This window comes from Anomaloglossus baeobatrachus, chromosome 11 (assembly GCF_048569485.1).
Source record: "Anomaloglossus baeobatrachus isolate aAnoBae1 chromosome 11, aAnoBae1.hap1, whole genome shotgun sequence".
In the NCBI taxonomy this organism is placed as follows: Eukaryota; Metazoa; Chordata; class Amphibia; order Anura; family Aromobatidae; genus Anomaloglossus; species Anomaloglossus baeobatrachus.
The window spans coordinates 162,356,338-162,418,565 of NC_134363.1; the positions used below are offsets into that span (position 1 = coordinate 162,356,338).

At 43.4% G+C, this 62,228-nt stretch overlaps 1 protein-coding gene across 1 annotated transcript; it reads right to left on the reverse strand.

Moving 5' to 3' along the window:
* Positions 1–10,965: 10,965 nt before the first annotated feature.
* LOC142257058 (uncharacterized) lies at positions 10,966–37,848 on the reverse strand. The gene is made up of 6 exons (XM_075329113.1): positions 37,596–37,848; positions 27,859–28,048; positions 25,997–26,052; positions 22,936–22,965; positions 20,281–20,328; positions 10,966–17,787 (listed from the first exon to the last, which is right to left on the reverse strand). Exons 1-6 carry the CDS (start codon positions 37,780–37,782, stop codon positions 17,666–17,668), a joined length of 633 nt encoding a protein of 210 aa, XP_075185228.1. The 5' UTR covers positions 37,783–37,848; the 3' UTR covers positions 10,966–17,665.
* Between the last annotated feature and the right edge of the window lie 24,380 nt (positions 37,849–62,228).

The following is a 62,228-nucleotide window of genomic DNA, read 5'->3' on the forward strand; positions in this document are numbered from 1 at the left end:
GCGGGTTACCGGTGGGAACCCATCGCAACCAAACAACAACACATAGGTGCAGGAGAAAGACCGTCACCTGCAGGGGATATCAACAGTGCAACCATCTGAGGGACCCGTCCAACCAGCCGTTTGTTTACCGAGAACTGTGTCGTGTTTACTGGCTGAGTGAGTACCTCCGTGCCGTGCGGCACAGCGCTGCCCCTGCGCCCCTGCACCTCCACAGGCCCCCCTGCCCGCCTTCCCACCATTACAACACCCCATCACTGGGCCCCGGGATCACCAACCCCTACCCACGGAGGGGCAACATAACAACTGGCTGCTCCACACCATCACTCCCGGGATTCCCAGCCAGAGCAGCGGTGGTGTACACTCAATCACCACAACCGTGGGTGGCATCACGGACAATAACCAATCCCCACACCCAAAATCCCCTTTTCACTCACGGGCGAGGAGCGCCGCTAGAGTCCCCGGGATCCGGCTCATCGCTCGAGCCACCGAGCAGCAGCAGGCCGCAGCAGCCGCGGCAGCCGGACCCGAGCAGTGGGAGAGCGCGGTGTCCCCTCCTCCGCCCGCGACATAATCTCTTCTGGTCAGCAAGGTTCTCTCTCTCTCTCTCTGCTTCATATATGTTTTGGACAATTTAAACCTTTTTAATGCTGAATTTCACACACGTTTCTGAGCCACAAATCAAATTTTTAGGTAAAATTCAGCAAAGTTGGCAAGTATGAATTTCAAAAGCTTGTCTTATGTTTATTGTGTGCCTCTAGAAGTTAGAGAGGTAGCAGTCACCAATCAGACACTGGCACGTATCAAACCAGTGTTTTAAATGGCACCTTAGTTAGTTGATCCCATTAAAATTTTTAAAAAAGTGACGTGGAGCTATTCATAGGATAGGTGATAACTCTCTAATCACGGGTGGGTCCCACTACTGCGCTGAAGTTCTGTACGCGAGTGACTATCTCCGACACTCCCATAGATAATGAATAGGGCAGCAATAAGTATTATTGCCTTCTGCTCCATTCAAACTGTGCTCTGTAGAGTCTGATCTCAGGAAGGATAGGGGTCTGAGCAGCCAGGTGAGCTGGTCAGCAGTGGCTTCCCCCTGTAAGACCTATATGGTTTTGAAGTGGATATATTTCATTCTTCTCTGGAACAACCATCATTTTATATCTATTTCAGGTATTGTAGGGTGGTAGTCGTGGGTGACGTATTTATTTCTGACACCCTGGCAAACTCCATGAAGGACATGGTCTTGGCTGGTGGTGTGGACATTCACTGTGCGAGTAGTATGCTCATGTAGGCCGCATCTTGTCGATGGTTTTGGCTGCCCAGGACCAGTTGATAATTCGTTCCGCCAAGGAGACCACCAGTTTTGTTTAAACATTGAGACTTTACTTAGCGGTTTCTCTTTATCAACTACATACACAAGATGGCGGGCATCTAAGTTCCAGCACATTTTAGTCATAAAAAGCATATTCAGGGCACACTTTCGGTTCCCTCTGGATTGTTTCTGCTCTTAGTAATTCTGTGAGTCCCAGCACAACCCAACCTATCGCTTCATCTAGTTCATGATTGTCACTTTTCCTTTCCGTGACTCCACTTCTATTCTCATAGACCAGGAGGTCAGCGGGTTTGCCAGAAGGGCAAGAGTGTCCCCCGTGCACCCCTTGTTTGTCGTAGTGTTACCTGTGACAATGTGGCTTCCGCACCTTCCATAGATGTCTGAGATGTTTTCATTGGTTTAGCCAGAAACTCTTCAATCCAATAGGAAAAAATGTTTGGCTCTTCACTTAGATTTAAATGGGGCCATTGGCATCTTCATTCTAACAAGTGGTGGAGGTCCCAGATCATTGATCCCTACCTATGAAAATGCAGAACACATTTTTAACATTTTGGATACCAAGTGTAATAATAATAATATTTGTCAATTCCTCCAATAAGAAATGTAGTACAGTTCTTCTGATTCACTGTGTTGCTTACCTAATGTGCGGGGCATTGCAGGGCCTTAGGTATCCATGCTTATGACCACTAGCAACTAACTAACTAACTGTGACGATATGCGTGATCATTACCATTAATACCTAAGGTCCTGCAATGTGGTCATTACCATGGATGGCTAAGGTCCTGCAATGCCCTGCACATGAGGTAAGTGACATAGTGAATCAGAAGAATTATACTAAATTTATAATTGGAGGTATTTGGTAATATTCTTATTACTTACACATATTTATTGTTACGGTTGCCGAGGGGCGGCGAGCGTCCGGAGTGGATCAACTGGGCCATACACTGGACTCCCTTGGAGGAGCTAACCTGGAGCTAATCCCTATACAAGGCTTGTCAGGCACAGCCCCAAGGTGGCTAAATAAATGACAGCCAGGACCAGTGGAGTTGACTTTGATGGACTGGTGAGTCTGTGATGTCTGGTACTGGTGTGCTCATACATGGCAGCAAAAATATGAAGACTCAGACGTGGCATCATAGTGGTGGTAACTCGAACGTGGCAGCACGGAGGTGGTAACTTGGATGTGGTAGCAAGGAGGTAGTAACTCGAATGTGGTAGCATGGAGGTGGTAACTAGGACGTGGCAGCATGGAGGTGGTGGCAGCAAGAAGGCTCTAAGAAGAGACACAGGTTGTCGAAACAAGACATTGGTACTAGGACACAAAACACTGAACTAGACACTGTAGCGGGTATGGGACCTAGAGAACTAGTAACGCATAAGGATAGGCAATGTTGCACAGGCACCTCCCCTAAGGGGAGGCAATCTTAAGTACCTTCAGGGTAATAGCTGACCTCAAGGATCACTTCCGAGTAATGGCACACTGGCCCTTTAAGAAACGTGACGTGGCCGCATGCACATCCTATGGGCACTCCCAGAAACCTGTGTGTGTCCTGGAAGCTGGAGGAGGCCCCGAGGCAGGAACAGGGCTCATGTAACCGGCGGGCAGGTGAGGACAGTGACACCCTTGCCATGACCTGGGAGCGGGAGTGTGCGGGGCTGCTGGACCGGGCACTACACATATTAGGATAGGATATTGGAGATCGGAATAACTCTTTAAGGAACTGCTTAATGCTTTATGATGTGAGACGTTTAATAGTACCACTCGTTGACTACGTACGTAGACCACTACTTTTTCTTGTTTTGTATACACCTAAGGGACAAAATTGTTAAATATTAACTTTAAGTGCGAAACACAAGATTCCATTAAAAATTTATGAGTGTTCTTTCCTAATATATGTGCCCTCACTGCTATAAACATTCCTTGGCATACCTATTGTTTTCTCTCTTTCCGGCTATTTTAGCTGATTAGATGACCTTGTGAGATATCTGTGGGGCTCTAGGACACCCCCATATGCCTCAGATCACCTACAGTAGCATGGATCATGGCAGACTATAGAAAGGAGATGTTTGAACCTGGAAGTGCAGCTGCTAGCAGAGAACATTTCGTAATGTTGGCCAATATAGGTCATGCAATGGCAAGTGAAGTAGATGCTGGTCTGAGCTGTGAGGACTCAATGTGCAACCATACAAGTGTAACGGGGGCAGGGGGTGCCTCAGGGGTTGTAGTCGCGGCCTCCCGCCCAGGGGGCGGCAGGCTGACCCCCGGCCCGGCCGTCACTGTTAAAACGGAGGTGTTGTTTGTGGGGCAGAGTGTGGGTGGCAGGGACGCGTTCGTGCCGGTACCTGAGTTCTCCGTGACGCCGTTTTCCCTCGGCTCGCCAGCCCCTTCATCAGTTACAGAAAAGAGCCACTGAAAGGCAGCTGGTAAACTAAGAAACATTTTATTGAACGAGGCTTCCATTTTCTGTTACACTTCTCAGCAGCAAGTTACTTCAGTACTTCACTTTAACGTTACAGATTACGTTCCTTCCTGACGGTTTCCCCTTTTTGCTGACGGTCACTCTCCTTCACCTGCAGGGGACACTTGTTAACCCCCTAGTAGCTATACTCTGAACCCTGAATTACTGCAGGGCAGATCTAGCACACACTACCGGTTCCGGATGAGTTCCCACTCCTCTTTACACCTTTCAGCATCAAGTCACATCGGTTTATAGGTTACACTTCTTGCTGACGGTTTCCTCTTTCCCCGGTAACTTTCCCTTGCCTGCAGGGGACATGCGTTAACCCCCTAGTAGCTGCACACTGAACCCGGATTTACTATAGGGCAGATCTAGCACAGACTACCAGCTCCGGATAAGTTCTCACCTCTCCACTTCTTTGCCGGGGAACTACTTCTCTTGCTTTCTACGGGCGTTCCCGTGTACCTCCACTTCTTTGTCTGCGCACTCACTCTGGCTGCCTGCCACTTTTTACTCACACACTCTGCCCCGTCACCTCAGACTTCTCTCTCCAGTCACATCTCTCTGCACACTGCTCTGCCTTCAGAGACCTCCCTTCCTTCCCTGCCACTGTTACCAGGGGAACCACTGCTCTACACTGGCACCTAGTGGGGAAACTGTTTAATCACTACAACAACAGGTAACATTTTACCATTAACATTTACAATTTGCCACCATACTACTGTGGCGTCTTCAGGGGGGGAAAACAGCTCCTTCACTACCAGGGGTCCGACTACCCCTTACATTCCTCCCCTCTTTAACCTCAGCCTCCTGGCGAGGTTCGTACCTGCAAAACAACACATGTAGGAAAACACACAGACTGGCACACAAGTTTGGTGCCCGGAGTCCCTCCAGGGAAGCTCCCGGTCTTAGTCGCACATCTGCCCGGAGGCCCTCCTCAGGCGCTCCCGGTCTTAGCTGACCTTCTGCCCGGAGGCTATTTCCAAGCGCTCCCGGTCTTTGGGTGGGCAGAAAACAACAGGACAACAAGATTCCTTCTTAACAGTCATGGAAGGAGTCCACGCACAGTTCTGCATTAAGCTCCTCCCGGGTTCAGTACTTTTAACGTTACTGTAACTGGAAACATTCACCGGCTTTCAACAGTACCGGTTTTCAACGGCAAACAAATCACTCTCTTCCGGACGATTACCTCTGGTTCTGGGATATCTTGCCAGTACGGGGCCTTAACTCCTGAGGGGGGCAGAGAGCCTACCTTAACAGACGCGGGCGCCTCCGGAATCTGTACGGATGCTCCTGGTGGCCCGCTCCCCAGAGTCAGCCGGGACTTGTAGGTGGCCCGGACGTCCGTCGTCGTTTCCCCAGTAACGGCATCCCATGAGGTAAAAAACGTGACCTTCGCTGGTTTCTCCGAGACTCCAGTCACGGCCGGTATCATGCTTGCCAGCAACGTGATGATGGGTAACTCTCCCACCGAGCTCTCCATTGGACGTTCTCTTCCGCGTCCTACGGGCACCAGCGCGCCCGCTACGGCTTGCTTGTCTGTCCTGGCCTCCATTTTGTGTAGCACAGGTAACTGGAACTGTTGCTTCTGCTGCTGGGATTGCAATGGCGCCGGGGAAGGTGGAGGCGGTTCTTCTTTTCCCGCTTTAGCACACACTCCGCCCCCGGCTTCACCCACCAGGTCTGCATAGCGTTGGCGACGCCTTTTCTTTCTTGCGGCGCCGCCCACGTCTCTAGACCTCTGCAGCTTCTTGGGGCAAGTACCTCCCCTCTTTGGGCGGCGCACTCCGGGCTTCTTCCTCCCAGGCCAGCCCAGCGCTTTTCGTTTGGCGCCAACTTTTCGCGCCTCCACTGAGTCCATGAGGACGGCCGCCATCTTACCGCCATCTTGTGGCCCCTTCAGCATGTCAGGCACCACTTGATCTTCCTCACAGTCTCTGGTCAGGGTTTCTTGCATGCAGGCTTGATCCTGCCGACTACGCCAGTTTGTAACGGGGGCAGGGGGTGCCTCAGGGGTTGTAGTCGCGGCCTCCCGCCCAGGGGGCGGCAGGCTGACCCCCGGCCCGGCCGTCACTGTTAAAACGGAGGTGTTGTTTGTGGGGCAGAGTGTGGGTGGCAGGGACGCGTTCGTGCCGGTACCTGAGTTCTCCGTGACGCCGTTTTCCCTCGGCTCGCCAGCCCCTTCATCAGTTACAGAAAAGAGCCACTGAAAGGCAGCTGGTAAACTAAGAAACATTTTATTGAACGAGGCTTCCATTTTCTGTTACACTTCTCAGCAGCAAGTTACTTCAGTACTTCACTTTAACGTTACAGATTACGTTCCTTCCTGACGGTTTCCCCTTTTTGCTGACGGTCACTCTCCTTCACCTGCAGGGGACACTTGTTAACCCCCTAGTAGCTATACTCTGAACCCTGAATTACTGCAGGGCAGATCTAGCACACACTACCGGTTCCGGATGAGTTCCCACTCCTCTTTACACCTTTCAGCATCAAGTCACATCGGTTTATAGGTTACACTTCTTGCTGACGGTTTCCTCTTTCCCCGGTAACTTTCCCTTGCCTGCAGGGGACATGCGTTAACCCCCTAGTAGCTGCACACTGAACCCGGATTTACTATAGGGCAGATCTAGCACAGACTACCAGCTCCGGATAAGTTCTCACCTCTCCACTTCTTTGCCGGGGAACTACTTCTCTTGCTTTCTACGGGCGTTCCCGTGTACCTCCACTTCTTTGTCTGCGCACTCACTCTGGCTGCCTGCCACTTTTTACTCACACACTCTGCCCCGTCACCTCAGACAGCTTTCTCCAGTCACCTCTCTCTGCACACCGCTCTGCCTTCAGAGACCTCCCTTCCTTCCCTGCCACTGTTACCAGGGGAACCACTGCTCTACACTGGCACCTAGTGGGGAAACTGTTTAATCACTACAACAACAGGTAACATTTTACCATTAACATTTACAATTTGCCACCATACTACTGTGGCGTCTTCAGGGGGGGAAAACAGCTCCTTCACTACCAGGGGTCCGACTACCCCTTACACAAGCTCCATGCTGATGATTGTGCCCTGGGCATGTATAATTACAAGACTGTATTTGATAAATTATATACTGAGAGGCATGGTGGCTCATTGATTATCTCTATGTTCATACAGCTTTGGGGTCCTAAGACCAAATCCATCCAAGGGTAACATATACATGATGTTTATATACCTGAGTACTTTGGGGCAAATCTTTAGACATTTTTGTCTAACTTTATAGCACTTCTTGGTTAGCTTATATTTTTTGTGCCGAAATATTGACAAATTACGGCACAACTTAAGTCATACACCCAACCTCAAGTTATACCAGGCCTCAATGACAAATGAGGCAAAAAAGAGTGTTCATTAAACTTACTGTGCCACATAACATGTGCGCCACAATTCTGTCTCAATTTGAGGAAAGTTTCATAAGGGTACCGCAACGGAGAATGGTCCCTCCTATTTCTGTCCTACTTGCCTGTGTTCATCTTTTTTGTGTGGATAGATGATTTTAAGGATTAAATAAAAAAGAATCTATTTTTATTTTAAACTCTCCTGGAGACGCTGGAATTTTTTCATTCCTCCTATTTCTGGTGCCAGGAGATCACAGCGCAGGGCTTCATACACATTTGGTCATTTTATTACTGTTGGCTGTGCAGATTCTCTTTTATCCAGCGCTTCTGGGGTTAAGTAGATCTTCTGGTCTCCTGAAACTCTGAATGTGAGCAATAGCCAGCTGTTCTCTATTGCTAATTAGCTATGCTATAAAGGCTTCCCTCCTAGTCCAGGTAACTGCTGGTGATAATTTCTGCTCTACTTACCTTTAAAGGGAACCTGTGAGCTGAGAGCCAGGAAGCCATTCAGAGAACATTTGCTGTGTGGAAGCTGTGTTGAGATTTTCCCTTCCTTCGTTCTCGTTGGTTTTTCCCCTCTGGCTCATTCTTCATTATTTCCTCTTGTTGTTTGGAGTGCTGTTTATTTTACCCCTGGCTGTCTAATCCTCTTTGCATCTTTAACCTAGAGCGAGACTAGCGTTCCCACTAAACTGTGCACTATACAGGGCTAATCCAGGGAAAGACAGGTACAGACATGTGATTGGCGACGGGGTGAAAGAACCCAAATAGGGACGTTAGGGAGTGCACGGATCAGTATCAGGTGAATTTAGGAGGTGACCCTGCTCCCCTTTCCCTAGTGCAAGGGCTCACCATTGTAATGTGTACCCTGTGTGTTGCAGCGACGGGAGTTGCCGTGTACCTGGTGGAACCTCGTTAGTCCCTGTGTGACAAAAATCTACCCCAATGTACGCCAAAAGGGTAGATTTTTGGCATAAAATTGAAAGGTTTTTCAGGTCATGCTAAGAGTTATAGTTTTGAATATCTGAAGATCTCTACGTTAAAGGCTTTGGATCGGACAGAGAAAACAGCAAATAAGGTCAGTGACAGGAAGAGCTCTACTGGTGCCGAAGGTGGTGGTTTCAGAATTTTGTCTTCTTCACATATTCCCTGAAGTTCAATACAGACAGTAATTTATTTAATTGGTCCAACTTTTCCTACTAATTCCCATTGTTCTTATTTATAAAGGGAAACACTGATTGTTAAAAAAAAGTCAAAGGCAAAACCAAAGTTCACCTTTCCTTTCTTGGTGCTTTAGTTGGCCATCTACTTTGTCTACCTCTTGACCACCCTCTCGTCTTCCTCCTGAATTATTATGTTTTCCAGTAGGTAATATATGTAGCAAACATAAATCATAGTTTTCTACACAGTTCCTCATCTCTGGACAATGCAACTTTACGCGACTGTTGTTGTTTTCCATGTAAATGTTGGAGATTTTTACAACTTCTTCTTTTTTTTTGTTTACAATCAGTTTCTCCATGTTCTCATCCTCCTTCCTCAATGTCACTTTCTTCATGAGTCCTGATAGTGAGATTTATTGCTCCTAGGGCTTGATAGATTTTGTAGGTAGCATTTCCTAATCTCTGTATAACAGCAGCACAACTAATTCTTATTTTCCTTATTTGTAACATTCCATCATGAAACGTAATGTAAGGAAACTGAATGGACAGCAGTTGAGGAATCCAATCGAATAATATAAAATTCAGCACTTAGATGTCATGGTCATCTCTGGTTTTGGAGACCAATGACAGATTCAGGGTTGGAATCCCTCATTTCCATCTGGGACTCTACATTTAAACATGGTTTCCTTGTCTTTCCTTGTCTGCTATATTGTCCTGAGGAAGGGGGCTGTGACCCCTGAAACACGTTGACTTGTAGTAGCACATTCAATAAAGACTTGGATTTAATAATTCCTGGCTTGCTTTGGTGATAAGTGCAGCGGCGATACCCGTTTTTACTTCTGAGAATTTCACCCCTGGCGGAGACTGACACACCAATCCAGCATGCCAATGGTGAGAAGACTTTAACCCACAATGCTCCTCTGGGAAATATGCAAATTGTCTCTTCAGAGAGGAAGTAGACGAACTGTAGTGCCACCTATCGGAAGTAGCAATCCTAAGGGGTACTTTGCACACAGAGATAAATCTGCAGCAGATCTGTGGTTGCAGTGAAATTATGGACAATCAGTGCCAGGTTTGTGGCTGTGTACAAATGGAACAATATGTCCATGATTTCACTGCAACCACAGATCTGCCAAAGATTTATCTCTGTGTGCAAAGTACCCCTAAAAGTCAAAAGTGACCCTTCAATGAGCCTTTTCATATGACTTAGGATTTATGCCAGATCAGAACCTCAATTTGCAGACACGGTGTTTCGACTGGTTGTCCCTTGTCAGTGCAAAGTATGAGATCTGATCTGGCTATATGAGAAGCTAATTCATATAGAAAGAAGGCACTCCCAAATAGACTGCAACATGTTTTTATTCAAATGTGCATAAAAAACGTTTTCGGTCCCACTGGACCTTCTTCAGTTGCCCATTGACAAGAGAAATGTCTGTATGAGATGACGTGGAAGGGCGGTATCCACCGCCGCATGGCGGCCTCCATGCGGTGGTGGATACCACGTTTCTACACCATCTCATAGAGACATCTCTCTTGTCAATGTGCAACTGAAGAAGGTCCAGTGGGACCGAAAACGTTATTTATGCACATTTGAATAAAAACATGTTGCAGTCTATTTGGGAGTGCCTTCTTTCTGTATGAAGTTCTGTGGCCTTGGAACCTGAAGTGCACCCCGATCTCTCCATTCATTAAGGAAGTGCTATTGATTACTTTGTATGAAAAGCTAGACATTTTGTAATGTTCTTGAAAATATCATCTATATATTTCATCTATCTGTGTCCTATTTTGATTTTTAATTAATAGGATCTCTAAATTTAAAGTACCAACTTAAAAAAGTAGATCTTACGCTGCACTTCCAAATGTACTTGTAAATATATAAGGAGAGTTAATGGAGGGTCAAAGTGGGGATCATGGGGACATACTGTCTTGATTCAGGACTGGTATTCTCCTCATGTCAGGGATTAACTCCCCTCGGCCTGGTTCCGGTTTTCAGGAGACACTATATTTGGGTTCTTCACCGTCATTCAGTGCTGGTTATAGTTTTCCTCTGCAGCTTTTGACTGGCTCTGGTGAGATTCCTTTTTTGATCTGACTTCTAGTTACCTTTCCCTGACTTGTACCCTGCTCCTCTCATCCGTCTATCCCAGGCCTTGACTTCCAGCTCCTGTCATTTGTTTACCCATCCTGGTTCGTCCTCTTCCCAAGTTTGTGTCTCCTCGCCCTCCGATCTTGTCGTATGTTCCCTGTGCCCTACGTGTTCACCTCTGCATATCTGATCTCCCAGTATCCAACCTCGGTTCTGTTTTCTGACTTGATCATCCCTCTGCACTAACGAGACATCCCGACTTGACCCTGACTGCTTGACTACTCTGGTACCCCCTGGTGGTTCACCTGTAAACTGTCTTCTGAAGTTACTCTGCTGTACATCATCCTCCCTTCTGTTACAGTGCTACTTTGACTCTCTTCCACTATACTGCTGCCACCTAGTGGGGAATACACTGTACTACTTCTTATCAGCCCTTTGTGACACATACATTTTTAACTTCCAAGCAAATTTAGAATTTGTAGACTTTAGGTTAAGCATGATATATGCAGTACAGTAAATATTCCAATTCCAAGGATGCAATAAACGGAACCATTTACAGTAAGACTAAATCTTTTATTAGGCATCAGCAAATATAATACAGTCAATATACATGCAAGTCTTAAATAAAAATATACTAGCATTACTTCATTTTAGAAAAGGGTTTTGAGATGTTAAACACTGATTCCATTTACTCTTACATGCAATTTGTACATAACTTTTTTTAATTGGATTGTGCTCTTATATAACTTGTGGTCATATATAATGAGGGAGGTATACCTTTCCTTCCCTTCACTGCCTTCCTCCTAAAATGTATACCTTGGCCATCCTCATACGTATTGATACATCACTTGGTGCAGTTGTTTAGGACTGTTGTGCCAATTAAGGAAAACCAAGTGGGTCATATATTTGGCAAATTTTACTTGCTCTATGTAACTCATGCATAATTCAACAGGTTTTTCTTGTTTTTTTTTAAATGTGACTCACTAAATTTTAGACTGTTTCATATTTCAAATTGTGGTGAACAGATCATTGGCATGTAGAGTTGAGTGGATTGGTCAAAATTCAGTTAATTGGATTGGCTTGAATTTGGATAGTAAATTCGATTTGAGTTTAATTTATTCAATATCTCTCTAAACCTAAAGTATAATAAAGGAGCGGTTAAAAATATAAAGTATATTGGTAATTTCTTTCCCCTCACTTGTCTTGTCAGCACAGATCCCCGTTACTCCACTATCTCACTCCTCTCTTATGGCTCCTGTCTTCTCTTCTGTTTTCAATCTTTATTTACTCTTTGTCACCTCTGGTTTTCCCCAAGCCTCACACAATGGTCACTAGTGACCATCAGATGCGCCCAAGACTCAAGACAAAAAAAAAGACCAGAGCCATAGATAAGAAGAAGGTAAACCATTGTAGGACAAAAGAGAAGACAGGAGCCATAGATAAGAAGAAGACAAGCTATCTTAGGACAAAATAAAAGACAGGAGCCATAGACAAGAAGAAGGTAAGCCATCTTAGGACAAAAGAAAAAACGGGAGCCATAGATAAGAAAAAGGTAAGGAATAGTAGGACAAAAGAAAAGACTGGAGCCATAGATAAAAAGAAGGTAAGCCATCATAGGACAAAAGAAAAGACAGGAGCCATAGATAAGAAGAAGGTAAGCCATGGTAGGACCAAAGAAAAGACTGGAGCCATAGATAAGAAGAAGGTAAGGCATGGTAAGACAAAAGAAAAGATGGGAGCCATAGATAAGAAGAAGGTAAACCATTGTAGGACAAAAGAAAAGATGGGAGCCATAGATAAGAAGAAGTTAAGCCATAGTAGGACAAAAGAGAAGAGGGAAGTCATAGATAAGAAGACAAGCTATCTTAGGACAAAATAAAAGACAGGAGCCATAGACAAGAAGAAGGTAAGCCATAGTAAGACAAAAGAAAAAACGGGAGCCATAGATAAGAAAAAGGTAAGGAATAGTAGGACAAAAGAAAAGACTGGAGCCATAGATAAAAAGAAGGTAAGCCATCATAGGACAAAAGAAAAGACAGGAGCCATAGATAAGAAGAAGGTAAGCCATGGTAGGACAAAAGAAAACACCATCATAAGACAAAATAAAAAACTGGAGCAATAGATAAGAAGAAGGTAAGCCAGCATAGGGCTAGGCAAAACATTGGTGCCAAGATAAGTGAGTAGGTGAATATAATTTTTTAAAATATTTTTTAACTCTTTCCTGGTCTTAAAATAATTCTATCAACATGTCACGTTATTATTTATCTTGATTTAGAGAAAGTTGAATATCAAAAATTTAGGTTCTCAATTTTTTGTGAAATTCGAAGCAAATCTGATAAGTTTGGGACCACTCCATGTAAAGAAGTAAAGTGTAGATGTATATACATTTTACTTTACAGCATCTGTATAATTGAACACATTGAAGAAAAACAAAAAGCCAGCACTAGATGTGCACTTCAGCACTAAACATTCCAAACTGTACACCTCAAGAACATCGCTAGAATCCGCCCCTTTCTGACAATGGAAACGACAAAAACCCTCACCGTGGCCCTGATCCACTCTCGCCTTGACTACTGTAACTCTCTATTAATTGGTCTCCCCCTAACTAGACTCTCCCCTCTACAGTCCATCCTTAATGCAGCAGCCAGGGTCACCTATCTGGCCAACCGCTACTCGGATGCCTCTGCTCTGTGCCAGACATTGCACTGGCTGCCCATATATCTCAGGGTCCAATTCAAACTGCTTGTTCTCACCCACAAAGCTCTCCACAGTGCAGCACCCCCTACATCTCCACCCTCCTCTCTGTCTATCATCCCACCCGTTCGCTACGCTCTGCAAATGACTTTCGACTAACATCCACACTAATTCGAACCTCCCACTCCCGAATCCAAGACTTCTTCCGAGCTGCACCAAACCTCTGGAACGCTCTACCCCAATAAGTTAGGACAAATCACAACTTACTCAGCTTCAGACGCTCCCTAAAAACGCATCTTTTTAGGGTGGCCTATCACACTCCCTAGCCAAACTAATTTCACCTAATCCCTCTACAAGTTCTCAGAACATAACCCCACATCAAACTCCATGGCACCCAAATGCATCTCAAGGCTCTGGCCAACTGGTCCAGGAAGCCATCATCTATCCCCCATGAGCTGGCTGGATTGTCATTTTAAATAAACACTTGTACCTCGCCCCTCCCCCCATCTCATTGTAGATTGTAAGCTCTCACGAGCAGGGTTGCCATTTTTCCTTTTAAATATTGTATCCTCTATAATTGTTACTTGTTTGTATATGTTTATGTATATGATATGTATATGTTCCTCCTGAATTGTAAAGCGCTGCGGAATATGTTGGCGCTATAGAAATAAAGATTATTATTATTATAAACATTTTTGAGATTTTTGGCAAAAGATTGCAATTTCTTGAGCTGCCTCGCCACGTCACGGCAAATCTCATTTGAGGCAGTCCTACACTAAAATATTTTTATAAAATGTGCCAATTTTTTGCCAAAAATCTCAAAAATTTTTATAATAAGTACAGTTTGGAATTTTAGTGCTGAAGTGCACATTTAGTGCTGGCTTTTTGTTTTTCTTTATTGAATTGGTCGGTGGTTGACCTCCACCTTGCTATGCACCCCAATTTGGGATGTATTCCATCTGTCTAGATTTTGGCGGTTGGTGACTGTTCACATTAAGTCATCAGGCCTTGTCCACAGGCTATTTACTTCATGCAGCATTTGCTTGGACCTGTCCCACCCACAGCCATGACTCAGTCATGGGTACGGGATTGAAATAGACCAGGTGAGTGCTGCTAAGAGCAGTTCTACTATTCATATGTGAGGCCGTATGGCACATTTTATAAAAATATTTTAGTGTAGGACTGCCCCAAATGAGATTTGCCGTGACGTGGCGAGGCAGCTCAAGAAATTGCAATTTTTTGCCAAAAATCTCAAAATTTTTATAATAAGTACAGTTTGGAATTTTAGTGCTGAAGTGCACATTTAGTGCTGGCTTTTTGTTTTTCATAATTGAACACATGTAGAACGCAGGCACCTGGATCCTTCATGTGAACGAGAGGCGGAGGTGGACAGGGGTGAGTGATATCATTTCCTTGTGTACACCCTATGCATGGTTACATTTTAACTTTCAATTCCTTATCATCAATGCGTTCTGACAGCCTCAGATACAGAAGGTATAAAAAAAATATAAATGACCTAATAGTTAATATCACTTCTGAATTAATACATTTAATGCAGGTAGATATGTGTACTATATCTCGCTGGTTAAATATTTTATCTTTTATGGAAAATTAAATATTAACTCGTTAACTGTGTTAGCGATCATACCTGGAATGTATAAGTAGCCAGTGTTCCCACTAACACAAAGGCCATTATCTAAATTAATGCTTAACCAAGCACAGACACAATACAAATCATATGGCAGGACCTAAAACGACATACAGTATATATATATATATATATATATATATATATATATATATATATATATATATGCAAGTATTAGAATCCAATTTGCTGTATTCTATCTACTTCATACAGTAAATCATACAAAAATAGAAATGGCGCAGCAATGAAAAATCGGAAAATTGTGCAAATTGGTAACGAAATATCATAACTTTCCTAAATTGAGTAATTTTAAGACTAAATGACAGATTGGCAGTGCAGTTAGATGACAGTATCATGATTATGATAGTGTGTGACAAACATTAAAGACGTTTTCCAGAATTACAAAATTAAAGACCTGTCCAATGAATACTAATCAGTGGGGCTCTGACTTTGGGACACCATGCCATCAGCTGTTGGAAGGGGCTGGGTTGCAAGCGTTGTCTTTGGGACCAGTGCCACTATCGCAACTGCCCTGTTTACTTACATGCCATCAACATACTAGTGGCTTTGTTGGGTATTGAAATGTTGTTTTATTGATTTATTTGGAAAAACTTTGGAAAACCAAGGACAAATTCACTGTCGAGGACCGATAAGACGCAAATTGTCCATTACTTAAAGAAATTTCACTGGCTCAGGTGGACACCACCGAAGTCCACCGAAAACCAAGGACAACCACAACTATGTAGATATGCAGGTGAAGGCTTGATGAGTACTATGGCCCTTAATCAGGTAATTAAGGTGACAAGAGTTAGATCACCACCTGACCTAAGGATGGGTCACTAAGGTTCTAAACTTGGAAAGGGGCTGGGTTGCAAGCACTGTCATTGGCCAGTGCAGCCATCACAACTGCTCTGTTTATCTGCACACCATCAACATACTAGTGGCTTTGTTGGGTATTGAAATGTCTTATTGATTTATTTGGACAAATTCACTGTCGAGGACCTATAAGACTCATATTGTCCACCACTTAAACAAATTTCACTGGCTCAGGTGGACACTACTAAAGTCCACCGAATACCAAAGACAACCACAACCATGTTGATATGCAGGTGAAGGCTTGATGAGTACTGTAGCCCTTAAACCAGTTGATAGATAGAGGTGACGAGAGTTAGACCACCACCTGACCTAAGGATGGTCCATTAAGGTTTTAAACTTGGAAAAGCCGCTTAATATTTGGAAAGGTATGAACAGAAAGGGGTTCCTGTAGTTAAATAAAGTAGATCTTTTACACTATAGGAGATCAGTGGAAGTGGGCATTTATGATGATGGAATTGGCTAAAATTCGAATTTGAACATTTGCTGAAATTTGGCCAGGAAATTTGATTTGCATCAAATTTATTCAATGTGAATCGCATGTACAAATTTTGATAGGAGTTCACGCTAGACCTCACAACATAATACATATATGTAAAAATATATATATACTGTATTTCTCTGGATTTCACCTTTCCTCAGCTATGGTCTGACCGTTTTCTGGCACCATCTTCATTGGACCATCTTTTGCATCTTACAGCTCTTGGCATTTGTTGGCATCAGACATCTTCAAAGTCTCCTGCACTGACTAAGCTCTGACGTTAAGTCTAGAGATGAACGAACCCAAACTGTAAATGTTGGGGTTCATACTGAACACCGGATGTCCGGGCCTCGAACCTAAAAATGGACTTTTAAAAAAAAGTATGTGTCCAAGTTTGGGTGCTAATCACTCGATTGAGCATCGGGGTGCTTCGGCCGATGCTCCGGTACGCTTGGTGCTTGGCCCGATGAGAGCCACTTGCAGTGTCTGAATGGCCTCCCTCTCCTGGAAATGCTCTGTTTATTGCTGGCTGAGAATCAAACTGCCCAGTCATTGCCTTTCATTATACTTGTTACTCAAATCGAGCCTGTTAGTTAGGGTACACATTGTCTTATATGTTGTTCGGGGTCCGGGAGCAAGTTCAGGTCAAATCTGGGTCCCGAAATGAACTTTTAACTAAAATTCGGGCCAACTCGAGCATACAAGGGTCCTCTCATCTCTAGTTAGGACATTAATGGCTTGTGTCGTAGCCTAGGTACTGCTTGAGATACTAAAGATGGAATATTGCCAAAAATGGAATATGCCAAAGGACGAATGGTGAAAACTACACCTACACCAGTATCTGGATTAAAACAACAGGTGAAATTTTCGTGAGTATTATTATTTTATTTTTTTCAGCACCCTTTCACCTTTGAATCTGGCTATACGTTTGCCGGATTTACGAGAAACAAATTTTGGCAAATCTGAATTCTTTGTGGAGTTTGAGACAAATTAATTTCACCTTAAACCAAGTTGTTCATCCCAAGTAGTAATATTTCTAATACCGTATATACTCTTAATCTACCGATGAAAAATTTGAAAAACTTTCCTAATACATTTGTTCCACCCCTTGGGAACAAACCTGTTAAAGCAAATTGGTAAGTATAGAAAGTGGCAATGTTAAGGAGTCTATAGAAAGCTACAACTCCTGGAAAAAAAGGTAGAGGTGCTAAAACAACCAATAAGTAAAAAATTACTAGCACTGGTAGGTGGATAAAAACTGATACAAAACTGATATAAAATCCTTTATCATAAAAAAGATCAGAAAAGTTGGATAATTACCGAAATACCGAATTGCTATTGAGCTTGCTTAATTTTCTGTAAATTTTTGAACAACTTTAAGCTTCAAAATTTCATTCAAATTTTTATCAGTCAGATTTCTATTGATAGATGTCTAATGTGTTGTTACATTTCACAACAAAATTTATATTGTTTCTATTTTCGAAAAAAGAAAAATTTTGGTATGACAGATTAGAAAAAAAATTGAGAAAAAGTCTATGAAATGTCCTGCCGGGTGAAATCTATCACGAGAGATACTTGTTGGGAATCAGGAGCACGGCGAGGATTGCGCTTAACGCCAAAGATACCAGGCTGGATTTTTCCATAGAAGCTGCACTTGTGGTTTTCGATACATGATGGGTTGTTGCTGAAAATGAAATATCACAAAAAAATAATTTTGCAATTTTACAAATAGACGTTAGGGTAGAAATACAATTTTTTCACCAGTCATACATTTATTTTTATGAACTAAACTTTTGAGCATCTTTTTCTGAAAAAAAGATGAGGCAGACAATGTGTTGGACATCAGGCATTATGGTTCCATACTTGACGCTCCCAGTTCTCCCATTTAGTGTTACCATATTGAGCAGTCGTTCTAAAGCGGGCTTTACACGTTGCGACATCGGCAACGAGATATCGTCAGGGTCACGTCGTTAGTGATGCACATCCAACGCCGTTACCGAGATCGCAGCGTGTAACGCAAATGAGCAACGATCAACGAGCACAAAAACGTCAAAAATCGTTGCTCGTTGTCACGTCGTTCATTTCCATAATATTGCTGCAGCGACAGGTACGATGTTGTTTGTCGTTCCTGCGGCAGCGCACATCGCTGTGTGTGACACCGCAGGAGCGACAAACATCTCCTTACCTGCCTCCACCGGAAAAGGAGGAAGGAAGGAGGTGGGCGGCATGTTCCGGTCGCTCATCTCCGCCTCTCCTTTTCTATTGGGCAGCGGTTCAGTGACGCTGCTGTGACGTCGCTGTCATGCTGAACGAACCGCCCCATTAGAAAGGAGGCGGATTGCCGGTCACAGCGACGTCGCAGGGCAGGTAGGTGCGTGTGACGCTGCCGTAGCGATAATGTTCACTACCGCAGCGATCACCACATATCGGCCGTACGACGGGGGCGGGTACTATCGCGCTCGGCATCGCTAGCATTGGCTAGCGATGTCGCAACGTATAAACCTGCTTTACTTAGGCTAGTTTCACACATCCGGCTTTTCACCGGTTTGCCGGATTCGGCGCACGCCAGTACAGTATATACAGTACAGTGGCAGCGTGACAAACTCCGGTCACATGCTGTCGTGTGACCGTAGCATGTGACCCGGAAGTTACAGTGCTGCTATTATACTGTATCACACTGTACTGGCATGCGCAGAATCCGGCAAACCAGCGAAAAGCCGGATGTGTGAAACTAGCCTAAGGAGCAATTCTCACAATATTCCTCATAGAAATTCATAGGTTGTTTGTCAACTTAAAGGGAAGCTGTCACCAGATGTGTCCCCTATAAGCTACGGACACCGCCAGTGGGCTCTTATATACAGTATTCCAGAACTCCTGTATATAAGAACCCAAGCTGCTGTGTAGAACATAAAAAAACACTTTTATTAGACTCACCTAAGGGGCAGTCTGGTCCGATGGGTGTCGCTGCTCTCCAGTCCGGCGCCTCCTTTCTGCCGCAATCTCTTTCTACCCAGCCCAGTGTGGATGACGTGTCACACTGGTCCTGCGCAGGTGCACTTCTCTCTTTCTTGCTGAGGGCAGATCAAAGTATTGTAACGCGCAGGCGCGAGGAAAGGTTAAAGTCCCCCGTGCATGCGCACTACAATACTTTGATCTGCCCCGAAAAGAGCAGATCAAAGTGCTCCTGCGCAGGACCTCAGTGCTGGCCAGTGTGGATGACGTAGGATGAGTTATGCACACGGGCCTCAGAAGTAGGAGGATGGAGATCGCTGCAGAGAGGAGGTGCCGGACAGGAAAGCAGCGACACCCATCAGACCGGACTGCCACCTAGTTGAGTATAATAAAAGTGTTTTTCATGTTCTACAGTGTGGCCTGGGCTCTTATATACAGTATTCTGGAATGTTGTATATAAGAGCTCAGTAGTGCTGGCCGCAGGTCATAAGGGAAAAACCTGTTGACTGGTTTCCTTTAAGCAGATTTTTTTACCAAATTTCACAATACAAGCTGTATGTATTATTAGTAGTATTGTAGTTCATGAGTCTGGTGTATTTGCTTTTTCTTTAATAATCTATGTCAGAATGTCTGTATGATCCTGATAATATATTGAGTGATTTATCAGTCCAGCTGTTGAGAAAAAGAGAGTTCACGGGGCCAATTTTTTTCAGCCTCATTGAAAGATGCAGCTTGTACTGAGCAGTGTAAGATCTCAGCAGGGAGGAGAGACACTGAGGATTAGACTAGATGGGTTGAACTGTCATATAGAATTATATAGCCTTTCTGACATTGATTTTCAAAGTAAATACACCAGCCTTATTAGGTCTAAAAAAAAAATCCTGAATTCTGAGAATATTTTAATTGTCTCATCCTCTATTTAACAATTGCTATACTATAAATGATACATGATTATTGGGTGGCCATACTTTGATTTTGATGGGTTTTTTTAGGAATCTAAACACCAAATCACTACAACAACTTTTAAGGCAGCTCAATCAGTTTGGCCGTCCAATTAATCATGGAAAAATAAATAGGAAAATAAAATAAAAAATATATACAATCAGATATCAAACATAGACTAGAAAAAAAATATTAAAAAAAATAATAAAAAAAATAATTTTAAAATGTAGTAAAAAAGCGAGATGTCACAGTTTTCAAATTTGTAAATTTGCAGAAACCCTACCTGAATGAGTAGTTTTAACAGTTTCTGTGTGGTTAGCAGTGGACGGTGCTAAAATGAAGAAGACACAATGTAAGTCATCTTTATTTTATTTACGTTTAGTCTTTATATTGAATAAAAAAACAATATGCCTTAATTTTTGAGATTTTCTCTCGCTGGTTTAATAACTCCAGGATGATTTATGCAATTATATATTTTGACAATGAGTAATGGCTCATTATAAGAAGTTAGTAAGACTCTGAATGACTTTGAGTTAAACTTATTTTTTTTTTTGAGTGAGGGGAGGTGCTGGACCTGCATAGTCAGTGTAGCTGTGAGTACATTGATCTGTCATATACTGCTGTACAGCACCTTAACTTCTTCCTAACCTTTTTGTTTTCGTTTTTTCCTTCCCTTTTTTCCAGGGTCATACCAGTGTTATTTAAAAGTTAAATTTTTTGAAGTGTCTGGTGTTGGCAAATTCGTAATTTTATTTGCAAGGATTGCAAAAAACAAGGTACCCGATGCAACGTCACACACTTCCGAAAATTACATCAGCCAGAGATCCGGCTAATGACATCAGGCACGGAATTGCAACCTTCTCTCACGCATCCATTCAGTGAATATAAAAGATGATGGCAGGGAAAGTAGTAGCCATTTTTGGATTTCACAGCCCAGAGATAGATCAGAGGTCATATTTCAACCTTACAGATTGAAGTTTAAAGACTAGTATCTGATTGTGGTAGACTACTGGAGCACTAAAATACTCAAAATGGGAGTGGTATTTTCAGTCTGTGAGCAATAATCAAAAGAAGTAACAGGGAGGTGCTGGACCTGTATAGTCAGTGTAGCTGTGAAGGTAAGTGCAGAACCTACATAGTCCATGTAACTGTGAAGGGAGGTGCTGGACCTGCATAGTCAGTGTAGCTGTGAAGGGAAGTGCGGGACCTGCATAGTCAGTGTAGCTGTGAAGGGAGGCACTGGACCTGCATAGTCAGTGTAGCTGTGAAGGGAAGTGCGGGACCTGCATAGTCAGTGTAGCTGTGAAGGGAGGTGCTGGACCTGCATAGTCAGTGTAGCTGTGAAGGGAGGCACTGGACCTGCATAGTCAGTGTAGCTGTGAAGGGAGGTGCTGGACCTGCATAGTCAGTGTAGCTGTGAAGGGAGGCGCTGAACCTGCATAGTCAGTGTAGCTGTGAAGGGAGGTGCTGGACCTGCATAGTCAGTGTAGCTGTGAAGGGAGGCACTGGACCTGCATAGTCAGTGTAGCTGTGAAGGGAGGTGCTGGACCTGCATAGTCAGTGTAGCTGTGAAGGGAGGCGCTGAAACTGCATAGTCAGTGTAGCTGTGAAGGGAGGCGCTGAACCTGCATAGTCAGTGTAGCTGTGAAGGGAGGTGCTGGACCTGCATAGTCAGTGTAGCTGTGAATACATTGTTCTGTGTTATACTACTGTAGAGCACCTTAACTTTATTTTAACATTGAGATTCTCCTTTGTTTGTTTTGTTTTCTCCTCCCCTTTTTTGTAGAGCCATAACTATGTTATTTATCCATCCAAATAGCCATATGAGGGCTTGTTTTTGCAGGAACAAGTTCTACTTTGGAATCGCTCCATTCATTTTATAATGTGATGCCCTGAAAAATGTAAAAAAAAGTGCAAGTGCAGCTGAATTGCCTCAAAAATTGCAAGTGCAGCAAAATTGCAAAAAAAAAGTGCAAGTACAGTGAAATTGCAAGAAAAGCACAATTCTGCAATTGTTTTCTGAGTTTTTTTATTTACAGTGTTCACTATAGAATAAAAATGACCTGGCAATGTGATTGTCCTGGTTTGTATGAATATAATGATACCAAGCAGCCATTGTTCTTTTTTATTTTAGTGATAAAAAAAATTCTGAAATTTGTAAAAAATAAAAATTTCCCTTTTGTCGCCATTTTGCAAGGTCCATAACATTTTCAATTTTTCGTCAATGGGGCGGTGCGAGAGCTTCTTTTTTGCATCTGCCGAACAAATGAAATCTGACATATTCAGATTTGTCTTTCTCATTGCACCATTTAGCCATTGGGTTAAATAATTTTATATTATTATAAATTAGAATTTTACAGAAGGGTTATGTGGGTTTTTATTTGTTTTTTTTACACGTTTTTTTTTAACTTTAAAAGCATTTTTGCCGTTTTTTTCCGGATTTACCAGAATTGAGCAGAAAAAAGGTTTGGGGTTTTTTTTGCAATTTTTTTTATTAGATTTTAAAAACATTTTTTTTTTTTTTTTTTTTTACTGTATTTGACTTTTGCCATTTGTTTTTTAGGATTTACCAGAATTGAGAGAGAAAATGTCTAGGCAAATATGCAAACTGTATTTGCCTAGAACTTTGCCTAATTCTGTTAAATCCTGAAAAAAATGGCAAAAATTAATATGTTGTTGTAAAATGCAGGTGAGACATTGGGTAACTTATGCCAACATAATGAAGGCATACGATTTTAACCAAGCAAATGTTGGCCCTGCTAAAGTTCATCCAAAGATCCTTAATGCTCTTAACCACTGAGCCATACTGATGACTTCAATGACCACAGTGGTTTTTTATTGGCAATTATTATAGGGATGTTCATCTGATTCATATTTAATCAGATTATTTTCTAATAGATGCAAGTAACGTAAGAGCCGGAAGCTTAGCTTTACTCACCTTCAGTTGTGTTGGAAGCTGGGGTGGAGTCTAAAATAAAAAATTCCAAAAAAAATTAGCTTAAAAATTAATTTGAGAACATACTGGAGCATTTGGAGCTGAATCAGCAACATCTGTGTGATTTCAACTGATTTACCAAGCATAGCCAATATAGACAATTGTCCCAAGTGTCGCATCCACCTTGTCTAGATGTTAGATTGCCATGCTTCCCATTGTCTAGATGTTAGATTGCCATGCTTCCCATTGTCTAGATGTTAGATTGCCATGCTTCCCATTGTCTAGATGTTAGATTGCCATGCTTCCCATTGTCTAGATGTTAGATTGCCATGCTTCCCATTGTCTAGATGTTAGACTGCTATGCTTCCCATTGGCTAGATGTTAGATTGCCATGCTTCCCATTGTCTAGATGTTAGACTGCTATGCTTCCCATTGTCTAGATGTTAGATTGCCATGCTTCCCATTGTCTAGATGTTAGATTGCCATGCTTCCCATTGTCTAGATGTTAGATTGCCATGCTTCCCATTGTCTAGATGTTAGATTGCCATGCTTCCCATTGTCTAGATGTTAGATTGCCATGCTTCCCATTGTCTAGATGTTAGACTGCTATGCTTCCCATTGGCTAGATGTTAGATTGCCATGCTTCCCATTGTCTAGATGTTAGACTGCTATGCTTCCCATTGGCTAGATGTTAGATTGCCATGCTTCCCATTGTATTGATGTTAGATTGCCATGCTTCCCATTGGCTAGATGTTAGATTGCCATGCTTCCCATTGTATTGATGTTAGATTGCCATGCTTCCCATTGGCTAGATGTTAGATTGCCATGCTTCCCATTGGCTAGATGTTAGATTGCCATGCTTCCCATTGTCTAGATGTTAGACTGCTATGCTTCCCATTGTCTAGATGTTAGATTGCCATGCTTCCCATTGTCTAGATGTTAGATTGCCATGCTTCCCATTGTCTAGATGTTAGATTGCCATGCTTCCCATTGTCTAGATGTTAGATTGCCATGCTTCCCATTGTCTAGATGTTAGATTGCCATGCTTCCCATTGTCTAGATGTTAGACTGCTATGCTTCCCATTGGCTAGATGTTAGATTGCCATGCTTCCCATTGTCTAGATGTTAGACTGCTATGCTTCCCATTGGCTAGATGTTAGATTGCCATGCTTCCCATTGTATTGATGTTAGATTGCCATGCTTCCCATTGGCTAGATGTTAGATTGCCATGCTTCCCATTGTATTGATGTTAGATTGCCATGCTTCCCATTGGCTAGATGTTAGATTGCCATGCTTCCCATTGGCTAGATGTTAGATTGCCATGCTTCCCATTGTCTAGATGTTAGATTGCCATGCTTCCCATTGGCAAGATGTTAGATTGCCATGCTTCCCATTGGCTAGATGTTAGATTGCCCTGCTTCCCATTGGCAAGATGTTAGATTGCCATGCTTCCTATTGACTAGATGTTAGATTGCCATGCTTCCCATTGGCTAGATGTTAGATTGTTATGCTTCCCATAGGCTAGATGTTAGATTGCCATGCTTCCCATTGGCTAGATGTTAGATTGCCATGCTTCCCATAATGTAAAACCAAAGTCATAGCTAGACACAGGACAATGGTTCAGTTCTCTATTCCGGGCTTTTTACTAAATACCATTTCCAAGGCAGAGTTGGTGCCACCTGAATATCATCACCCAAGCTACATTCCCTGAATGCCCCGCAAGCCCATCAATCTTTGGCATTGTTTGCTAGATATGGAAATTCACACCTTGTGTTTTTGTAATATTCCAACCCTTCACTACCATAAAAGTTAGGTACCTTTTTGCAAAAACCAATATCAGGACAACCCAGGCTGAGGCTTCAAGGGCCAGTATCCAAAATCACTGTACACAATGCATATGGGAATTGGACTAGTCTTTGGATTTTCCCGAAATTTCAAGTGATCCTCCATTTTTGGGATAGGGAATAACTTGTTGATCACTAAGGTGCTATGATTCTGGTTAGCGATACCCTGTTATCCTGCAGAGCCTATGCCGGGTCTCATTTTCTTCTGATTCCCGGTCTAGTCCTGCGTTGTGTGGGATGGACCTGTTTGTTGGAGCCTTGTTCTGGGTGATTGCTCTGCTTTATTTGGGAGTTGTTTCACCTGGAACGTCGCCAGTGATAGTTTGGCATTGCACGTCTCTGGTTGCCGTAAGTGACTGACCTGATCTTGTCCCACTACTTAGTTTCTCATACCTCATCTCATCTCCTCCCCTACTCTGACCAGAAACCCTGTCTCCCTGACCTTTGGCTAGTTTCCTGACCCCGGCTCCTCTTGCTCCCATGTACCCGACTTATCCTCTTGGCTTCACGACCTCGACTCATCCCCTGATTCCGGCGCCGCTTTCATCCTGGTTCTTGACGCTACTTCCTGGTTTACAGACCTCGGCTCACACTTGACTTTGGCTTGTCTTTCTCCATCACTGATTTTATCTCCCGACTTCTGACCCCTGGCTTGTTCTACTATCCCTCACTAGTGTGTCTAGCGACATCTACTGTGCACCCCCTGCAGATATCCTCCACTAGTGAGTCTGGTAACAGCTAGTGGTGTAGTGTCTCATTACACCTGGGTGTTTGGTATCACATAACGGTCCTGGCATCCAAAAAACATTGTTGAGTTGTGCAGGCTCGGTCCCTGCTCAACTAATTGTCAAAGGGACAAAGATCTTGGCTTTATATTGTACCATAGACAATGAATGGAGTGGAGACTGAACATGAAGACCTCCACTCCTTTCATAATGGGGTTCTTCAGAATCCCTTTTTCGAGATTTTGGTTCCCCAATCTTATAATTATGGTGGGTCCCAGTAATAATACCACCAGTGAACATTAGGTTCATTACTTACAATTTTGAAAACCTACTGGAAAAGTTTGGGTTTTTAAATTGTCAAAAAACTACATCCAGAAGGAAATGGTAACAGATCGGTCGTTTGGCAGGACGGCAATGTAACACATTCTAATATTAATATTATGATATAATACTATTATCTCCTATGGATTATTGCATCATTTATCAGGAACTCACCTTTGCTTAAGATTTTACGTAAAACGAAAGTGTCTGTGTTGTTTCGTAAATAAACCCTTTAAAAGTAAAAAAAAGAAACATAGTATCAGCTTCATTCCAAAAACATTTATGCCCCTTATATGTGTTAGCTGTTGTCAGAACAAATGTTTTCCCTAATTTAATATAGAAGAGAGCTGCTACCCTACCAAACGTCCCAGGGAGGCTTATCTCTCCGTTAAGAAAAAGATCGGCTATTGGAATGGTTAGTGTCACGGTTGACTGACAGTCATGTGGTTTCTGGCCATTGAAGGTCACAATGTTTAGCTGCGCAGAATCCTCCCTGACTTTCCATTGTTCCTGTTGTCAGTATTCATTGGTATAGGTAGTTTTCCTGCTGGATTCATCTCTCCTTTGGACCCATCAGGAGCTCGCCTTCCACCCAGCTGCTGATCATCAGTATTATCCTGATGCTTATATACTCCTTCCTTCCTTGGACTGGTGATTCTTCAGTACATTTAAGCCCTGGATGCAAGCAGGTGGCTTGTACTCCTCTGTGGTTTAGTTGCTGAAAACGTTGATGAACTTCTACCCAAGTCATTTGTAGATAAGTAGTTCATGCTTTCCCCCCGTGTATCCTCCTAGTGTCATGTATAGTGTCTAGTGGGGTTGATGAAGAGATCATACCATCCGTTCCCTATTTTGGGCCCAGGATTAGGGATACCAAAGGTTAGATATCCAGTTTGGTGCATGGGTGTGGAACCTATCTAGGGTGGTGAGGGACCCCAGCAACCAGCAGTATGTTGGGTTAGGGGTCACCATCTTCCCCTTCCCTTTGTCGCTTGCTTGGTACTTTCCCGTACCTAGCGTGACAGTCGGACTCTTCTTTTCCCTGACATCACCTGCCAGGATACCCTCATATATATCAGACTGCCAATCCTGCTAATATTGATGGGTTTGTATGACTTTAGTCTAATGTGTTGGCCTGAGGGCTGTATATTCTGAATATTGTGCAATTTCTACATGTTTGATAAAAGTCTAAACTTTGTGCACGTTGTTTTCTTCTAACTAGGTCCAACTTTTTGACCATGTTCCCTTCCCCCCTCCCCTCAGATCGGGTTTTGGACGTAAGCACCTACAGGGCCATTGACTATAATGGTGCAGACGGAGTCACCGTGTGCTGTCGTGCACCATTTTCGGAGGTATAAGCTTACTGTAGATGGACACCCAGATATCGTAGACTGCGTCTATGTGTTCGCCTCCAGTTGGCATATACTTCCGAAAATGGTGCACGACAGCACACGGTGACTCCGTCTGCACCATTATTGTCAATGGCCTTATAGGCGCATACATCCAAAACCCGATTTGTGAGGGGGGTTCAGACAGAAGCCCCAATGGAACCACTGAACAGAGATCGGAACGCAGTGTGGAATTGGTCTTAAACTTCTTGTTTTCCCACGAATCTGTGTTCAGATCTTCTTGGCTCCTCCTGGTCTTTACCCTTCTGCCCACAGATCAGTCATGGTGTCCTATGGGATTCATTCCCATTAGTAACAGCTGACTCTTTTGGCCAACACTCTCCTGAGCTCTGGGAAATCTACAGTCACTAGATGATGAAAGTAACAAGGGAGGAACCCAATAAAAGATCCTTTCTTTGCCAAGGAGATAAGTTCCACCAGAAGTCTCTGCCGAATCTTATCGCACTTCTGTTGAGATAAGCCAGTTTGTGTAGGAGTTGGAAGGAGACCATTGTCTTCTTCACTTGAAACTTTTGCTTTTTGATGACTACTCCATGCTCTGGGAGAAACATGGTAAGTGAGGAACCAAAAAAGAAAAGATTCCCACAAATTTTAGAACATCACATTGACTACTTAGTAAGTACTTACTCAATGGTAACACTAGTCACGTTCTCCGGTGAAGTCCATGTTGTGAGAATGTGTTTGTTGCTCAAGGAATAGTCAACAAACAAAGGCCTCCCATCACAGCTATCTTTTTCTGCAGACCAGTTTCCTACTGGGGCGGACGCATTGACTGCTTGTAAGAGGACTGTGAAATTGCCAACTCCGTCCAACTGAACTATAAAAAAGAACAAGGGAAAAATATGTTAGGGACGGGTGTGTCGGAAGTCCAACCAAAGTAGTTCACTATACTGTATATATACACAATCAAATTAGGAGAAGGTTATTAAAGGGATTATGCCAGGTATATAGGTTTTCCATTATCAATTGGTTAAAGAACCTGGTGTAATATATTGTTTGCTGAGGGTATGACTACTAGGACCATCACTAATCCCGAGAAGAACCATAGATAATGAAGAGAACAAAGGGCACATATGTGTGACCAGCAATCCAAAAGGGGGTGTTACATGCAGCGATATCGCTAGTGAACGTACCCGCCCCCGTCGTTTGTGTGTCACGGGCAAATCGTTGCCCGTGTAGCACAACATCGCTTACACCCGTCACACTACTTACCTGCCTAGCGACGTCGCTGTGGCCGACGAACCGCCTCCTTTCCAATGGGGCGGTTCGTGCGGTGTCACAACGGCGTCACTAAACGGCCGCCCAATAGAAGCAGAGGGGTGGAGATGAGCGGGACGTAACATCCCACCCACCTCCTTCCTTCCTCATTGCCGGCGGCTGCAGGTAAGCTGTAGTTCCTCGTTCCTGCGGTGTCACACGTAGCGATGTGTGCTGCCGCAGGAACGACGCACAACCTGCGTCCTGCAACAGCAACGATATTCGGGAAAGGAATGATCAACGATTAGGTAAGTAATTTTGATCGTTAACAGTTGTTTCGGCGTTTCACACGCAACAACGTCACTAACGAGGACGGATGTGCGTCACGAATTCCGGGCTCCCAACGACATCTCGTTAGCGATGGCGCAGCGTGTGAAGCCCGCTTTAGTTGTCCCCACCGATCAATAAGTTATCCTTTATCTATCAATGGCAGGAATAACATACACTTAGTGCAACTCAATAATAGGTCACCCCCAAAATCAGGACCTCAATGCCGGATAGTGTGGATGACGTAGGATGCGTCATGCAACCAGGCTTCAGAAGAAGGAGGACAAAGATGACCGAAAAATGAGACGCCGGTACCGGAGAACGGAGACACCCATCCGACCAGTCTGCATTGCCCCTTAGGTGAGTATTATAAAGTGATTTTTATGTTCTACACAGTATGTTATAATGCTGTATATAAAATCCCACTGGTGATGGCCGCAGCTTATAGTCACCAAATCTGGTGACAGGTTCCCTTTAAGCTATTTAAATAGTACCGCCTTAGAATCATAGAATGTTCGTGTTGAAAGGGACCTCCCAGGGACATTGTGTTCAACCCCTCGCTCAATGTCCGGCCCCCAAGGCTCAGTTAATTGTTGCACCCCCTCATTTTGCATTCTCGGCTTTTCCCCTGATCCTGATTGGCAGTGCTCCTTTGCTCATAGAACTGCCTAAACTTAATCCATGGCATTACGCTTGCACACTAACACTGAGGGAGCTCAGGGGTTCTGTCACGGTCTGCTCTTGCCGAGTTTTGTGACAGGCTGAGGTTTGGGCTTCCTCACTTACCATCCTAGACCACACGCACATTAAACGGGGTATATGACGGGATTGGGTGAGTAAGTGGAAGGGGGGCTCCTGTCGCTTGCTTCCTCACTTACCATCCTAGACCACACACACCTTAAACAGGTTTTGTGACGGGATTGGGAGAGTGAGTGGTCAGGGAGCCCCTGTTGCTTAACCTCAAGCTAGGAAGGAACCCTGGGTTTGCCCTCATGTGTTTCCCCTATTGTTTGTTGGAGTAAGTGAGTTGTTTTGCCCCCTCTCTGTTGTTTGTGTAGGTGGGTTTTTTTGGGGATCCCTGTTCCGTCTGTCCCCTTGGGTGGTGGGTGTGGAGGGGACATTACCATCAGGAACAGGACAGGTGATAGGGAGAGGTCGGGGGCTCAGACATCGCTACCTTCAAGCGCTATTCTGGGTTGAGAGCAAGCCCAGTGTACCACCTTAGCTCGAGAGTAAGCGACAGGGGCCCCGCGGCACTAGAGCTGGAGTGACGGAGGCTTCAGATCTACCATAGCCAATTACATATCAATTCAAACACTGATTTTTCAATAGTAGAGGAACGGACTGAATATGGGAAAATATTGCTGGACTTGTCTTTAAAAGAGCTACATGAGCTTACGATCAGTATTAGGAGAGAAATCCTGCTGAAAAAATACTCTCTCGCCAACCTCTATATACAGACCGTGTCAGCTATTGCATTTTAGCTCTATTAAATTAAATGATATAAGATAGTAATACTATTCACAACCTGTAGGTGAGTGTGGCGCTATTTTTGGAAAAAAGCAACGGTATTTTTCATATTCTGGACAAATTTTTGAAAGGTTTTTCTAGGATTGGAAAAATAGGGGGGGTATAATTTACTGTCCAACCATTGTGACCCCCAATGATCCTTAGATTGAGATTTTGGAATCTCAGAAGTGAATATGCTCATTCTCACTTCATTCATTGTCTATGGGACTGTAGTAAAAAGTTATATAGACAATGAAAGGAAAGTAGGTACTTTTAAAAAAGGAAAAACAAAACTAGCATGGCCCGGGCACGGCTGCTGCCTTTGTGCTCCCAATAACTTTCACAAAGTGCAGGTTAATAGAAAAGCCAGGGGTTAATTTGCGTTACATAACCTGATGCTTTATAATTATGTATATAGTAGTAACTGTCTACAATATATTAATTGGTGGTAACCGTTTACAATCACAACTTTATTAAGTCAGTTTTTATATAACATCTTATAAAACTGAAGCTTTTATGGTAAAACAAACCGCCATGAGAATAAAGGAGAACAATGAAACTTGTAACTTTAATTGCAGGTTACATTCACTGCGATACATGAAGCAATAAAGAAATGTAATGTTCCTTGTTAGTTTAATGTCCTGAGTCGTGAGCTCCTGATATGAGCTTTATACTTCAATGAGGCTTAGCTGCAATACCAGATTCGGCCACTGGACAAGGGTGGCGCTGTTTTAGAAAAATCAAACTTTCAATTTTAAGAAAATTGCTTTGAAAATATGAATACTCTTACAATACATAAGTGGCAACTATATAATGTTCCTTGTTAGTTTAATGTCCTGAGCCGTGAGCTCCTGATATGAGCTTTATACTTTGAAGCTTAGCTGCAATACCAGATTCGGCCACTGGATAAGGGTGGAGCTGTTTTAGAAAAATCAAACTTTCAGTTTTTTAGACAATTGCTTTGAAAATATTAATACTCCTACAACAAATATATGGCAACTATATAATGTTCCTTGTTAGTTTAATGTCCTGAGCCGTGAGTTCCTGATATGAGCTTTATACTTTGAAGCTTAGCTGCAATACCAGATGTGGCCACTGGACAAGGGTGGCGCTGTTTTAGAAAAATCAAACTTTCAGTTTTTTAGACAATTGCTTTGAAAATATTAATACTCTTACAACAAATATATGGCAACTATATAAAAAAGACTGACCCACACAATCAAATGTGTGAACAGGTGCTAGCTGAAAAAATATGGCAGAGGGAGTCATGTCACTGAATTTACTAAGTGCAAAAAATCTATGATGGGCAACTTGACATGAAAAATAGGGCATTACCTGCTGCAATACCAGATGTGGCCACTGGACAACTGTGGCGCTGTTTTAGAAAAATCAAACTTTCAATTTTAAGACAATTGCTTTGAAAATATTAATATTCTTACAACACATAAATGGCAACTATATAATGTTCCTTGTTAGTTTAATGTCCTGAACCGTGAACTCCTCATATAAGCTTTATACTTTGAGGCTTAGCTGCAATACCAGACTCGGCCACTGGTCAAGGGTGGCGCTGTTTTAGAAAAATTAAACGGTTCCAATTTTGAAACAATTGCTTTGAAAATATGAATACTTTTACAACACATAAATGGCAACTATATAAAAAAGACTAACCCACACATCCAACAGGTATGAACAGGTGCTAGCTGAAAAAATATGGCAAAGGGAGTCATATCACTGAATTTACTCACTGCAAAAAAATCTTCAAAAATCTATGATGGGCAACATGAAAAATGTCTATTACTCGCTGCAATACCAGACACGTCCACTGGACAAGGGTGGCGCTGTTTTAGGAAAATCAAATTTTCAATTTTAAGACAATTGCTTTGAAAATATTACAGTAATACTCTTACAACACATAAATGACAACTATATCAAAAAGACTGACCCACACATCCAATAAGTGTGAACAGGTGCTAGCTGAAAAAATATGGCAGAGGGAGTCATGTCACTGCAAAAAAATCTCAAAAATCCATGATGGGTAACATGAAAAATGTGTCATTAACCACTAGACATGTTAAATGCACTTCAGTACTTTAACGGCCCTTCCCGGTTGCTGTAGGGGTACGCCATTTAATATTCTGGATCCACAGTGCTAGAAGTCCAAGTTACCATAATGCAATAGGTTTACCTGCAGTCCTATGTAAGAGCACAGTCGACATATCACAAAAATGCATAAAATGGTTCAAAATTACAAATTAGCTCTGCTACCTCAGAGAACTTGACTCTGCTACCTGGATCATTTGCTATTAACATTCTTTGATTTTGCTTCATATAGCCTTTTTTACCTTTTCTCTCTTTTCTACTATGACTGTTTGTTTCCATCCTAACCTAAGATTTTGTGCCATGATTTTCAAGGTCTAAAGTGAAGTACATCATCCACAAAAAAAGCCTAATTAATGCATGTTAGGCCTGCGACACACATCCGTGCCCCCGGCACGTGTTTGTCATTTTTTACACGCACCGGCGGCACGGAGACACGTTCAGCAATGCTACCCTATTGTAGCAGGCACACACACGTTAAACCACACGGAACGTGTGTCCGTGTGCGTTTGTACGTGTGTGCGTTTTTCAAAGCGCTGACATGTCAGTGTTTTCTCCCGCAGCACGGGTGTCACACGGCCCGCACCCGTACCACACGGGTGTAGTGTGGATGCGGTCCCGTGTGACACGCGCTGGACAAAACACACGTGTCAGTGAAAAAAAAACAAAACATTTACTCACCTTCTCCAGCCCTCCTGTCTCTGCCGCTGCTGCCACTTTCTGCCGACCGCCGCTCATTATGCTCATAGAATATTCACTTCACTGCCTGGCGGCAGCAGCAGCGGGGAGACGGGAGGGCTGGAGACCGAAGATCAGCACCACCGACAGCAGCGCGGACAGCAGGAAGGACCACGTGAGTATGCAAATTACCGGTTCTCCGTGTGTTATCGCGGATAGCATGCGGAGAACACACGTGGCCCGCACGTACCAGAGACACGTACTTACCTGCACGCAACACGCAGGGGAAATACGTGTCTCTCGACACGTGCGTGAATTTCACGTGAGTGTGGCAGAGGCCTTAAGCTGTGTGCACATGTTGCATTTTTATTGCGGTTTTTGATGCATTTTTTTAGTGCAGATATGTTACAAAGCCTAAAGGGGGCTTTACACGCAGCGATATCGCTAGCGATGTCGCTGGTGAAAGCACCCGCCCCCGTTGTGCGTCACGGGCAAATCGCTGCCCGTGGGGCACAATATCGCTAGGCCCCGTCACACGTACTTACCTTCCTAGCGACGTCGCTGTGGCCGGTGAACCGCCTCCTTTCTAATGGAGCGTTTTGTGCGGCATCCCAGCAACGTCACACGGCAGCCGTCCAATAGAAGCGGAGGGGCAGAGAGCAGCCGAAAGAAAGCGACGCCCACCTCGTTGCTGGAGGACCGAGGCATGGTGATGTTCCTTGTTCCTGGGGTGTCACACGTAGCTATGTGTGCTGCCTCAGGAACGACCAACAACCTGCATCCAGCAGCATCAACGATATTTGGGATTAGAACGACGTGTCAACGATCATCGATAAGGTGAGTATTTTTGATCGTTAGCGGTCGTTCGTACGTGTCACACGCAACAATGTCGCTAACGAGAACGGATGTCAGTCACGAATTCCGTGACCCCAACGACATCTCGTTAGCAATGTCGTTTCATATAACAGGGCCTTAAAGGGAATCCTGGTGCCAAAAAGGTCAATGACAATCCTGAAGTCTCCTGTACACATTGAGTATTTTCTTCCTGCAGAATTGGTGCAGAAATAAATCTATACTATGTCAATTGTTGAAGCAAAATTTGCTGCTGATTTCATGCTGCATCATACACCTGACTACGCCAGTTGCTTCACCTTCTGAGGACCCCCTGCACGCACGCTGATGAAGGTCTTTGACCGAAACATCTGTGCTTGTGCTGGTCCTACAAGTTCTCAATAAAAGACCACTATTCACATTTATCTTGAGTGCCAAGTTTCTGCATCTACTTGAGACCCTACTTGAGCACCCCCCCAGAAGTGCCGTGTGTATCAACTCACAGTCACATCTCCATCCATTGTGCCATAAATAGTTGACTTTAGATCAATAAGTTTATATTTAGGAATGATCAAATACTTTGATTATTCGGCTTCGCGAATATTTTCCGAATACCTTTCCGCTATTCCACTATTCGCGAATATTCGATGCGCAATGTAAGTCTATGGGAAACCAGAATAACAACTATTCGGAACTATTCGGGCTTCTCATAGACTTACATTGCACATCGAATAGTCGAATAGCGGCGACCTATTCCAAAAATATTTGCGAAGCCGAATAATCGAAGTATTCGATCATCTCTAATTATTTTCAAAATTAACCGGCTATTGTTCTTCATCTACAAATATATTCGTTGCCCTCAAGCTCTGTGTTGGGGTCTACCACGAGAACGGTAGGGTGGGCTCTCCGAGATTCTGCGTGTCACTTGGAAGATTGGTCAGCCCTACCGGCATTTCCTAAAACCTAATGGTGACATCAACACTGGATCCTTCAGTTGGTCGAAAACCTATCTTCCCAGTGTACATTAGAGTCTTTCTGCACCAGCCGGTTTGACCCTGGAGCTAATGTCAATTGATGATATAACAAGTTGATTGGCGCTTGTTGACCTCCGATTAATGGCCCTCTACTAACTGCATGAGGACTATGGATCCCTACTATGATCGATCGTCCCTACAAAGTTTGGGTAAGGCTATATTCACATTAGAGTGGATCCAGCAGCAATCTGTTGTACGCAGACACAACTTTTTTTAACCGGCTAATACAACTGATTTCAACTGGATCCATTTTTTAACTCTGAAGTTTATAGAAAACGGATCCGTTAAATATCCAACTGTTTTCTTCCATTTGAAACTGATCCAGTAAGCAAAAAGCGGATCCTTTTCAAGTGAAAAACAAAACGGATGACTAATTAACGGATCCGCTTTAACAAAAAAACCAAATCTAGTTGAAATCGTTCTTTTGAGTATTTGCACAACTTGTTTTGTCAACAGATTGCTAATGGATCCATTCTAGCGGATGATTACGGGACATGAGAACTTAGCCTAAGATTTGCTGCCAATAATCAATGATTTCTATTGTTAGTTGGTTGCTTTTTACATGGGGTAATTACTAATTAAATTAGGCAATTGTTGGAAATGTTTATTTTGCTGATCATCAGCCAAGTTATTAAAGGGCTTAGGACTGGAATGGGAATTTTGCTTAAAGAGCATCAAAAGTAAATGGAACCATGAATAGTAATAATAAAAAGTTATATAGAGCCATTATATCATTTAAACAAGACTGAAGGACAACATTGAGGAATGTCAAAATCCAAGCAGAAGATGGCACATGTTGGAGAAATAATATTCATAAAGTCACCATATATCAAACGCATGTTAATGTTGACTCATTTCTCCCTGATTCCCGTAAAAAAAAAAAATACTACCTACAGAGCTGTGTACAATTGGTCATAGGATGCCCTTGATAAAGCATTGCAGACTATGCTTGTAATAGAAATTGAGGCAAAAGTACAGGGCGAAACATGCTACAAATGTCCAATATGTTGGAACAATTTGGGACTCTGACATTCTTTGGGCTAGTTTGCTAAATACATCAGGAGAATTTCATGACATGTACACTAAAGATAGAGCCTGATGGTTGTGTCAGTGGGGTCTATGTCTGCAATGATGTCTACGGCAGATCATCATTCTGAGCCAATCAAGCTCTATTAACTTTATTGTGCCACATCTATGATCTTGTAAAATATATAATGTCAAAACTGTAGCTAAATAAATAAAATAAATACTTTACGTAGCAATAAATTGCATTTCTCAATTCTCACGTATTGACAATTACACACACGGTATTTAGATTGTGTTTAGATAGGAATGGAAATGAGAAGGGTACATGGCACATGTATATAGATTTTCTATATATTTGACTTTACATCCATCTAATTAAAAAAATAAATAAAATAAAAATAAACATTATATATATAGATATACATATACATATATATATATATATATATATATATATATATATATATATATATATATATATATATATATATGCATATATATATACATATATACTGTATATATATTATTACTAATAATAAAAATAACAATAGTAATAATAACACTACATATATATTTTTTATAAGGTGGATGTAAAGCTGAATATAAAAATATAAAATATAATAATAATAATCATTATTAAATTATCATTATTACCAATATATATACTGTGTAGATATATATATATAATAAAATAAATACATTATATATATATATATATATATATACATACATATATATATATATATAAATATATATAAAAAATGATATAAATATATATATATGTGTATATATATATATTTATATGTATATATTTATTTTTTTCTTTTTTTTTCTTATACGGTGGATGTAACATTGAACATAAAAATAAATCTAAAATAATATGTATTAGTGATAATAATTATAATAATATTACATATATATTTTTTATAAGGTAGATGTAGAGTCGAATATATGGAAAATCTATATTCATGTGCCATGTCTATCTACCTATCTATCTATCTATATAGCTATTTATTATATATTTTATATTTTTATATATATATATTTATGTATATATATATATATATATATATATATAATTTTTTTTTCATTAGTGGTGATATTGTAATTAACTCACTCACCAAGTGTGCCAGAGCTGAACCATTGGAGGTTTTTACATAGGACTGCAGGAAAATTGTATTATCTTAACTCATAAAGTGACACAAGTCAGCTTTTTATAATAGTTCTGGTTACCTCTATAATTACAGCATTTTCCCCCAGCAATTGCAAAATAGGTACTTTTTTTTATATGTATCAAAAATATACACTAATATATATATATATATATATATATATATATATATATATATATATATATATATATATATATATAAATATATATATATAGTGTATATTTTTGATATATATATATAGTGTATATTTGTTATATATATATATATATCAAAAATATACACTATATATATATATATATATATATATACAGCCAATATGTAGTCTGTGCATTTATAACACATTAGATTTATCTATTTGGGAACATCAAAAACTTATCGAAACTTCTTAAGCAAAATTCTTCTGTAATTTCAAAATTTGATGAGACGCATCAAGATGTTACCCGCTTTGTTGAGAACCCGTACGACGCTCCGGTACAATCCGCGGGGGACTTACCTTTGTAATCTGTATGGCTGGAAAGTTTTTCAGGGGAGACAGTCAAGTTAAAATCTGAGTGGCTGGCATTTCTCACGGCGGTGGCATTCACGATATCTTTACACAGGGTCGCATTATTTTCTCCATAGACATTAGAAACCACCAGACCAAGGAAAAGGAGAGAGGCAAGAAATCGGCGGTGTGCCATTGGTGATGAGGAGGCTATTCCTGTGTAAGGAGAACACACCAGCACTGGGAGAGCACTGACTGGGAAGCGCTGGTCCTTTTATCCAGCTGTTCCCATGCAAATGAAGGGCAGGTCTGATTCTCTTGGCTTTGTGATGTGATCAGCCAAGGGCTGGCAGCGCAGGTTAATGGGAATAGTCATTCATTAACTCAGCAGAAACCAAGAAGGAAGTTATCTAAGGTGTGATGAATTTTATAGAACATCGAGAATTCAGGAAAGTTCCCACTGGGCAGTTGGGAGAATGGGTTTCAACCAAGGGATCTGAGGGGCACAACTACCACCCCAAGGATTTGGTCACCAGTTGAGTAACTAGTGTCTTATTGACCCCGATGCAAACTTTGGATAGGAACCCCCAGCAGATTGGTGGTGAGATCTGCCAGCTCCTGTACTCGTGTCCTCCATCCTGTACTAAATGTCCCCATCATGTGATAATGTCTCCTCTCTAAAGGGGGCTTTACACGGTAGCGATATCGCTAGCAATTTCTAGCGATAGCGAGCGTGTAAGTACCCGCCCCCGTCGCGCATGCGATTGTTTGTGATCGCTGCCGTAGCGAATATTATCGCTACGCAGCGTCACACATACTTACCTGGTCGGCGGCGTCGCTGTGACTGCCGAACAATCCCTCCTTCAAGGGGGAGGGACGTTCGGCATAACAGCGACATCACCGCAACGTCACACAGCGGCCGGCCAATCAAAGCAGAGGGGCGGAGATGAGCAGGACGTAACATCCTGCCCACCTCCTTCCTTCCGCATTGTGGCCGGCGGCAGGTAAGGAGATGTTCCTCGCTCCTGCGGTGTCACACATAGCGATGTGTGCTGCCGCATGAGCAATGAACCACAACGCTAAACAACCCTTACCGATTTTTGACCTTGGGACGACCTCTCCATGGTGAACGATTTTCACCATTTTTGAGGTCGCCTAAGGTCGCTGGTAAGTGTCACATGCTGCGATATTGTTAATGACGCCGGATGTGCGTCACTAACAACTTGACCCCGACGACAAAACATTAACGATATCATAGCGTGTAAAGCTCCCTTAAGACTCTTTAATAATGTCCCCCATTCTTGTCTTTTCCTGTAATATTGTCCCCATCCTGGCTGTATCCTCTTTGACATGAAGAGCCCAGCATGGAGGACATTATTAAAGGAAGGCTCTCAGGATAGGGGACATTATTACATGAAGGACCAAAAATTGAGGACATTATTAAAGGAAAGGGCTCAGAAAGGGAAACATTAATACATGAAGGGCCCAACATGGGTGAAAACATTAAAAGAAGGGGCTCAGCATGGGGGACATTTTACATGAAGGGCCCAACATGGGTGAAAACATTAAAGGAAGGGGATCAAAATGGGGGACATTTTACATGAAGGGCCCAACATGGGTGAAAACATTAAAGGAAGGGGCTCAGAATGGGGGACATTTTACATGAAGGGCCCAACATGGGTGACATTATTAAAGGAAGCGGCTCAGGATTGGGGATAATATTACATGTTGGGCCCAGGGTGGAGATATTATAGAAGGAAGAGGCTCAAAATGTGGACATTATTACATGAAAGGCCCAGCATGGGGACATTATTAAAGGAAGGGGCTCAGGATGGGGGACATTATTACATGTTGGGCCCAGGATGAGGACATTATAAAAGGAAGGGGCTCAGTATGGGGAGCATTATTACATGAAGGACCCAGCATGGGTGCATTATTAAAGGTAGTGGCTCATAATGAGGGATATTATTATATGAAGGACTGAGAATTGGGGACATTATTAAAGGAAATGGCTTAGGATGGGGGACAATATTACATAAAGGGCCCAGGATGAGGAGCATAAATGTCTCCCATCCTGACCCCTTCTTGAAATAATGTTTGCCATGCTGGGATTTTCATGTAATAATGTCCCCCATCTTGGACCTTCCTGTAATAATATCCCACATCCTGAGTCCTTTATTTAATAATGTCCCCCATAATGAGCCCCTTCCAGTTATAGTGGCCCCATCCTAGGCCCTTTATGTAATAATGTCCTTTATGGTGGCCAAATCCTTTAATAATATCACCCAACCGGTCCCTCATTTTTTAATAATGTCCCCCCATTCTGGCCCAATCCTTTAAAAGTGGTTGTCTGGTACTTTTTTTACATTGTGCCCAACAGCTAACAGGCAGATAGTTGCTAACTACCTGCCTGTTGTGCCCGGCGCCGTTATTCACAGGCACAGAGCGATCGTAGACCAGCCTGACCAGTAATTCAGTGGCTCTCACTGATGTCACATTCAGTAGCTTCTTTTCCACTCTACTTTGTTGATGGGGGGGGGCATTACTGCAGACATCATGATGATTGACAGCTGACACCTCACTGCCTACTGTCAGTCAGTATGATGCTGGCAGTCACACTGCATTGACATAGCATCCCAGAAGAAAAAGAGCTGTTCTGTTGATGTGGAGCAGCTGAACTACCAGTAGGAGGAGTTGGTGACCACTCTGAGCTGGTGTTGCGTACAACAGGCAGGTAGTTGCCTCTGTTAGCAACTACCTGCCTGTTAGTTTTTAGGCACATAGTAAAATATAAAAAATTCATACCACCCCTTTAATAATGGTCATCATCCTGGCCACTTTCTATAATAATAGCTCATGTCTTTGCTTCCTTCTCAAACACTTTTAAGCACAAAAAATAAACAATTCTTTTTTGCTGTCCACATTACTGTGGTGAACAGCACCATCTTCCTCCTTCACAGCTCCTGCAGCAAAGAGCACCATCTTCCTCCTTCACAGCTCCTGTGGTGAACAACACCATCTTCCTCCTTCACAGCTCCTGTGATGAACAGCACCATCTTCCTCCTTCTCAGCTCCTGTGACGAACAGCACCATCTTCCTCCTTCACAGCTCCTGCAGTGTACAGCACCATCTTCCTCCTTCACAGCTCCTGTGATGAACAGCACCATCTTCCTCCTTCACAGCTCCTGTGATGAACAGCACCATCTTCCTCCTTCACAGCTCCTGTGACGAACAGCACCATCTTCCTCCTTCACAGCTCCTGCAGTGAACAGCACCATCTTCCTCCTTCACAGCTCCTGCAGTGTACAGCACCATCTTCCTCCTTCACAGCTCCTGTGATGAACAGCACCATCTTCCTCCTTCACAGCTCCTGTGATGAACAGCACCATCTTCCTCCTTCACAGCTCCTGTGACGAACAGCACCATCTTCCTCCTTCACAGCTCCTGCAGTGAACAGCACCATCTTCCTCCTTCACAGCTCCTGTGGTGAACAGCCCCGTCTTCCGTCTTCACAGCTCCTGCGGCAAACAGCACCATCTTCCTCCTTCACAGCTCCTGTGATGAACAGCACCATCTTCCTCCTTCACAGCTCCTGTGACGAACAGCACCATCTTCCTCATTCTCAGCTCCTGCAGTGAACAGCACCATCTTCCTTCTTCACAGCTCCTGCGGCAAACAGCACCATCTTCCTCCTTCACAGCTCCTGTCGTGAACAGCAACATCTTCCTTTTTCACAGCTCCTGCGGCAAATAGCACCATCTTCCTCCTTCACAGCTCCTGCGGTGAACAGCACCATCTTCTTTCTTCACAGCTCCTGCGGCAAACAGCACCATCTTCCTCCTTCCCAGCTCCTGTGAAGAACAGCACCATCTTCCTCCTTCACAGCTCCTGCGGTGAACAGCACCATCTTCCTTCTTCACAGCTCCTGCGGCAAACAGTACCATCTTCCTCCTTCACAGCTCCTGCGGTGAACAGCACCATCTTCCTTCTTCACAGCTCCTGTGGCAAACAGCACCATCTTCCTCCTTCACAGCTCCTGCGGTGAACAGCACTATCTTCCTTCTTCACAGCTCCTGCAGCAAACAGCACCATCTTCCTCCTTCTCAGCTCCTATGGTGAACAGCACCATCTTCCTTCTTCACAGCTCCTGCAGCAAACAGCACCATCTTCCTCCTTCACAGCTCCTGTGACGAACAGCACCATCTTCCTCTTTCACAGCTCCTGCTGTAAACAGCACCATCTTCCTTCTTCACAGCTCCTGCGGCAAACAGCACCATCTTCCTCCTTCACAGCTCCTGCGATGAACAGCACCATCTTCCTCCTTCTCAGTTCCTGTGGCACACAGCACCATCTTCCTCCTTCACAGCTCCTGCAGGAAACAGCACCATCTTCCTCCTTCACAGCTCCTGTGACGAACAGCACCATCTTCCTCCTTCACAGCTCCTGCGGTGAACAGCACCATCTTCCTCCTTCACAGCTCCTGCGGTGAACAGCACCATCTTCCTTCTTCATAGCTCCTGCGGCAAACAGCACCATCTTCCTCCTTCACAGCTCCTCCGGTGAACAGCACCATCTTCCTTCTTCACAGCTTCTACGGCAAACAGCATCATCTTCCTCCTCCATAGCTGGAGCAGGAATTTGGATGTCCTTGAATGCACATTCAGAAGAAATCGGTACTTTCATCGGCAATCCCTTCTCCTGCATGGGTCCAATCATTGTTGCACTCTCTGTGACTGCAATCAACATGCCTTTGTTGGTCAGAACTTTCAGGTGGTTTGGAATCACTGCTGTAGAAGAGCTTTTTTGGCTAACTAACTTGGCATTTCCACTGAGCTAAGTGATTGGTTGCAGCAGTCACATGAGCTGCAGTAATCATTATATTACCGCTGCAGCCCATCAGTAAAGAACTGCTCAGTAGAAGAAAGTCAGCACTGAAATTGTGTAAAGGTGGGTTGATTTTTTTTTTGACCCCCTCACTAGAGATGAGCGAACCGGTCACGGTTCGGCTCGAGGTCGGTTCGCCGAACGGGGGTCCCGTTCGAGTTCGGTTCGTCGAACGTTCGACGAACCGAACTCGAGCCAATAGGCTATAATGGGAGGCAATCACAAACACATAAAAATGCATTATAAATGTACACAAACAGTTAATAAACATTGCCATAACACTTACCGGTCCTCGCGATCCCTCCTGCACTCTGTCTCCTGCCGCTATTCCATCCGATGATCGCTGAATCCTCCCGGTGACGGCACTGCCAGCAGAGATGCAGGACCTATCGTGACGTCAAAATAGCCATGTGACCAGTCACGTGGCTATTATCTCATTGGCTACAGACTGGTCACATGACTATGACGCGTCATGTAGGACCTGCGAGTGCATCTCTCCGGTACACGGTGCACATATGTGTATCGCCGTGTACCGGCGACATGCTCTAGCACACGGTCGACTCCCCGTTCCGTTAGGGACCGGCTGACACAGCCGGTCATTAACGGAGATCACCGTTGCCATAGCAACGCAGTTAGCGGTGACGTCACCGCTAACCGCGGCTCCGAGAGCACCGTTGCTATGGTAACGCGTCTGTCAGCATTACCGCTGTTACCGCTGACAGCCAGCACTGATCACTCACGGAGTGAAGGCTGCACGCTGCTTCCCGATTGTAGTGAGGATTGTAGTGAGGATGAGGTTCCCCAGCCCCATGTGATGAGCTGGTGAACCTCATCCTCACTACAATCGTCACTACTACTACACTAGTGAGGATTGTAGTGAGGATGAGGTTCCCCAGCCCCAAGTGATGAGCTGGTGAACCTCATCCTCACTACAATCGTCACTACTACTACACTAGAAAGAAAGAAGACAGAAGAGCAGGATCGTGGAGGGCTGACAGGGGGTAATAAAGATGGAGTCTCTAATGTGTCTGTGTATTTATTTCTATTAAAGTATTTTTTCTCTGTGTGGTGTTTTTTTTTAACCCTTTATTGGAGATTCTTAATGGCCGGGTCAAACGTGCCTGACATTAAGAATCTCTGGCTTAATACTGGCTAGTAAAACAAAGCCAGTATTAACTCATGATTACCCAACAAGCCACCCGGCTCCAGGGCTGTTGGAAGAGTTGGACACAGCGCCAGATGATGGCGCTTCTATGAGAGCGCCATTTTCTGGGACGGCTGCGGACTGAAATCCGCAGCAGAGGCGCCCAGAAACCTCGGGCTAACCTGTGCTGCGGATTCCAATCCCCAGCTGCCTAGTTGTACCCGGCTGGACACAAAAATGGGGCGAAGCCCACGTCATTTGTTTTTTAATTATTTCATGAAATAAGTGAAATAATTGAAAAAAAAACGGGCTTCCCTATATTTTTGGTTCCCAGCCGGGTACAAATAGGCAACTGGGGGTTGGAGGCAGCCCGTGGCTGCCTGCTGTACCTGGCTAGCATACAAAAATATGGCGAAGCCCACGTCATTTTTTTGGTGGGCAAAAAAATTCTGCATACAGTCCTGGATGGAGTATGCTGAGCCTTGTAGTTCTGCAGCTGCTGTCTGCTCTTCTCCATACAGACAGACAGCAGCTGCAGAACTACAAGGCTCAGGATACTCCATCCAGGACTGTATGCAGAAGTTTTTTGCCCCCTGAAAAAATTATGTGGGCTTCGCCATATTTTTGTATGCTAGCCAGGTACAGCAGGCAGGTACGGCTGCCCCCAACCCCCAGTTGCCTATTTGTACCCGGCTGGGAACCAAAAATAAAGGGAAGCCCTTTTTTTATTATTTCATGAATTTCATGAAATAATTAGAAAACAAATGACGTAGGCTTCGCCCCATTTTTGTGTCCAGCCAGGTACAACTAGGCAGCTGGAGATTAGAATCCGCAGCACAGGTTGGCCTGAGCTTTCTGGGCCCCACTGCTGCGAATTGCAGTCTGCAGCCGCCTCAGAAAATGGCATTTTCATATAAGCGCCATCTTCTGGCGCTGTATCCAACTCTTCCAGCACCTGCCTGCTATACCTGGCTAGCATACAAAAAAATGGCGAAGCTCACGTCCTTTTTTTGTAGTATTTTGGCAAAAAAAATAAAAAATGCTTCCCTGGATTTTCCATTGCCAGTGAAGGTAACACCAAGCAGTGGGGGTTAGCAGCCAGTAGCTGCTTGGATTACCCTTAGCTAGCAATACAAAAAATGCAGCGGGAACCCATATATATTTTTTTTAATTATTTATTTAAATAACTAAAAATAAAATGGGCTTCCCTGTATTTTGATTGCTGGACATCACAGAGCTGTAAAAATAAATCTTTAAAAAAATGACGTAGCGCTCCACGGTATTTTTGATTCTCAGCGCAGATAAAGCAGACAGCTATGGGTTGCCACCCCCATCTGCCTGGCGTTACCTTGGTTGGCAATCAAAATACAGGGAAGCCCATTAATTTTTTCTATTTAAAAAATAGTTAAAAAAAAAATGACGTTGGGTCCCCCCATTTTTGATAGCCAGCTAGGGTAAAGCAGACGGCTGTAGCCTGAAAACCACAGCTGGCAGCTTTACCGTGGTTGGGGATCCAATGTGGAGGTCCCCTCAGGCTCTTTTTTATAATTATTTTATAAATATTAATAATTACACAATAAAAGTAGGGTCCCCCCCAAATTGGATCACCAGCCAAGGTAAAGCGGACAGCTGTGGTCTGGTATTCTCAGGGTGGGAAGGTCCATAGTTATTGGGCCTTCACAGCCTAAAAATAGCAGGCCGCAGGCACCCCAGACGTGGCGCATCCACTAGATGCGCCAATCCTGGCGCTTCACCCCAGCTCATCCCGTGCCCTGGTGCAGTGGCAAACGGGGTAATAAATCGGGTTGATACTAGCTGTAAAGTAACCTGAGATCAAGCCCAGCAGTTTGTGATGTCATGGCGTCTATTAGATACCCAACATCATAAACTGTCAGTACTAACAAAAAAAAAAAAATCGACAAAAGAAATTTATTTGAAAAAACAGTTCCCAAAACATTTCCTCTTTCACCAATTTATTGTAAGAAAAAAAATAAAGGGGTCCCACGACGACTCTGGACCGTCTAGAATATGGGGGGGAGACACTCAGGGAACGTATCCCCCATTTTCTAGGAGTGCGGACCCTTCATGTGAGGAGTGTGGGTGCAATGAATCTGAACTCACTCTTCTCGGGTCCACAGCAGCAGAGTCCATGTCGTAATGGTTGCTACCAAAGCTGCAATGCCCTGCTCATGAGGTAAGGGCATGCCTAATCAGGAGAACTACTGTAGAGGAAGCTCTGCTCACTGGTATATAGGTGCTCAGAGGTAATAATAGATAAAATTAGTGAGTAACCTCGGCACTCTAAATCTCCCAGACTAAGTAAGTAAGTCACAACGGATAGTAATGCAAAATCACTCTTTATTGGTCCGTATTAAGAAAATTTTTTTTTCATAAGCATATATGTTTTTGTCCAAAACAAGTTACAAATGACGTTTCGGCCTGAGCCTTCGTCAGATTGGACTTATCTGCATGTAATCATGAAAAATGACAATAATCAGTATCACATAAGAGTGAGAGAACAATAACATAAACTCGAACAATGTAGAGGTATAATTGGGATGCAGCAAAAAAATTGCAACACAGCAAGAAATGAAACACATGATACAAATGTCATAATACAGTACAAGGACAATATAGTAATGACAAATATGGGGTCAGAGTAGGCTTAGACAGCTCTGGTACGAAAGAGATGTCAATCATAAAGTAACATGTGCAGTAGGTGTAGAGCTACAGTATGCATGGCAGAGCTAATGGGTAGACCGACCATAGAAAAAGAACAGAGAAAAAGTGGAGAAAAAATGTAGAAAAAAATGGAGAAAAAGTGGTGAAAAAGTGGAGAAAAAATGGAGAAAAAGTGGAGAATAAGTGGAGAATAAGTGGAGAATGTGGAGAATAAGTGGAGAAAAAAATGGAGAAAAAGTGGAGAAAAAGTGGAGAAAAAGTGGAGAAAAAGTGGAGAAAAAATGGAGAAAAAGTGGAGAATAAGTGGAGAATAAGTGGAGAATAAGTGGAGAATAAGTGGAGAAAAAAATGGAGAAAAAGTGGAGAAAAAGTGGAGAAAAAGTGGAGAAAAAGTGGAGCACCCTTTGGTGCCTTTCATGTGGCACTAAGGGGTGCTTAGGTTTGTATTTAGCCAAAAAATGAAAAAAAAAAAATGACGTAGGGTTCCCCCTAGTTTTGTAGCCAGCTAGGGTAAAGCAGACGGCTGCAGCCTGCAGACCACAGCTGGCAACCTCACCTTGGCTGGTAATCCAAAACTGAGGGCACCCCACGCTGTTATTTTAAATTAAATAAATAATTAAAAAAAAACACGTAGGGGTCCCCCAAAATTGGATCACCAGCCAAGGTAAAGCAGACAGCTGGGGCCTGATATTCTCAGACTAGGGAGGTCCATGGTTATTGGACTCTCCCCAGCCTAAAAATAGCAGGCCGCAGCCGCCCCAGAAGTGGCGCATCCATTAGATGCGCCAATCCCGGTGCTTCGCCCCAGCTCATCCCGCGCCCTGGTGCGGTGGCAAACGGGGTAATATATGGGGTTAATACCAGATGTGTAATGTCACCTGGCATCAAGCCCTGGGGTTGGTGAGGTCAGGCGTCTATCAGATACCCGACATCACCAACCCAGTCAGTAATAAAAAAAAAATAGACGACAAACACATTTTTATTTGAAAAAACACTCCCCAAAACATTCCCTCTTTAACCAATTTATTAGAATGAAAAACAAATCCAGGTCTGGTGTAATCCAAGGGGTTGCCATGACGATCCACACTGTCCCAGTCAATGAAGAGCAGGATGTTCCCCATTGGCTGGGAGAGCAGTGCAGTGACCTGAGCTAACATCAATGGGTCAGCCCAGGTCACTGCAGGGGATGACAAGTGCTGCTGTCAGCGAGGTACATTACCTGCGCTGATCTCCTGCACACTGACAGCCCCTGTCACTGAGTTCAATGACCGGCGCCTTCACACCAAGTATCGCGAGAGGCCCGAGACGTCACCGCTAGTCAGTCTCGGGTCGGAAGCGAGAGAAGGTGATGTGACAAGCGGCGGCCATGGAGGACAGTGACAGCGCTGAGGTCAGGATGGCGGGACTTCATCACCGCAGGTAAGCCGAACGGGACCATGTGTGTGTGTGTGTGTGTGTGTGTACGTGTGTACAATACATGCCGCGGGCAGGAGGGGGCGGAGCGAGCTGAGCGGGGAAGTGTGGGTTTCCTGCACGTAACTAGGATAAACATCGGGTTACTAACCAAAGCGCTTTGCTTGGATACCCGATGTTTATCTTGGTTACCAGCTTCTGGCAGGCTGCCAGCGATGGCTCCTGCACACTGTAGCTGTAAAAAGCCCTGCTTTTTGCTGCTAGAACCGTTCTCGAACGTATCTAGAACTATCGAGCTTTTGCAAAAAGCTCGAGTTCTAGTTCGATCTCGAACAGCCCCCAAAATCACTCGAGCCTAGAACTGGAGAACCTCGAACCTAGAACCGCGCTCAACTCTACCCCTCACCCCTGGGCGATTTTCTGTTTTCTATTTTCATTTTTTCCTCCCCTTCTTCCGAGGGCCATAACTTTTTATTTTTTCCATTAATATTGCCTTATGAGGGCTTATTGTTTGCGAGATGAGTTGTACTTTTGAATGAAATTATTAGTTTTACCATACAGTGAACTGGAAAATGGGAAAAAAATTCCAAGTGCGGTTAAATTGCAAAAAAAGTGCAATTGCCCCAAAAGTTTTGGGGGTAATTTATTCACATTGTTCACTGTATGGTAAAACTGATGTGTTGCTGTGATGCCTCAAGTCAGTACAAGTTTGTAGATACCAAACATGAGTAGGTTTACTTTTATCTGAGGGGTTAAAAAAAATTCTGAATTTTGTCCAAAAAAAGAATTGCGCTTTTGGCTCCATTTTCTGAGACCCGTAGTGTTCTATTTTTTTAGTATTTGGGGCTCAGTGATGGCTTATTTTTTGCATCTTGAGCCGGCATTTTTATTGATACCCTTTTTGCGTAGATGTGATGTTTTGATTACCTATTATTACATATTTTAAAAAATTTGCAGAGACCAAACAAAGAAAATTTGGCGTTTGGATTTTTTTCTCACTACACCATGTGCCGATCAGATTAATTGATTATATATTTTGATTGATTGGGCATTTCTGAACACGGCAATGCCAAATATGTGCATTTTTTTTAACTGTTTTGTTGTCAATGAGGCAAATGGGAGGTGAATTGAACTTTTAGTTTTTTTTATTTTTCATATTTTTTAAAACTTTTTTTATATTTTTTAATTTATTTTATTAGTCCCATATATACCTGCACAGTCTGATGACCTGTGCATTTCTGCTGATAAGAGCAGCATCGCTCTAATCAGGAGAAATGTAGTGTTCCTGTGAGTGCCAGAAAGGAGTCATCAGCTGACCCCATGCTACCATGGCAACACCAAGGTGCCCTGTGATCACCGATTGCGGTGGAGAATAGCGCGATCCCCGCTGCTGATCAGATCAGCACAGATGTATGGGGATTACCGCGGGCTCACCACTGGAGCCCATGGTAAACGCAGGGGGGAAACCAAGAACGTACAGTTATGTCCTTAGTCAGGAATGGGTGATGGTACAATAGGTAAGGACAGAGCTGGTTGCGCAGTGGTCTTCTGGACTGAGGGCTATTGTAGGTTGTAGGCTTGTTGGAAGAGGTGGGTCTTGAGGTTCCTCTTGAAGCTTTCCACAGTAGGGGAGAGTCTGATGTGCTGAGGTAGAGCGTTCCAGAGTATGGGGGATGCACGGGAGAAATCTTGTATGCGATTGTGGAAAGAGGAGATAAGAAAGGAGCAGAGAAGGAGATCTTGTGAGGATCTGAGGTTGCGTGCAGGTAGGTACCGGGAGACTAGGTCACAGATGTAGGGAGGAGACAGGTTGTGGATGGCTTTGTATGTCATGGTTAATGTTTTGCCTTGCAGATGTTTATTTACTTTGTGTGTATGGGAACAACCCAAAAAAGACGGAGAAAAAAAGGCAAATTGGATATGATTTCACAAAAAACTCCCAAAATGGAAAAGATAAAATTGTTGGCACCATTCTAAAATTGTGGGTAAACACAAGCTGTGGCAAGTAACAGGTATGGGTACTTTCAACCACAATTGTAGGTTTAGATTGTATTTTGGAGATGACTTTTCTTGTGCTTTTGGGTTGGGTTTAAGTTGAGGTTACATCTTGGAATTTTGGCATGAAAACCTTCACCGATTAGCATGTGCCTTAGGTTAAGTTCACACTTCCGTTGTTTTGCATCAGTCACAATCCGTCGCCTTGAGGAATTATGGTATCCTGCAAAATATTTAGCAGGAATCCGTTTTTTCCCCATAGGCTTCTATTAGCGACGGATTGTGACTGATGGCCCTGCGTTGCATTCGCCGCGTGACAGATCAGTCGTTTACTGTATGACCGTCAGGCGGGAGCAACGCTGAATGTAACGTTTTTTGCATGCGGCGGATCGGATTTTTACTGTGAGCATGTGCACGGTAAAGAACTATGATCTACTCTAAATTCAGTTCCAGCGGCCGGAACGATCAGCTGATCGCCTGGTGGACGCCTTTTGTGAACGATCAGCTGATCGGCTGGCTTTTGTGAATGATCAGCTGATCAACCGCAGCCGGCTTTTGTGAACGATCAGCTGATTGACCGGCGGCTGGCAGGCGATCAGGTGATCATTCACAAAAGCCGCCCGCCAAGCAATCAGCTGATCATTCACAAAACCCAGCCGCCGGTAAAACAGTAAAAAATAAAAACAACTAATCGTTTTTTTGCAGCATCAGTCACATCAGCTGTGCCACTATCTGCAACGCGTCTGTTGCATCAGTCACACAAGTGATTGTGACTGATGCAAAACAACGCAAGTGTGAACTTAGCCTTACTGAAACCTCAGTGCCTTCTGCCAGCAAATCTCTTTGCAGGTCATTTGTCATTCAAGGATTTATGATGATCTGTCGCTTCAGGTATCTGGTGACAGCCGATGACAGCTTCCTCTTTCTGCTACATCCAGGTAGTGTAGTCCGTGTTTCTTGACCTTTAAACTTGTAGGGAAATCCTGAAATCAAGATTTGTTGGAGGAAAATCGGATGGTGGCCTGAAGATTGGAGTTTGGGAAACACTATTGTAAGTTCTGCTTCCAGCTTTATCTCTAGGATCACCAAGGGTGGAACGGTCACGGTCACAAGAATCGCAACCATGACCGGGCCCAGGAGTGCAGGGGGCCTGCAGGCCCCGGACCCTGCTTCAGCTGGATGTGCCTTCGAGGGCACACATCTAGCTTAAATGTATTGCAGTGCAGAGACTCATCAGGTCCTGCACTGAGAATCACTCAATGCCTTTATATTACTTTGTATCCTTTTCCTTGTTTTTATAAAGCAATGATCCATTCTCTTTACTTTTGTCGACTACTCTTCAGTCTTCACCATATTTCTAACTTGCAATCAAACCTCACAGTCAACAAACCCCTTGGCCAATCCATATTGTGCTGAATTTGGATAAACCGCCTGTTCTTAAATTGTTCTTGTTTGACTGGTCTATTTACAAAGACAAAAATATTATTTTGATTGCAGCGGTAGCTCAACAGGTTTTTTTAGGGGTATATACACAAAGGTCATACCTGATGATGAGTGGAAAATCCAAAGTGACGCAAGTGTTGCTGAAGGACTGCCTTTCCCGATGTTTCACCAATTTTACATTGCTAGGATATTCCACCACTGTATTTTAAGTACCTAACATTGACCCAGTTCTTCACCAAGTGCTGTTATCCCTTATAAAACACAGTTACAAACAATTAAAGGACATCAAATATCGCAAAACTTTCCGATTTCTCCATATTAAATACTACATTCACTCAACTGCTATTGAAACCAACAATTATATTTGTGACTCATTCTGTAATTTCCAAATCTTGCATCAAGAGTTTACTAGGATGGGAAATCATAATTAGATGTACTCTCGGTGATAGACAATTTCATTAATACTCTAAACAGACATTGTCATATAAATAATTTAGGGTGAAAGAAAGTGAGAAAGAGAGAGAAAAAGAAAAGGAGCAAGAGAGAGAAATATAGAAAGAACGAAAGAGAAAGAAAGAGAAAGATTAAGTGAGAGAAAGAGAAAGAGAGCGAGAGAAAGAGAAAGACAGAGAAAGAGTGAAAAAGAGAGTGAAAATGAAAGATAAAAACAAAGTGAGCAAGAAAGAGAGAGAAAGAGAAAAGGAGCAAGAGAGAGAAATAGAGAAAGAAAGAAAGAAAGAAAGAGAAAGGGAAAGATTAAGTGAGAGAAAGAGAAAGTGAGCAAGAGAAAGAGAAAGACAGAGAAAGAGTAAAAAAGAGAGAGTGAAAATGAAAGATAAAAAGAAAGTGAGCAAGAAAGAGAGAGAAAGAGAAAAGGAGCAAGAGAGAGAAATAGAGAAAGATAAAGAACGATTAAGTGAGGGAGAGAGGGAGAAAAGGAGTGAGAGAAAGAGAGAGAGAAAAACAGAGGAAGAGTGTGAGAACAATAGAAAGAGAGATAAAAGGAAAGCTTAAAAGAAAGTGAGCAAGAAAGAGAGAGAAAAAGAAAAGGAGCAAGAGACAAAAAGAAAGAAAGATTAAGTGAGAGAAAGAGGGAGAAAAGGAAAGAGAGAAAGCGAGAGAGAGATACAGATAAAGAGTGTGAGAACAAGAGAAAGAAAGATAAAAGGAAACATAAAATGAAAGTGAGCAAGAAAGAGAGAGAAAAAGAAAAGGAGCAAGAGAGAAAAAGAAAGAGAAAGATTAAGTGAGAGAAAGAGGGAGAAAAAGAAAGAGAGAGAAAGACAACGAAAGAGAAAGACAGAGAAAGAGTGTGAGAATGAGAGAAAGAGAGAAATGGAAAGATAAAAGGAAAGTGAGCAAGAAAGAGAGAGAAAGAGAAAAGGAGCAAGAGAGAGAACTAGAGAAAGAAAGAGAAAGATGAGAAAAAAGACTGAGAGAAAGAGGTAGAAAAGGAGAGAGAGAAAGAGACAGACAGAGAGAGTGTAAGAATGAAAGAGAGAAAGGAAAAAATGAAAGATAAAAATGAACGTGAGCAAGAAAAAGAGATAGAGAAAAGGAGCAAGAGAGAGAAAAAAATAGAGAGAGGAAAAAAAGAAAGAAGGTGAGAGAAAGAGAGAGTAAGTGATCGAAAAGGAGATAGAGGGAAAGAGTAAAGGCTCCCTTACATGGGCAAATCGCTGCCCGTGGCGCGCAACATTGCTAGGACCCGTCACATGGACTTACCTGCCTAGCGTCGTCGCTGTGGCCAGAGAACAGCCTCTTTTTTAACGGGGCGGTTCGTGCGGCGTCACAGTGACGTCACACGGCAGCTGTCCAATAAAAGCGGAGGGGCGGAGAGCAGCCAAAAGAAAGTGACGCCCACCTCGTTGCTGGAGGACGCAGGTAAGGTGTTGTTCCTTGTTCCTGGGGTGTCACACGCAGCGATCTGTGCTGCCTCAGGAACGACGAACAACCTGCGTCCTGCACCATCAATGATATTTGACATTAGAACGACGCGTCAACGATCAACGATTAGGTGAGTATTTTTGATCATTAGCGGTCGTTCATACGTTTTACACGCAACAACGTCGCTAACGAGGCCGGATGTGCGTCACAAATTCCGTGACTCCAGCGATATCTCGTTAGCGATGTTGTTGCGTGTAAAGCCCCCTTAAGAAGGAGAAAAAGAGAAAAAGAAGGAGAAAAAGAGAAAAAGAAAGAGAAAAAGAAATAGAGAAGCAGAGAGATAAAGAGAAAGACAGAGAAAGAGAAAAAAGACAAAAAGATAGGGTAGAAAGAGAGAGAAAAATAGAGAGGAACAGAGAGAGAAAAAGACAGAGAGAAACATAGGCAGAAAGAGAGTGAAACAAAGAAAGAGACAGGAAAATAGAGAGAGAAAGAGAGATGAGAGATACCGACCACCACTGTAGAACGTTCTGCTGGATGTTCTAGCTGCAGGGTGTTATGGGGAGGTCAATGTGGACTTACAAGAAGACATTAGCCGCTCTCTAATACTGCGGCACTGTAAGAAATGGAATTAGGTAAGTTTTTTATTTCTTTGCAAACCATTAACCGAATCACAGAGTGTTTGAATTTGTGTCACTCTGCAAATATCAGGAAATTCGGCTCAAACTCGATCCGCCGTGGAACGATGCGCTCTTCTCTAGTGCTGGTAGAACGCTACAGTACTAGTCACCAGTTATTATAAGAATAAACGAAAAGGGACTATTAAGAGTTAAGATCTCTATTCAGCGATAGCAAAGTGTTTCCACTTCAGTCTGAGGTCTCAATCAAACTCATATAAAATGATTAAACAATCAAAGACATAAAAATCATCTCCAACAGAAATACAGTACACGGCGGGAGAAACCATTCAAAATGTATGTTCAAGTCATCCAATTAGGCTACGTTTTTTTAACATCCGTCATGAACGTTTTTTTAACGCAAAAACGGATTCAGTGCAAATGCGTTTTCATTTCAATGCATTTCCAATGGACTCGCGTCAACATGCGTTCACCTGCGTTTGCGTGAGTTATAGTGAGGATCCAACGACTTGCAGTTTTTAACTTTTTTCAAAAACGCTACTTGTAGCGTTTTTGAGCTGCATCCAAATACTGCAAATTGCTGGATCCTGACTAAACAGCACGCAAATGCATGTGAATGCTGGCATGCTGATAGACAGGATCCTGCTTGCTCTACTGAGCATGCTCAGAAACCAGCTTCGCGTGATCAGTTTCTCTCCACCTCCCTCTCTCTCCACCTCCCTCTCTCTCCTCTCTCCCCCGCCTGAGAGCGGAGGACGCTTGTAACCAAGGTAAATATCGGGTAACCGCGGGCTTAGTTACCCAATGTTTATCTTGGTTACGTGTGCAGGGAGCCCGGCTCCTAGCAGCTGCAGACGCTCGTAACCAAGGTAAATATCGGGTATCCAAGCAAGTTACCCGATGTTTACCTTGGTTACGTGTGCAGGGAGCCGGCTCCTATCAGCTGCAGACGCTCGTAACCAATGTAAATATCGGGTATCCAAGCAAGTTACCTGATGTTTACCTTGGTTACGAGCCTCCGCAGCTGTCAGATGTCAGCTCCCAGTCTTTCATGTTCAGTTCCACTCACTCCCGATCACATGACTCCAATGCCCGCCCATATACTTAAAGTGACAGGATCCTGCAAAATAACACATGCGTTTGCATTCGTTTTTCTTTGCAAAAACAGGATCTGCTTTTGCACCAAAAAAACGTTCATGACGCATGCTAAAAAAACGTAGTGTGAAAGCCGCCTAACACTAAAGATGTATCCATTTGGACCACCATTTAATTTAGTATTTCAAAAATGTCCAAAAAATAAATAAAAAATGTAACATTTCTAAATTTCCATCACAGACTACTTCCATAGCAGAAGGGAAGGGAAGAAAATGATAAAACAGTATTATACACCATGTTCCAAATTATTATGCAAATTGGATGTAAGTGTCCTCACGATTAATAATGAAACTCATTGATGGTTTTGTGTCTCAGGGTTCTGTGGATCACTGAAATCAACCTCATATACCTGTGATAATTAGTCTGCCAGGTGAGGCCCAATAAAAGGAAAACTGGATGTTCCACAATATTAAGCAGCCACAGTTTTCAAGTAACATGGGAACGAAAAAGGATCTCTGCTGCCGAAAAGCATCAAATAATGCAATGCCTTGGACAAGGGATGAAAACATTAGATATGTCAAGAAAACATAAGCGTGATGATCGTACTGTGAAGAGATTTGTGGCTGATTCAGAGCACATACGTGTTTGTGCTGATAAAGGCAGAATGAGGAAGGTTTCTGCCAGGCAAGTTCATCGGATTAAGAGAGCAGCTGCTAAAAAGCCATTACAAACCAGCAAACAGATATTTGAAGCTGCTGGTGCCTCTGGAGTCCCTCGAACCTCAAGGTGTAGGATCCTTCAAAGGCTTGCTGTGGTGCATAAACCTACTATTCGGCCACCCCGAACCAGTGCTCAGAAGCAGAAACGGTTGCGGTGGGCCCAGACATACATGAAGACTATTTTTAAAACAGTCTTGTTTACTGATGAGTGTCGAGCAACCCTGGATGGTCCAGATGGATGGAGTAGTGGATGGTTCGTGGATGGCCACCAATTCCCAACAAGGCTGCAACGTCAGCAAGGAGGTGGAGGAGTCATGTTTCGGACGGAATCATGGGGAGACATATTGTAGGCCCCTTTTAGGGTTCCTTAAGGTGTGAAAATTACCTCTGCAAAGAATATAGAGTTTCTGACTGACAACTTTCTTCCATGGTACAAAAAGCAGAAAAGTGCCTTCAGGAGCAAAATCATCTTCATGCATGACAATGCACCATCTCATGCTGCAAAGAATACCTCTGTGTCATTGGATGCAATGGGCATAAAAGGAGATAAACTCATAATGTGGCCACCATCTTCCCCTGACCTCAACCCTATAGAGAACCTTTGGAGTATCATCAAGCAAAAGATCTCTCAGGGTGGGAGGCAGTTCACATCAAAACAGCAGCTCTGGGAGGCGACACTGACATCATGCAAATAAATTCAAGCAGAAACTCTCCAAAAACTCACAAGTTCAATGGATGCAAGAATTGTGAAGGTGCTATCAAAGAAGGGTTCTTATGTTACCAAGTAACTTGGCCTGTTAGGATGTTTTGGATGTAAATAGCTTTTTATTTTGGTGAATGTGACCTCCTAATGCTGCAAATTCCACAAATGATCATTTTCAGTTCTTTAAAACATATAAAATGTTTAGAAACTCTACTGTGCCTAATAATTTGGAACACTGCATTTTGAGGTTTTTTTTTAATTTTGAAGATTATACTGTTATCATTGGGAGGTTTCAATAAAATCCGATGTATACTCTAATGAGCGATGACTTTTATTAGACTGACTGTCATCTGCACCGACCATTTAGGAAAATCAGAGAAAAATATCATTTGTCTAATAATTTGGAACATGGGGTAATAACAGTGCAGTAGAGATTGTCAGTACGATGAGAGCCTGGACCAGGTCAAGGCACCAAACCGTGGGATTCTGCATGATTCCTGCATTTCTGCTGGTCGCTGAAGTTGTCATTGGAGCTGTAAAACAAAAAATATAATAGTTGCATTTTAGGGAAAAAAAAACTATGAAAAATTTTAACAGCAGCTATACAGGTATATAAACTCACCACAGGTCAGTGTTTTTGTAGGCTTGTAGGTGTCATTTACTTTAATGAGGGGACTAGAAAAAAATCAAGACAATATCAATGAAAAACGTAATAGAACACAGTGCAATGATGGTTTCATTATGGAATCCAAATGAAAAAAAACCCAAGTAGTCAGTAATATAATGCATAAGGGACTCAATTCTTAACAAACTGAATGTATTTATTAGAATTTTCGAATATTTCTGAATATCTTGTAATTCCAAATTTGAGGGCATTTGGTTTGTGCAAATACAGCAACATGTTGGCTAGTTTGGCTACCATTTACTGGATTTATGCTAGCCCAAAAAAGGTTCAAACTAATAAATATCACAGTCACCTCATCCTTCATCACTTCATGTTGCTGTTTATTCTCTAAGATGCCTGCTCCGGTCTGTCCTCGGCTAGAGATCGACTTATATAATGATGTTGGGATATTGTAAAATAGATCACCACATGCGGCCATGTGGAATACACTAGTGATGAGCGGGCACTACCATGCTCGGGTGCTTGGTACTCGTAACTAGTGATGAGCGGGCAATACCATGCTCGGGTGCTCAGTACTAGTAACTAGTGATGAGCGGGCACTACCATGCTTGGGTGCTTGGTACTTGTAACTACTGATGAGTGGGCACTACCATGCTCTGGTGGTCGGCTCTTGTAACTAGTGATGAGTGAGCACTTCCATGCTCTGGTGGTCGGCTCTTGTAACTAGTGATGAGTGAGCACTTCCATGCTCTGGTGGTCGGCTCTTGTAACTAGTGATGAGTGAGCACTTCCATGCTCGGGTGCTTGGTACTTGTAACTAGTGATGAGTGAGCACTTCCATGCTCTGGTGGTCGGCTCTTGTAACTAGTGATGAGCGGACACTACCATGCTCTGGTGGTCGGTTCTTGTAACAAGTGGTTGGACACTCGGGTGGGCGTGACTCAAGTACCCAACAATAATGAAAGTCAATGGGGAACTTGAGCATTTTTTTGGGAAAGCTTTTGGAAAAATGCAGGCGTTCCCCATTGACTTCCCTTATACTCGGTACGCAAGTCATTACTAGTTGACTCATATGGGTCCATGTGGTTCAAGCTGCCAGAAAAAATGGACATATCCCTGTGTGGTTCACATGGATGTACTGTCCATGTTCAAACGTGAAGGTCACCATAGGTTATAATGGGTACGTGTGGCATTTGTGAAAAAAGTGTTACACATACAGATGCCACATGGCTTAACACATAGCCAAAGATACCCCATTTACAGACCTTCTATAATTCAGCAATAATGCTGGCCACCATTTTTCTGCACAAAGTAAATTATAAACTGTTTAGAGTTTGGAGAATCTGAATATTTTTCGCAAAATTTGAGGCAATTCAAATCAGTTTCACCGGATTCGCTCATCTCTAGCGGAATTATCAATATTATTATAAAACATTATTTTAAGCCCTTACCTAGTGATGTCAGAACATTGATGACCTCTATAGTAACACTGTTGTACTCTAGATGTAACGCCAATCACAAAGAAGTTTGAAAATGTTATTGTTCAACTTCAAGCAAGAAACAAATCCTTTTTATGAAGACGTTTCTGTAGCGCCCCTTGGGGCAGGCGGTTAACCTACTCGTTGACGGGCCGTTGAATGTCGTTGTCACAGGTGGCCTAGCCTGCCTCCGTAGCCCCGAGGCATACAGAAGACGGCTGGGGAAGGATGATGGGGGTAGTAATAGGATGAATGTTGTGACGCCACCTGTGGTATGTGGCCAGGGAATCAGCCGCCGCTGCTGTCGCTGTCCTCCGGGGCGGATGGTGGTAGCAGCTATGGATGGTATCGCTCCTCACAGGTGGAGGATATTTTGAGGATTAGTAATGGCGGGTGCCGAGGCTCCGAGCGGTGGTGCCGGGAATAAAGAAACAGAGTCTATGGCCCCGCTTCCAGGTGTCTTTACTCACTCTTTATGATGTGCCACTCACCTGGGTAATACCGGTCACTTGCTGTGATGGGCTTCATCGGACCTGGGTAATTTAGGAGACGTCACCGATGTTGGAAAGAAGAAGGAAGTCCCTTGCCAGAGTGGTCCTTGTTGCTGTGAGGCACCTGGGCTGAGCGGTACACCTCAAGCCCCAGGCCCTATGAAGAAAGAAGGAAGTGGTGTCGTGTCCCAGGACTGATGTCCCGGGTAGACTGACTGGTGATTGTGTGTGTGATGCTCCTCTTCTACCCCAAGTGGAACCCGCCCTCCAGGTGGTTGTCCTAGTGACCGGGGAATTCCCAAGCTTCGTGATGGCCACCCCCCTGCCTACCCTAGCTCAGCTCCCCAGAGAGAAGGCTCCTAAGCTATATGTAAAGTGTGAATGTGGAACACCGGTGATTAACCCCCCTCCTTACCAAAGATGAATATCACACCTAAAATAAGGTGCAATACTCTGTGGCGACTGAAGCCTCAGGGGCATCACATTTCCTGTCGCTGACGATTGTTTTCCCCTGCCTAAGCAAATATGGGAAACTACAATTACCACTAACCTATGAAAGTGAAAACATATTTAATTATATAAACTAACAATAGTAACAATGGCTAAAGCTTACAGAACACAGAAACACCATAGCAAGTATGGGTAGCAGTGATTCCTGCATCATCACCACAAGATGTTGACCGTAATACACCTCCAATATAACACTCTAAGGCCGCGTTCACACAACCATATTTTCATTCTTAAGCAGGTTTTACACGCTGTGACAGCGCTAGCCGATGCCCCCGTCGTACGGCCGATATGTGTTATGATCCGGAACTATGGAAGACCACCATAAATCATTGGTAAAAGGTGACAAGAGCATTGGCAGCTAACCTGGTCGCCATCCCTTTACTAACCATCAACAGTAGAAGTAGCCGAGGGGTGAACTAACATCCTTTGCACCGCGAACCCAGCTGGAGAACTAGCTATCCTAAAGGAAGGAAAGATGAATAACTTTCTGTCTCAGAAAATAGATAAAGAATAGCAAGCCCCCCACATTCAAACACTGCGGTGATATAGGAAAACACAATACACAGATAGATGATAGGATTAGCAAAAGGTGAGGCCCTACTGACTAAATAGGACAGGATAGCAAAGCGCTGTGGAATTAATAGCGCTATATAAAATGAATAAATGAATAAATGAATGAATGGTGGCCAGGGAAAAACCCTGCAAAAATCCAAAAACCTGATAGTACAAAAAGCCCTCAGATCACTAGATCTGAACCCCGTCCTATACCAGGCGCTCTTGTCATACCAATGAACAGAAAGCAGGAACCATTACAAATTCAAGAAGCAACAAACACATGGACTTATAGGAGCAATACTCCAAACAAAGCTGCAGGGAGCTTCCCAGCTAAGCAACTTAGAGGAAAGATCCCTGCATGCAAATAAACTGAAAACAACCACAGCAAATGACAAACCCAGATAAGAGCAAAAACAACAAAACAACATAAGAAAGAACCAAGCACTTATCTGGGGTAGATGTGGTCTGGAGCAGGCAGAAGCAGGCTGGTGAACAAAGAACAACTGACATCCGCATAGCCTGCTAGCAGACCAGGGTTTAAATAGGCAGAGAGTTAGCAATGGAAACGCCCATTGCTCAAAACCTGGTCTCTGTCCAAACCATTCCTGGCCACAAGAGGGAGCCTCACAGCAGCAAAAGCATAACTGACATTCACAACAGATATGTGTTGATCGCTGCCGTAGCGAACATTATCGCTACGGCAGCGTCACACGCACTTACTTGCCCTGCGACGTTGCTGTGACCGGCGATCCGCTTCCTTTCTAAGGGGGTGGTTCATTCAGCGTCACAGCGATGTCACAGCAGCGTCACTGAACCGCCGCCCAATAGAAAAGGAGGGGAGGAGATGAGCGACTGGAACATGCCGCCCACCTCCTTCCTTCCTCCTTTCCCGGTGGAGGCAGGTAAGGAGATGTCTGTCGCTCCTGCGGTGTCAAACATAGCGATGTGTGCTGCCGCAGGAACAACAAACAACATCTTACCTGTCGCTGCAGCGATATTATGGAAATGAGCGACGTGCCAACGAGCAACGATTTTTGACGTTTTTGTGCTCATTGATCGCCACGCATTTGCGTTACACGCTGCGATGTCGGTAATGGCGCCGGATGTGCGTCACTAACGTTGTGATCCCGACGATATATCGTTGTCGATGTCGCAACGTGTGAAGCTCGCTTTAGTGCCAGAAAAGACTGCAGCACTAGGAACAATGTTACTCAAGGAAGCTCTTTTCACACAGACCGAATTTTTGCATGAAAAATTGCAGCATTCATTCTTCGCTTCTGTACTTCAACACTCCCATTCAAGTATATAGATGCGCAAAAAAATCGGATTCCGTACGGATCATCCAAATATCATCCAATTTTAACAGATACATTTTATTTATTAATATTGGAATCTGTATTTATTAAAGCACATGTGTCAGGATTGCCGATACAGTAATAAATTATGATTCTATTTAACCCTATGACAGCAACCTGTCCATCTGACTGCTCATCCGCACCTTTTATTTAGCTGAAAATGATGTACAAAAAAACCTTTGCAGCAACTAAACAGCTGCACTCTGCACTGCTAGGGTATGCAAACATTGAATATAAGAACTTGGACATGCATTGCTGCTAAGGAAATAAATATAAAAATTGAGACACTTAAGGCCGCTTTGCACGCTGCGATATCGTTACCGATATCGTAGCGTGCGTACCCGCCCCCCATCATTTGTGCGACACGGGCAAATCGCTGCTTGTGGCGCAAAACATCGCTCAGAGCCATCACACTACTTACCTGCCTAGCGACGTCGCTGTGACCGGCGAACCGCCTCCTTTCTAAGGGGGCGGTTCGTTCGGCGTCACAGCGACATCACTAAGCGGCCGCCCAATAGCAGCGGAGGGGCGAAGATGAGCGGCCGGAACATCCCGCCCACCTCCTTCCTTCCTTATTGCCGGCGGCCGCAGGTAAGGAGAGGTTCCTCGTTCCTGCGGTGTCACACATGTGTGCTGCCGCAGGAACAATGAACAACATTGTACCTATAGCAGCAACGATAATCGAGATTAGGGGGCCATGTCACCGATTAGCAATTTTGACCGTTTTTGCAACGATTTAAAATTGCTAATAGGTGTCACACGCAACGAAATCGCTAATGCGGCCGGATGTGCGTCACAAAATCCGTGACCCCAACGAGATCGCTTTAGCGATGTCGTAGCGTGTAAAGCCACCTTTAGAGTATAAAAAAGGCCAGTGTTATATGAACCCAGCAGCCAGCATCAAGGCGTATCTCATATGCCGGATCCCTACCTAATAATGCCTCTACCTGGGCTGAAAATAAACAGCTGCACTCTGAGACGCTAAAATATGCAAACATTGAGTATATGCACCCATTCACACATTC

Coding starts and splice junctions, on each gene's coding strand:
- LOC142257058 (XM_075329113.1), bottom strand. CDS start 37,782: ATGGCACACCGCCGATTTCTTGCCTCTCTCCTTTTCCTTGGTCTGGTG. Junction 28,049..37,595: donor CAGCCATACAGATTACAAAG/GTAAGTCCCCCG, acceptor TCTTTTTTATAG/TTCAGTTGGACGGAGTTGGC. Junction 26,053..27,858: donor GTGACTAGTGTTACCATTGA/GTAAGTACTTAC, acceptor TTACTTTTAAAG/GGTTTATTTACGAAACAACA.